The sequence below is a fragment of the Convolutriloba macropyga genome, chromosome 13 (genome assembly GCF_964194025.1).
Source record: "Convolutriloba macropyga chromosome 13, txConMacr16.3, whole genome shotgun sequence".
In the NCBI taxonomy this organism is placed as follows: Eukaryota; Metazoa; Xenacoelomorpha; order Acoela; family Convolutidae; genus Convolutriloba; species Convolutriloba macropyga.
Genome location: NC_134480.1, coordinates 45,356,241 through 45,428,329, shown reverse-complemented (window position 1 = coordinate 45,428,329; position 72,089 = coordinate 45,356,241). Strand labels below are relative to the sequence as shown.

At 36.4% G+C, this 72,089-nt stretch overlaps 1 protein-coding gene across 2 annotated transcripts; it reads left to right on the top strand.

Moving 5' to 3' along the window:
* The first annotated feature begins 15,065 nt into the window (after positions 1 to 15,065).
* On the top strand, positions 15,066 to 66,828 carry LOC142351860 (phosphatidylinositol 4-kinase alpha-like). 2 transcript variants are annotated; one of them, XM_075404093.1, is made up of 15 exons: positions 15,066 to 15,356; positions 15,758 to 17,360; positions 17,818 to 17,950; positions 24,997 to 25,246; positions 25,838 to 26,106; positions 30,552 to 30,587; positions 42,582 to 42,874; positions 43,592 to 44,387; positions 44,842 to 46,121; positions 52,494 to 52,649; positions 52,981 to 53,398; positions 64,624 to 64,817; positions 65,237 to 65,392; positions 65,811 to 65,954; positions 66,099 to 66,828. In XM_075404093.1, the coding sequence occupies exons 1-15, from the start codon at positions 15,109 to 15,111 to the stop codon at positions 66,663 to 66,665; spliced, it is 6,543 nt and encodes a 2,180-aa protein (XP_075260208.1). In that variant the 5' UTR covers positions 15,066 to 15,108; the 3' UTR covers positions 66,666 to 66,828. The 2 variants fall into 2 exon arrangements, with proteins under 2 accessions (XP_075260208.1, XP_075260209.1); XM_075404094.1 differs by lacking the exon at positions 30,552 to 30,587.
* The last annotated feature ends 5,261 nt before the right edge of the window (positions 66,829 to 72,089 follow it).

Sequence of the window (72,089 nt, the reverse complement as noted above, 5' to 3'; positions counted from 1 at the left end):
CGGTTTACTACGCTAAAGGTTTTGAAAAGTCTCAACTTATATCGGAGTTGCTCGATTGTCCAGTAATCGATTTAAATACTCTGAAGTGTCCTAAAATATCTTACAGTTTTTTTACAGTTAACTGTGGGAATCATAGCTCAACACAACGTGGTATCTTCAACAATCATTGTGCACGGGAAAAAGCTTGTTTCTATTTTGACTGGTTGACAAATGAGAGAGGAATTGACGAAAGTGGAAGCACCCTTGTCAGCGAATTGGACTAATTGCGCCTTGATCACAAAGGAGGGGACACTGAACCTTTCAATTTGCAAAGGAGAAGCAATAAAAAGTGGTACTCAAATTCGTCAGAAAAAAGTTAGGGTATTATTGACAGAGGAGGAAATTCGTTCGATTACACACTTGGTTTTTTACATCGAGCCTTTTATTCAGTGGAGAAAACAAAATGTCGTATTCTCAACGCAAAGCCTCGCCTCCGAAACTTCTATTGATATCGAAACATCCAACTGGTAAAGAAGTAGATCAAAATGACAAAATGCTGCCTGAAGAAATTCAGGAACTCGTGAACACGGACAAGGTCAAAAAAATTGTGTACTATGAAAAAACTACAAGATTACCCGCATGTTTCATGGTGCACATGAATGAATTTTTGAGTGATTATAGTTGTTATGAACTGTTCTATGTAAAACATTAAAAAGTACAATAAATTTTCATTTTATACTTATTTTCTTTTGTGATGGAACAAGTAACAGTTGATCAAGTTGTGCAAGAAACTCTTTTCGAAAAGCAAAGTAGTGGAAAATCTACTTGGAAATTTTGTAACCAGATAACGTTACCACGGTCGGAAGTTGTGTTTTTTGTTCAAATGTTTGTAATTTTGATGCTAATAGTTCTTTGCATTGTGAAATTGACTGTTCTTAAACCAACTTGTGAGGAAACATCGGTTTGGATTTCGATTTTGTTGAGTTTAGTTGGATATATCTTACCAAATCCTCGATTATGAACAAAATTATCCCTACCAGTGACAGAATCTTTATGGCCGTGGTAGGTCCGTCGGGTTGTGGTAAAACGAATTTAATTTTCAGAATATTAACAGGAAACACCTTTTATCCAAAGTTTAAAAATGTTATTTTTCTTTACCACGAAATGCAACCAATATACTCACAAGTTGACCAGCATTCAAGCATTGTTTTCAAAAAATTCACAAACTTGGAGTTTTTGCAAAATACTGAAAATTGTTTGCTTATATTTGATGATTCTTGTGAGGAAATTTTTAATGACAAAGAGTTTGTCAAGCTGGCTACCGCAGGTCGACACAAGAACATTAATGTCATTTATGTGAAACACAATCTTTACCAGCAAAGTAAATGGTCACGAACAATAGATTTGAATACAACTCATATCATTTTGTTCAAATCACCACGTGACGTTCAGCAAGTCGAGTTTCTCGGTAAGCAACTGAATCTTACTCATTTTTTAAAAAATTGTTATGAAATAGCAACAAGAGAAACATTTGGACACTTATTGATTGACCTGGATCCAAAAACTTCGGACTGTCTACGATTTTGTTCAAACATTACAGAGCCTGGACCGTCGGTCTTCTACATACCTTCAGACAAAGCCGATATTACTCACATATCAAATGAACGAGAAAAAATTCTTTATACTGAAGCGAATGGTACTTTTATCTGATTCTGAGTTGGGGAAATTTCTCCGCACTTACGACGACAATATTGTATTGGTACTGTGTGAGTGTTTTTACAACGTAATCAGAGGACATGTAAAAGTTCAGATTAACGATTTGGAGCAATATGAAAACGTGATCAAGACTATTCTTCGTAAAAACGTTTCAGTTGAAAAGAAAAGAGCCATACTACTCACAAAAACAGGTTTTGATTTAGTTCGGCTCATTATTCATTTTTGCTACCAGTATTTGAGTCAATCATAAAAGAGAAGAAAATGACAACTGCTGAGGAATTCATTTTAATTCCCAAAAAAGTTTATATGAAAACTCAACCATACCAAACCCGGGTCTTAGAGAATCCTGACATTAAACACAAATCAGCACAGCTCTATTATAAATAGAATGCGACCAAAGGAACACATTGAAGCACAGTTCAATGACAAACTGTCGGAACAAGACTCTGGTGTTGATGATGATGAAAATCGGCTCAAACATTCAAATAGACGGGCAGATCAGGTCCTAAAAACATTGTCATCTCTCTTGCCTCATTCAAAATACCTAAAGTGTGATTATATTGTAGATCTAATTAAAAAGTCTAATCGTGTGCTCATTGGTGAAGACGAGAAGTTACTCATTGACAACAGTCCAACTGACATAAACGCATTCACTTTCTTGTACAATTTACAGCAACCAACAAAGAAAATTGACAGTCCTGATTATTTTGAATTATTAAAAGTGTTACAATAAAGGAAGAACAAGTAATTAACAGCAATGCTAAAACTTCGATCAGGAAAAGTTCTCCAGAAACCGCAACAAAAAGAAAAAAAATCGTCAATAAATCGCAGAAACAAAAACGTTCAAAGTTTGAAAAGCCCCCAAAACAAGACAACCAGAAGCAGCAACAGACCAGCAGAGCACTACTCACCGAAGACGAAAGCAGTAGTGACGAAAAAGAAGAGGAAGGTTTCGAAACTCCGTACGAACCAAGTGCACAGAAGGAAAAACAATGGGAATCTTACGACGAGTGAAGAAAAATTGCTGCAGTCAATGTACACAAAAGGGCCAGCTGCGTTTGGAAGCGTTGAAAATTTACAAAAAAAACACAAAATTACAACCTCGCAAAGTGAAACAGTTTCTAGAGACCAAGAATGCTCACACAAAATATAAGGGCTTTCGAAAAAGTTTTGCACGTTTGAAAGTTATTGCATATGACCTTGATGAAATTTGGTCTCTTGACTTGGCACACGGGGACAAACTGTCAAAACAAAACGCAGGTATTAAGTACTTATTGATTGCTGTTGACTGTCTTTCACGCTATCTACGTGTCGAACCACTCAAATCAAAATATGCAACAACAACAGCTGAAGCCTTCAAACGTATGATTAAGCATGAACAGCCGAAAAAAGTTTGGGTGGATGCTGGAACAGAGTTTAGGGGAAACTTCAAACACTTTGCCAGAGGAGAAACATTAAAATTTATCAAACTTTCAGCGAAAAGAAGACTGCGTTTGCAGAAAGGAACATCCGCTCTTTAAAGAATATTATTTACAAGTATCTGGAAGAAAAATGGACATATTCATACATCTCTCAATGGACAGTTGAAAAATTTTGTGCAAACAATAAACTCACGCATCAACCGTTTAACAAAAATAGCTCCGAACAAAGTAACCAAAAAAGACGTTCCTTATCTGTTATCATTAAATGCAAGTGCATCCGAGAAATTAGTTAGTCGACCCAAATTTCGAATTGGTGATTTTGTTAGAATATCAAAAATTGATTTACCCTTCCGAAAAGGTTATAAACAGACATTTTCCAACGAAGTGTTTGAAGTTTACGATATTCCAACGATAAACCCTCCAACATACAGCCTAATTGATTCGAATCAGAATCCAATCAGTGGTAAGTTCTATCAATTGGAACTAGTGAAAGTTGCTGACAACAGCGAAGCGTTCACAAAGCATGAATGAATTTACCATACATTTAGTTTCATCAGCTTCCATGGACATTTTTCCAGAGAACACTTTGGCTAACTTCAAAAACTTTTTCAATGAAGAAATCAGTCTGCATGGTGATTGGAGAGTAGCTTTGAGTGAAATTATCTTCCCATCCAGAATCAACCAGGTTAATAACACTCGAATCATAAAGTATTCCTCTGAAGGTAACAAAAACCATCAGAGAAGTATTCCATCTGGTGCTGTTTCAAAACCATACAAAGGGGAGACAGTCTTGATCAATACTGGAAGCTATGAGAACTTGGAACACCTGATAAAAGCCATCAAGACAGCTACTGGTCTAACTAAATTCAGTCATCAGTACAATAAAATCACAGGCGTTTTGGTTTTGTTTTTTGGTAAAAATGAAGGAATTACATTTCCTGACGAAGAAATACCAAGCATTCTGGGCTTTGAAGGAATCAAAGATGGGTCAGGTACTCATATTGGTTATAAAATGATAGATTCCTTTGACAATTTGGCACTGGGTGACGGAGAAGCAAAAGCTTTTGTTGCTGATTACCCTTTTGATCTGCTTGCAGGAAAACAATTGATATTTGTATACAGCAACATAATTGAGTATCAACACATTGGAGACACAAAAGCTCCGCTGATTCGTAGCATTGATTCAAAACAACGCCTGAAAAACGGTAGCCTTTGTGAAATTGAACCTACGCATAGAATAGTTTTTAGCAATTTGGAATATAAGAAATTGTTGTCAAACAATTTTCAGTGGATTGAAGTTCAGTTGAGAACCGAAACTGGCAAATTTGTTCCATTTACGGGAACAGGAAAAGTTATTCTTACTTTAAACTTTAAAAAATTTAATTAAATGGAAGCTTACTATCAACAACAATCAGTTTCACCATACTTTGCAGGACACTATCGTCAACGAGGCGGTGGGTTCGGGGCTTCAGCGGCTGGAATTGGTAGGGCGGCCATACCGATAGCTAAAAAGTTTTTGTGGCCTGTTGCTAAAAAGATTGGAAGAGAACTGTTTGTACAGGCGGCACCAGAGATTGTTGACGTTGTAGCCAAAAAGAAGAGTCCTAAAGAAGCACTCAAGTCAACTGTTCAGAAAACGGTAAAGAAACAAGTCGGTGGCTCAAGAGCCCGAATTGGAGGTGTTCGTGGTGGAAATGTTTATAAAAAACAGAAACAGAGCGGTCCTGTCAAATCCCGAAAAATCATTCAGAGAAAACAACCGTTACTGAGAAGTCGGTCAGATTTCTTTTCCAAAGTGAAAAATGAATACTAATTTATTGCCAGCAGAGGCAACACACACAACTCTAGACTTGTTTGAAAAGCAGCCTCTCCTGATCACCTTTGACAATGCTTTTACCCAAAAGGTTGGTCCATCATACTCACCGGATGGTCCAATGCTGGAATTCGAAGTTGTTGGCGACAGGAACAACTTTATTGATTTGCAAAAGTTTCTACTTGAAATAAAATGCAAAATCACGAGAACCAATGACGCCGATTTGAGAACTGGTACTGATGCCACAAACACAGATTCGCCGTATTTTAGCAATAACGCATTACACTCTCTGTTTTCAGAGTGTACAGTTTCGGCAAATGGCGTTAAATTGTCAAATAAAACGGCAACTACGCACACAAGGCTTTCATAGAAACAGAATTCTCATCCGGAAGAACAGCAAAGAGCACTTGGTTAGTTTGTCAAGGCTATTATTATGAAGACGAACCGGCTAAAATTGATGGAGCTGACAACGGAGCTACTGATGTTGCTGCGCGAAAAGCTTTAGTTGCTGACTCTCTGGAATGTTCTCTACTTGGAAAACCGGCCAGTGATATATTGACCTGTGACAAACATCTTCTCAGTGGTGTTACACTACGCATCTCCTTCAGAAGGTCTCCAAACGATTTTACCGTCATATCCGAATCTAATAAACATTACAGAGTAAAAATTGTTGAAGCAAATCTGTACGTGCGCAAAATGACCGTGGCTGATCATGTGTTGTCTGCGATAGAAAAAACTTTGCTTAAAACACCAGCTGTCTATCGGTACACGGAGGTGTTGCCCAGAACTTTTCTTGCCACTGCTGGCATCCGCAGTTGGAGTCAAGAAGACATCTTCTCCAAAGAACCAGTTCGAAGAATGATTATAGCAATGTCAACCAATCAATCATATTTAGGAACTAACAGAACGAATCCTTTCCATTACCAGAAATTCAATTTGAATGAAATAGTAATTTATCGAAATGGACTACCGGTTGTTGGAACACCAATTTCAACAACCTCAGATCAACGAGTCTACTTCAACACGCTTGAAGCTTTAGATTTTCTTGATAAAGGTGGTCATGGCATTCCCCTAGCCGATTATCCATATCACTTTATTTTGGCCTTTGACCTTACTTCAACACAGGAGGCTTCACACGATTTTATTCATCCTGAATTAACAAATTGTTCAATTTCAGTGGAGCTCACTTTTGGAACACCTTTGGGTGACAACGTTGAAATTTTATTCCTAGGCGAACGAAGTTCAACTTTTTACGTCAACTCTGAACGAAAAGTTACCAAAAACTCGGTTATTACATATCCTGTTGATGGATAATTTTGAGATAACTTATCTAGTAAATAAATGTTTTCATCTGAAGCACAAGTTTTGTGGAGTTTTTGCAGCTGACAATTTTCCAAGACTGCCAGAAAATTGCTTTGCTGTGGTCAATGCCTCAATATCAACATCATCGGGTAGTCATTGGCTACTGATTTGTAATTATAAAAAAAACAATGTACTTTGCTGATCCACTTGGGCAAGCACTGGATTGCTACCATTTTGTATACACTCGACTTCTGCAGTTCTACTTCGAAGAAGAAGTCGTTCAGTGTCTCAGATTGCAGCCAATTCAGAGCCCAAACTCCAAACTGTGTGGACTCTTTGTATTTATATTGCTCATATTATTTTCACATATAGCTATCCGTTTGTACACTACATGAATGATGATGATTTACTACGATTTGCTAAGCATATGATGTAGGACAAATCAATCAATTTAAATTTTTTAGCATCAACTGTTTTCATAAATTCGTAACTTTTTCCCCTTGAGGCTAGATCACTCATTTTTTAATAAAACAAGTAGGATTAATTTTTTAATTCAAATCGAAAGTTACATTTTACATTCTCATTATCAACATTCAGGGAGCCATATCCACTAATAATAATATCAATAATTTTTGAAAATTCTGCATAAGAACTGTTCTGATAAATACTTAAAAATCGGTTAAAAGTACAAGTTGGTATGAAATCAGTTTGAACTTGAACGTTCTCGTTGACAGTCTCCAGTTCAAAGATATTTGGAAGCTTTCTTTTGGAGCTATATAAATCTAGCTGATGTTGGTGATTGTAAATGACTGCTTGCTGCAACTTCTCAAAAATTTCACCGTGAAAAGTGATGTTGATAGATTGTGTTTTGTGGAGTAGAAGTCTGAAACATGTGTATAGGCAAGGTATAGAATAGGGTTTTGAAGAATTTTTTTTGAAAGCCTCTGTTACTTGATCCAAAGCTGCAATAACATGATAGTGTTGTTCTTTTATTCTACAAAAGCTGTTATTCTCATGCAAACTGTAAGCAAAACTGTTGTTGATTTCTTTAGTATCAAATATTGGCTCACTTCTGCAGATAAAATAGTGAAATTTCTTTTGAAACTGTCGAAAGAATTCAGGTGTTCGTTCAAACATTGCCTCAACCATTTTCAATACTGTGTGTCGCTCTCAGAACTTTTCTTCGCTTTCTTCTTTGATCGACCAGCAACCTGAGTTGAATTAAAGCTATTCGTCTCCGGTGAGAACGCAAACTGATAACGTCGTTTCCTTCCCGTTATCTTATTGTGTTCTTTTTTGATAGGTTGTTCTGATTGTCCGGTCCCTAGTTTTCCACAGAGTGAATTGTTGCTTTGAGATAATTGTTCAAACTCGGCTAAAGATAGTGTTATTCTCTGGTTGAACTTGAAACCATCACTGTTACAATTGTTTCTGTTGTCTTGGGTTTGATCACGGAAGTTATCTTTTTTTAAAAGTTTTACCGTTATATATGTTCCAGTAGAGTCATAAGTTTTCACACAAGCAACTACATAACGTTTTTCTGTACATGTAATATCGTGAGAAAAGTCAAAGAAGGAACAATCGTCAACCGCTGGCATAGTTTGTTTACAAATCAAACTCAAACTGAAACTCAAACAAATTCTTATAATTTTGCTCTATTGCTATACAAGTACTGTGTTAAACTGTAATAACAAAACCACCCAATGCAGACAGTTGAACATGTAAACTTATTCAAAAATAAATCATAGACACTCTCGGTCGATCGGTCTCCCAATCACAATGGAATACAACTACTCGTGTATAATGACCTTCGGCAGTGACTATAGTAGTTAGTCATAGTATACATTATATTCTAAAAATAGATTGATGACACAGAGAGTTCTAACAACAACACATGCATAGCAACAACCACTCATCTCTTTGCCTATTACTATATTTTATTCTCATGCATCATCAAATAAAGGGTTATACGAGTATTTGAGAGTACTGACTGATAGTAACAGACATAAAGAATACTACAAACAGTCAACAACCTATTGATGACAGTTTTTGGTTATAAAACATTTGATATAATCTTAGTACCAGGTAAAATGATGTCCACAAAAAATTAACATTAACACCTGCAACCCAGCGCAAATTGTGTTTCACACAATTTTAATACTTCAAAATTTTTGAATTTTCCCAAAATTTTTCAAAGTTTTTTTTTTCAATGATTAGGCCCACCAGGTGAGATGAGGTCAACAAAAAATCGCCTTTGAGACCTGAAACCCAGCGCAAAATTCATTTCACACAATTTTAGTACTTCAAAATTTTTGAATTTTCCGAAAATTTTTCAAAGTTTTTTTTTCAATGATTAGGCCCACCAGGTGAGATGAGGTCAACAAAAAAGCGTCTTTGAGACCTGAAACCCAGCGCAAAATACAATTCATGCAATTTTAACACTTTGAATTTTTCATTTTTTTTCAATTTTTTTTTCAAAAACTATTTTTTACTGATGAGGCTCACCTGGGCTGATTACAAAATGACAACCACTGGAACAGCAGTGCTTTTTCCCGACTAACATATAAAACAAACCAAACCTACCAAAAAACCTCAAAAAATTCAGAAATTTGCCAAAAATGTGTCTTACTGGGCACGCAACGGGGGGAGGGGGGACATTTGGGTGTTACTGTGTTCGCAACGGGAGGGGACACGAAAAAATTTTTCGAAAAGGCGATAGTTTTTGGCGTTTTCCACCGCTCTTGCCAAAACGCCAAAAACTATCAACTTTTCGAAAAAATTTTTCGTGTCCCCCCGTTGCGAACACAGTAACACCCAAATGTCCCCCCCCCCCCGTTGCGTGCCCAGTAAGACACCTTAATACTAATGCTTAAAAGGTTTTGCGACTTATCCTTTCATAAAATTTTTGGTGGGATGTGAATTTGGTAGTGCTCCTGCCATGTATCAAAAGACTGAACTGAAAACGCAAGATTTTGTTTCTTTTGTCATGAAGTATCTATCTTGTGCGCACCTATTAGTCCGAATAAGATGTATGACGATAAGTTTTCTAACAATTTCCTCTCTTACCAGTTTCCGTTTAAATGTTTTTCAAAAAATGTGTTTTCAGAAGGTGCTGAAAAACTTTGAAAATAGCCTGTGTTTTTCTGCTTATTAATTGCTCTCAAACGAAGTTTGTAGCAATTATATTAGTCCTGTCGGTCTTTATTTATGCGATTTTTTGCTTGGCCGATATTTCGTCTGACGCTTTTGACTTTTCGTCCTCAAAAACGGGATAAACAGGTAGCGCCCAGCTGTCATTAAGTGCTCTTAGAGCCTTTCAGCTTTATTACAGCTCAAACTGTTTTGGAGACTTATACTTATGGTGTGAAGGACGGTTCTTAGAGGTTGAAGACACCCCCACTGTTAACCCCCGCCACTATTGCCCCCACCCCACTGTTGCCGCCCATCAGCCCCGGGTGCACCCCTCCCCAAGTGGCTACGTTCAAACAACCGGTTGCTAAAAACACGCAATTTTATACTAATTTTCACAATTTTTATCAAGCTTTTTCAAAAATGTTTGTTATTTTTGTCAACTCTAGGTGTCAAGGAACCTCCTCTGAGTTTAGAATATAACTGAAACTGCACATTGAATTAGAACTTTTTTAAAACTTTGATTTTTTTTTTGTCAATTTCAATCTCTTGTTTCGTTTTGTGTTTCAATCCCGATGTGCGTTTTGCGCGTCAACGGTGGATATTTGCCGGTATTATGCCGGCTATGTTTACATTTACGCATATTCTTGGTCATGAAGACTAATCCAATTATTTTTGAATTGAAAAACATATCCTACTCCAGCTCAACACCTTAAGTAATTGTTAATTTAGACAATCTTGCAAACTCTTACATGAATCATGATCTAAACACCATCGTAGTCCCTGAATGATTGGAAGGTCTTATGATTACATCAAATATCGAGAATTAAATTGAGTATTCGTATGGTACAACAGAGAACGCTATGCTGGAATGAATTAAACCTCACTCCTGAAAGAGTTCTGTATGGAACGATGGGTGTGCTTCAAGTTGTAGTTGTAGCTGTCGCACAGAGCAGCAATACGCGGGTAATTTTGGCGGGATACAGGCGCTTATTGCCGTTTTCATCTGGTACCCTAGATTGCATTTGTATCATAATAATTATAGGTATATTAGTAGTAGTGTGTGACCGCCTATCCACAACTTGCTTGAGGTGCGGCAAAGTTTCTGCATCTACGCCGTGGTGAATGACATGCGGTCCCCGGGTTAGGGGATCAGGAGGGGCATCGTCAACATAAGGGGAAAGTGACAATGAAGGCGGGTTATTCTGTGCAGTGTGGTCGTGTAGGACTGGTGGAATTAAGTCCAGCCATTTGGCTACCTCATCTGGTCTTTCCCACAGGTCAATTAATTTCAGGTCCGTGGTATTCTTACTGCAGTTGAAAACTGCCGTTGGTATTCTTACTGCGGTTTACGTCATATGCTACATCACATTTGGGACAGCGGTTATCAACATTGTTACAGATCTTACTCAAGAGTTTAGCAGGGGACAGTATCCAGTTCTCAGTTGCGCTAGTGGGGTACGTGCAATTCTAGGCAACGTTTGTTCTTCTTTAACTATCTTTGGGGGAGGTGTACCTAGATGCGTGCTGTCATTGTTCAACTGAGCATGGACCGTGTGTCGGTGGATTCTTTTGAGCGCATTTTTGTATTCTGCAATTTAATTGCTCTTTATTGTTTTTGTGTTGCTTCACGCGGTCACTCTAAGTATCATTTATTGTCGGTCTCATGGGACGAAGACTTGTTGAAGAGGTTGTTTCATGATCATCACGGTGGCTCTGATAACTGCCAGCTAAGAATTGCTCTGCTAACATTTCAGTGTGAGCTTTGACAGGCAGCATTTCACCCTCATATGGTAAGTCATTGATGTCAGACATTTTAACACAGCATGTAATTGTGCGAAGATCAATGCTTTGGTGAGTTTGCAGATGGTTCCAGTTTGTATTGCTAATTGTGGAAGCCCAATAGGGAGCACCGTAGTTAAGGACGCTTCGAACAATAGCTTTATAAGTCACTGAGAGTGTCTCTTTTGTGCATCTCCGGTCGCTACCAGCAATCTTTTTCAGTATGTTATTGCGCTTTTGTAATTTCTCTTTGGTGCTTCGTACATGTTCTCCAAAAGTGAGCATATTAACGAAGGAAACATTCAGTACTTTGACTTTGGACTTTACCAGTATTGGCGAATTGTTGATATTGAGGTGTGGGTCAAACCTGGCCTCCTTGCTCCAGATTGTGAGCACGGTTGAACTTGACTTTTCAGCAGATAAATTAAGTTCTCTTTCAGCCGGTCGTGTAAGGTGTTTCGGTATGGAGTTATTATGTCACGTAATTTTTTCAACCTGTGGGTGAGGTGGTAGTTAGTCATCTCATCAGCGTACGTGATGTTTATATCTTTCGGGGGTAGAAGCAGCTTGCTCATGAAGATGTTGAAGAGCATTGGCAATAATACAACACCTCGGGGACACCCTGTTTGACTTTTCTTCACTTTGATTTTTTATTATTATATTCTACGTAAGAAAATCTGCCTTGTAAGGATGAAGCTACCCATCTTTTAGCGCTGTTCAGTAGTGGTGCCTCGAGTATGTCTCTTAGTAGTGGGTTGTGGTCAACCGTGTCGAAAGCGGCGGTTTTTCACTGTGTTTCATTTAAACTTTATGCCCTCTTATTGTTCTTAGAGTATTTTTTTTCAGTTTTTCATTTTTCTTGGGGTGTGAAGTGAATTGTTGGTTCATCTTGTTGGCGCATTGCCTTGGATCATGGTGAGGAGTAGTTTTCTTAGCGTCAAAGTTTATAGCTCTATTTGCAGGTGGTTTATCGTTACTTGACGAAAATCCTTTCACTGTGCTCCTGAGCTTATAACAGTTACCTCTGTGAGTGAGTGTTTGTACAAACTCGATCCACTTTTTGCGCTTATGACCTTGAACATTTTTATTTATTTCAAGGTTTTTGCTGTGGTATTTTGGGGTCCCCTGGATGTTTTCTTTGAATCTCTTTTCAGAAAGCTTTACTGCTTCGATGGGAAAATTTGCAATCAGTTTTTTTACTTCTTCATTGTGGGATATGCCTGCCAGCCGCTGCGTTTATGGCTTTCCGTAAGATTTTTTCCGCATGGTAGACATTTGTTGGCCTTCGTTGTTTCTTCAATTTTAATTCAAATTTGTCTTTAAATCTTGCCCAGCCAGCTTTGCGGAATTTGATGAAAGTTCTGTGGTGCTGTATGTGTGATGAGGTCACAGGTGATGGATAGAACTATTGGTAAATGTTCTGAGCATAATGGGTCCTCCGTGCGAGTCTTTATTCATTGCTAAGATTGAGCTGGCGGGACTGATGTCCAGGGAGCTTTTACAAGAATCAGTTACTCTTGTGCTGACTTTTTTGATGAGTACTACATGATTAGGAAGGTCTATTTCACTTGCAATATTGTTTCCTCTTGTGTCATCCGGTAACTTTGAGTGCCATAGGGGTTATGAGCATTGAAATCACCGACAATAATGCAGTCTTCTAACTCAAGTAGTTTGCTGATTGATGTCTTGTATCCTGCATCACAGCTAGACGAAGGTGGTATGTAGGTGTTCACTAGTTTGATGTCATTAACACCTGCAGTGAGTTCTATGGCTTGGACTTCTAGGTGTTTATCAGAAGTCTTAAGGTTAAGTTCTTGAAACAGAATTGTGCCCTTAATGATAAAAGCTACCCCTCCACCTTTGCCTCTTTCTTTGGGCCTATTTTCTTCGATTACGCAGTAGCCAGGTGGGCTTTCGAGGGTGGATTGGAGTTCCTTGAGGTTGGTCTCCTGGATGGCAGCTATTTGGATGTTATTGTTCGGCATCCAGTCTATGATGTCTAGTTTTTGTTTGAGACCATTACAATTCAGTTGGAGAATATTGAGGTGTGTTGTCGTGAGTGAGGAAATTTTGCCTTAGATTTGCTTCTGTTGTCTTGCACCAGGAGGAGCGCTTAAAGTCAAACATGTTGTTCCATTGCTCTATGGACTGTAATTGGTGCAATTCAGGTCTACACATTCTCCGAGGCCGCACCAGACGCCGTATTGATTCCAGTTGCTACGGTGACAAATAGCACAGGGCGTTGGGCCGGGGTTTGTTTCAATGCCACCGAGTATGAGGAGAAGAAGCAGGGACAATATTCACTGAGCTTGCCTGATCCCGACAAAAACCCGTTTCTCGCAGTCTGTGTACAGTGTGTACGGATCCTGGACCGGTTGCCCGCTCGTAGTTCTGCCGCGTAGAGGCGTCCATACTTGAGAACCTGTGTGCTTCAAGTATATTTCATCATCGAGTTTTAAAAGTTTGGCTTTTAAATACTCGCTGCTAACACTATTTGTTAAATCTCTAAACTTGCAGTTCTAGTATGCAAATTTATAAACGCTGAATTTAGATCATTCAGTCAAATGCTACTTAGCTCAAAACCAACAGAGAAGAACGACAACAGACATTTGACAGAAATATTTAGCGATCTCTAAGAGCTGAAGACAAATATATTTCCATTGTTTTCAAAAAAAGTTAATTCGATATGCAAAACGGACTTGGAAAATGATATGGATTCGCGAGCTTTCATATGCTACAATTTAGAAAGAAAAAGAAGTAATTTCAAGTAAATTTACAGTAACATCTATGATATTATAACAATAAACATGGAGAGACAAATAAACGGTGTCAAGTGACCCATTTGAATTTCACATAATTTATGCAATAAAAAGCATTACCATGAACAAAAATTTGTTCCAAGTTTAAATGCACCTTTTGTTATAGAACTTTGTATCTAATATCGTTATATGCAATCTATGTGTTATCTCTGAATGAGTGAAAAAATAGCTTATCAGCTTTGTAGGAGTATCATGAATGTTAGCTTGCCTAAACATTTGAAGTCGGAGAGTATTAAATCGTCGCGTGTATTTGCATGTGATAGGTTGCCTTTTAAACTTAGTGTTGAAAGCTGGTTCCTCAATTAGATGAAAAAGGACCGTGGAGTGCAGCGTTCTGATACTGAAACCCTGAATAACGAACCGAGAAAACTTTTGCCGTATAAATTGTTAGGGGATCTCAGTACAATCTTCAAAAGCTCATATATGTGCAGTTGAAATACAGCAAGTAGCGTATTTAAAATAAGTACCTTTTTCTAAAAAATGAAATTTGGTAGTAGTTAGAAGGAGTTAACACAACCATAAACATGAACTCCGTACTGCATAATCGGATTAATATTAAGCCTATAGCAGTCAACGAGATGCTTACTTTGAACAAAATGCCGCCGTTTACAAATCGTTCTCGCCTACTCAGTTTTTGAGTGTGATTCAATGTGACCTGGGAAATTTAACTTAGTCCAGAATAATTGCACGGTTTTTACAGCGCGGACTATTCTTTATATCTGTGTCATTCATTTGGTATTTAACATTTGAAAGATTTGATGGGAAGTAGCTTCTCGGAAGGTTTTCTCTTTGTTTTTTTTCGCATTCAACTGCTGATGAAATTTTGTTGTCGGCGGAAAGTATTTCACTAAGAGACTGACATACTCGAGGCAAATCATTAGTATATAATAGAAAACGTTGAGCCAAGAAGTGAACCCTGAGGAACTCCACTTTTTAGTTCCAACCAATGTAGCTACATTAACGTGAACTCGTTTATTTATCTTTCTAAAATGCATTTTTATAATAATTTTGTCTGAGAAAGAAAAACGGCCTAAATATATTTCCTCATTTTCTTTCGAAGTGTTAGAAAAATGTGAATTTCAATAAAAAGTGTACTTCAGATTTAATCAATGTAATCTCAGTTTTCCAATCCGTAAGCTTAATCAACATGGAAGGATCCAGGACGTTTTTTGACTACCTCCTGGAAGAGGACAACTTCAAGCTGTGCTTCATGCTAGCCAAAGCGACGTCTGGCATGAAGACTGTGCCTCTGGACAATCTGAGACTACTCTTCGAAATGAGTCCGGTTGTGGATGGAGATTTCTGTCTTCTGGACACAAGGTCTCTCTCCGCTCTGATTGCTCTCAGTCTGGCTCTGGTGGAGTCTGGCTTCCAAAATAAAGAGAGCATAACCAGGTTAGAAATTGTTCACTTCAATTTCTTATGAAAATCTAGTCACTTCTGATTTTGAAGCACTGAAATTAAGGAGTTGAAAAACGAAGAGGGTCACGCACCTCACCTGACTTTTGCTCAGCTAGTTCCGACCTGTCAAAGTACATGTAGACATAATAAGTATTTGAGCATAAGGTGTTTCTGGTACAAAGACTTTCTAAAAAATTTAAGCCAATTGGAAGTGGATTTTTTTGCCATCGCAGCATCAATCTGCTTTTCTGTGTCGGGAAATGGCAATCTTATGCTAGAATTGTTACTATAAATTAACACAATATTCTAAATTTTGGAGCTCAGTGACTAACTGTGTTGAGTACCAGCGTTTTGTATCGATATCTGACTAAGTATCTGACAAGTTTTGTTTCCAGGTATCTATTGGAACTACTGTCGAGTGTGAAAAGAGCAGCCTGGGACTGTCCTTTTGGTGTTTCTTCACGCCGCAGTATTTGTTTCCCAGAATTCTTCGGTGTTGTCATGGGAACAGTTCTTACTGACATCGCTGCATTTTGTGATGAGTACAAAAACGAAATAGTTGACAAAGTGTTCGAGGAGTTCAACTATGCCTACGCTCATTGTTCTCAAGTTAACTCCCTAGCTGAGAATCAATATCAACATTTTGTGGAATTTTACATTCCTTTCATTATTGGTCTGCTGAGAACATTTGCTCGGAAATCGTCTATGAATATTCCAGTTATTTCACTGATTTTTAACGAGAGAACTATTGAGAAAAAGGTAAAAGATGAGCCGAAAAGGACCGAACAACGTGAAAGTGTAATCCCGAAACGAACTTGTAATTCTATAAACAACGAGCGAAAAAGCATAACTGGTTACGAAACTCGGTTTTCTTTAGTAATGAAATCAAAAGAGACAACAGCTGCGGTTAGATCTTCAGATAGTACTAACACAGACACCGAGAAAGCCAAAAGTGGGTATGAACTAATTGAGTTCGACCCTGTTAATTTATTACATCATTACGGTCTGTGCTACCCTTTATTAAAACTGAAAAAGTACTCAGCAAATCAGCTACTGAAATTGACCAAGCAAGATCTAATTTTCTGTAGGAATGTTATAAGCAATTTACTCAACGAGCAATTTCTGCAAAAGTTGGACGACGGATGTGAGCATTTGTACTATAAGTTGGAGAAAAAGTTTCATTATAAAAGTTACAGTGAGATTATTAGTTTGAGTGCAATATCGTTGGTTAAGTCCCTGATCTATAATTCGAAGTATATAGCTGACGAAGAGGTCAAAACAGCATATCATGACCTTCTGAAAGTACAGTATGTCCTCCTTAATAACATTGACGTCGAGCGTAAATATCTGAATGCAAAGCTCGTTTTCAACCCCGACATTTTCAACCCTTATTACCTGTTCTCACGAGCATCAGCTGAAACTACAGAAGTTTTGGTTAAACTAGCCGAAGAAGAAAGTGCTGAAATAATTCTAGAGAAGCTTCAGTCTAGAATTTCAAAGACCGGACCAAATTTTACGCGGTGTTTCGTGTTTGAGCTCCCGATGTATGAATGCGCGCTTAATTGCATGGGTGCGCAAGCTGAAAAATATCCAGCGTCACAATTTGCGAAATCGGCAGTTGACCATTTGAAGAATTTCTTATTGGACCCTTCGACTGTGTTGTCAAGTATTTACGGCCTGAGTATGAGTTCAACCCTTCCTACATTACTAGACAATGATGCGTCCAAAAAGTGTTCATTAAGTCATCCGTTGTCTGCTTTTGCCAGACTTCGCGATTGCGCAATTGCGAATCTCTGCCGCGCCTTGCAAGCTGTAAACATAAGCAACAAAACTGAAATTGATGCGGCGTTGGCTACTATATCTGCTAAGTGCTATCTGACGGCTGATTCAAGGACTAGAGGTATTGCTGGATCTGGTCGAGGAATGATTGTGGAAAACGAGATTGTGTCGAGGAACTGCATTTTGATTTTGGGACATTTGGCTTTGGCTCAACGGCAGGTAAGTCATACGTTAAAGAATCTTAAAAGAGAAAATTGTGAGTGATCGGACATACCAAAAATATGAACTGTGCTTAGTGTCGGGGATATTGTAGCTCATTTAACTAATGCGAGTTTGTGAGTTGAATTTGATGTGGCTTAACTAAATTACGTTACAAAATGTGTTATCGGCTTTGATTGCTATGAAGCTGTTGCCTCAATATTGGCGGTGTAAATATAAAGAAATATATACCGTAGAACAGTCGAAAATAGTGATGTTGTGAATATAGTTAGTCTTATAAAGTATCAACGCAGGTGAACGTTCGAAAAAAAACTCCCGATATGCAAGCGAACAACGAAGTGCTGAGCTATGCATGTTTTGAATTTGAAATATGACCTTTGAAATGTTCGACAGTGTTGCAACTTTATGAGAATAACTATAATAAAATAAATTTGGTATTGAAGTTCTCTTTTTTCAGTCATTTGCGGCGAATGCGGATCTGATGTCGAAGGTGTTGGGCATCTTCCAGCAGATGTTCAGTCGTGACTCTACTTACATGGACGACTTAATTGTGGACCAAATGGGATACATGGTCATGGTAGGACCCGCAGGTACCAATTTAAACAAACACAATTTTTAAGTCGAACCAAATCATTAAATTTGCGTTTAGAACAAGTTTCGCGTTGATTTTCATTCCGTGAGCTTTATGCAAAACTTGCAATTTCTGAAAATTTCTTAGCGAGTACAAAGTTTTACTATGGCATTGTTGTCGACTTATAATATTGCGAGAGAAAAGTATGATATTGACGTCACATGCGTTTTTAATTGCTGTCAAACAATCTGTAGCTATTACTTCACTGCTGTTGGTCTTTTTTTGCGATATTTCTGTACGAACGATATTTCATCTAAGCGATTTTCTTTAATCGACCGTTTGAAATTTACGAAAAAAACGAAAGAAACTGGTAAAATCCGAGGGCATTGAGTCACGGTGAAATTTTCTTAAAGCTGTTCAGGTCCAGGTTCAAGGTTCAGGTGACAATTAAAGTTTCAGATGACAGTTCGTGAAGTCACGCAGGCCTTCCCCCACCACCATTTTGCCCCTCACCTAGGCTATTTAATCTACCCTCATTAAGGCAACTTTGTCAACTGTTAGTAACCGTGCGGTTTGTTTGAGAGATCTTTTTCCCCATTATTCAATGATGGTAAGTATATTATAGTTTTTTTGTTTTGTCTTGTTTTTAATTGCTCTCAAACGAAGTTTGTAGCAATTAGATTAGTCATGTCGGTCTTTTTTAATGCAATTTTTCGCTTGACAGATTTTTTGTCTGACGCTTTTGACTGCTCGTCCTCAAAAACGGGATAAACAGGTAGCGCCCAGCGGGCATTAAGTGCTCTTAGAGCCTTTCAGCTCTGTTTCAGCTCAAACTGTTTTGGATACTTATACTTATGGTGTGAAGGGTGGATCTGAGAGGTTGAGATACCCCCCGCCCCTGTTGACCCCCCCCCCCCCCCCACCACCCCCACTATTGCCTCCACCCCCACCGCGCTGTTGCCCCCAACCCAGTGTTGCCCCCCAATCAACCCCCACCCCATGGCTAGCTACTGACGAAGCCAACCGCTCGCCGGTCGTTTGAGTGTAATTCGACCGACGTTAGTCGGTTATGTTTTGTTTTGTATATTATAGTTTTTTGTTTCGTCTTGTTTTTTGTTTTGTATATTATAGTATTTTGTTTTTAGTTTAGTTTTTTTTGTAAGTATATTATAGTTTTTTTTGCTAGTCTTTAAAAGTAATATTGTTCTGGAGCTTTTATCTTTTCGGGACGGATGCCTTGTATTTATCTTTCAACAGGTTGTAGAAATGTTTTTGTCGAAGCTTTGAACACTTTCTTCAATTTTACTGCTATTTTTGGTGATTTTTGGATTTTTGCGCGGTCTTTGCATCGTGAATTTTAAATCAGCAAACTTGAACAAATTGAACCAATTATATGTTTTTTAGACGGGAATTTTAGTAAAAATAGACAAGAAAAATGGACACTTCGATTCTCTGCACTTTGACAACTTGTTAAATTTATCCATCTACTCTTGCTGCAAGTTCCCATCCGAGGATTCCGTAATTAGTTTAGTTTGCTATGTTTTGTTTCAAAAAGTTGCACATGAGTGTTTCGTGTCATTCATTTCGTGTTGTTGCGCATGTTTTCAAAATGTATCTAAATGTCCATGAACTTTACCGCAATACTTAATCTTTCTTCCTGGTTGTTTGTTTAATTGGTCTTGAACGAAGTTCATAGCAATTGTTGTAAACGTGTGTGTCTTTTTTATGCAAATTTTTCGCTTGACAATTTTGCGCTTTTCTTCTAGAACATTCTTTGACTTCGGAAGTAACTTTTTCACGCTTTTGTTCTTCATTTTTGAGTGATCTCTATTGCTCCGAAGTAGAGCGTGTTGCTAATATTAAATCGGTTGCAGAATAGCAGAGGTAACTGATTCATAGCGCAGTGGTTAGTGCGAGTGGTTGTAGATCGGGAGGTCAATGGTTCGAATCCCGGTGGGGAATAGATTCTTGCACCCATAAAGAAAAATTGATTTAGGCTACAGACCCTGAATTAAGTTGCCTCGCCTGTCGTTCAAGAGCACCTCTTCCGATATTTGTCGGTTTATGTTTTCTTTCCCTAAGCAGAAAAGGTTTCAAAAGTTTTTGTTTATTAATGTTTTCTGATGTAACATCTCTTGTGGCAATACACTTTCATTGCTCTGAATCAAAGCTCCTGGCAAGTGTTTTAGTCCTGTGGTCTTTTTATATGCAGTTTATCGCTTGACCGATTTTTTGTCTGATCCTTTTAAATTTTCGTCTTCGAAAACGAGACAGACAGGTAACGGCCGGAGGACAAGAACTCTTAGAGCCTTCCGGCTCACTAGACTCTACGTATGCAAATCACCGAAACTCTGTTGGAGACATAAATTCATGGTGTGAATGGCGGTTTTTTCAGTTTGACACCCCTCACCTCTTTACGTCCCCTCTGCACCCAATCCCCAACCAGTGAACATCGTTCACGTTGTGCTACCCCTGTCCTCCCATCGCGCTTACACCACCCACGCCCCTTCAATTAAGCCAGTGGTAGTTTCCCTAATTTCTAGCTGGCCACTGACGAAATCAACCACTCGCCAGTCGCTTGAGTGCAGTTTGCCCGCCGTTCGTGGGTTATATTTGTACGTTTCTGACAATTTTCAAGAAAAATATAATATTTGTAAAATCTTTTGAAAACTGCTGCCGTTCTAAACTTCTTTGTTTTTGTACAATCATTTTCTGATAATTGAATGCTTGAGTGATTCCATTTCGGGAAATACATATAAATATATTTTGAATTTTTTTGCTGCTCATTTTCGTCAAATTAACAGCCGCGAAATAACGAAATGATAGCAAAACTATTTATCTAATCGCAGTTTTCTTGCAATCTAAGGGATTTGGATTGTATTGGAGTTTATAAAGATCTGTTCACATGTTTCCGACTTTGATTTCAATTAGTCAAAATTTTGATGCCAAAATAGAATCATAATTTTATTCACTCTGCAGCAGTATTAGGAGAAGCAAAATGGGTGTGTTTGGAGCTTGATTTTTTAACTACCTTGAAAGTGCAGTGAGAAGTTAGTTGGAACAAGTTGGAGTTTGAATGATTTGACTTCTGTATTCGGTGTTTAATTGCTCGTGAACGAAATTCAAAGCAATTATTGCAATTATGTTGGTCTTTTTTATGCAAATTTTTCGGTTGATCATTTTGCGCTTTTCTTCCAGCGCTTTTCTTCCAACATTCTTTGACTTCTAAGTGACCTTTTCACGCTTTCGTTCTTCATTTTTGAGTGATCTCTATTGCTCTCACTTCGAGATAAAGCTTGTTGCTAATATAATGTCGGTTGTAGAATGCAGAAATCAGGGCCAAATAGCACAGTTGGCAGTGCATATGGTTATGAACAGGGAGAGCAATGGTTCGAATCCCGGTGGGGTCAAATGTTTTTCACACGCCTGTCGTTCGAGAGCAGTTATTCCGACATTAGTCGGTTTACGTTCAGTGCCGTCAAAATGTTACATTTGTTGTTTTATCACTCAGTGATTTCAATCACTATTCTCATATGTTGCTAATAGGGGATAAGTGATTCGCATAATCGTATCAGTTCAATGCCAATAATTTCTTTGTCTTTGACCGTTTTTGTTCTCTTTCTTATCTGTTAGTCTAATTAATGTTGCTCTTTTTGTGGTCTCATTGATTATCCTCAATAGTAACTTTTCTCTGGCCTTGAAGTGTGGCGTAAATTTGGCCAATTAAGCTTTTCAGTTTTTAATGGTCGCCCTGATCCTCTGTTGGCTATTTTAGCGCTCCTGTTTTTCCCCGAATAAAAAATTGCTCCGCTTTTTCGACATTTTACAAAAAAAAGTTTCCATGCTCCTTCGGCTCAAAGTTCTTTTAAACAAAAGTTGCCCAGCAAAGCAATCTAAATTGACGAGTCAGTATCAAAACACAAAATTTAAAACAGAAACGGGATGAACCCATAAAACCCAATTTTAGATGCCCACTACTTTGTGCTTTTAATTCCTAGTTTCTCTCTCAAATGCTTATTGATAACAGCCCCTGTATCCTCTCATTAGGAAGCAGGAGTATCTCTAAGTACGAAATGATATAAAAAATTTCGCACCTTTTAATTAATGCCAAATTTATCATTTCCCACTTTTTTTACATTTTTCTTGATTTCTGCTATATTGGTGTATGATACACGCGCTCTAAGGTCATGTTGTGTCCGCAATTCTGCAAAGTGTTTTATTATTGATTATTCTTTTAGCACGAGCCCTTGGAAAAGAGAATTTTTCAAGGTTCTTCAGATTTTTTTTCAGCTTTGCGCATTAAGGATCGTGTTTTTGTTGTTGGCTGTCAGAATTCGATGTTGCTGGAAAAATTTTGATATTCAGCCCCGCAAATAATTCATTTCTTTGAATTGTAATTAATGACTTGTACGTTTTTTTTAATTCGTAGTTTACATCGATGATTCGTGTGACCATTAATTGTTTTATTTTCTGTGATTTCTGCTGCTGTGTATTTTGTGTGAAGTCATTTGTTACTCAGTTTTGCCTCAACTTTAAGGTCAATTGTGTGATACGTTTTTGACTTAACATACTCGAAAGAAATTACTTTGCACTATCTTGATGAGTTTTGAATTTTAACTACTTTTGCTAATAAAGATAAATAGAATGCTCCTAAATTGAGCCGCAAACGTTAGTTCTCTATCAGTATTGACCTTCAGCTTAAAAAGTTTTTACTGGCCTCTTTACCTTGTGAATGTTTTCGCAATTATACGTGTCATTAAAAATTACATTTTGACTCTAACCCGTACAATTTCGGAGATTAACAGGCTATCAAATGTTTCTTTACTTGTATCAATTTCAATGATGGTTATTGAGGTCTATCGCGGCTATTTTCCGGCAATGTTTAATTGCTCTTGAACGCAGTTCATTGCAATTATTGTAAACGTGTGTGTCTTTTTTTTATGCAAAATTTTTGCTTGACAGTTTTGACTTTTCGAGTGACTTTTACGCCCTTGACTTTTTGCATTTCGCGTGATCTAAAATTCTCTCTCAATCACAATTTCAAGCAGCTGAACTCAATTGGCGGCAATTTAATACTAAAAGTCAAATAAAAAGTGCGCCGAAACTGGTGTCATTTTTTTACTTTAAATCTCAATAGTGGTATATGTTAACCTCTAATATGGTTATTTGAAGCCCACTATAGAACTTCTTAGTCCCATTTAGGCTACCCCCCCCCCCCGACTGAAGCAGGCTGCAATTGATTAGAGCTCCCACTAGTCGTTCAAGAGCAATTCTTCCGACGTTTAGTCGGTTATGTTTTTAATTGCTCTTGAACGAAGTTTATGGCAATTATTGTAAACGTGTGTGTCTTTTTACGACTCAAGAGGAGTATTGAGATTCTACAGGTTTTTATGACTCGAAGAGGAGTATTGAGATTCTACAGGTTTTTTTTAGCAGAAAGCAAGTTTGTTCATGACTTGAATTTTGACTTTCTGTTCGAGCATTTACCTCCGTTTTTGATTGTTGACTTCTGTTTTCGAGCATTGGACTTTAACAGTAGCTTCGTTTGTAATATATAGTAATTAGGAACTGCTGATAATGTTCAAGGTGAAGAGGACATTTTGAGATTTTTTGTTCCTATATAAGTCACCCCTAATTATCTAAACTACACCGCACAAATCCCCCACCACCTATCTACCCCCAAACAAAACCTACCTACCCCCCCCCACACACACCTACCCCCCCCCCCCACCGCCCCCGCACCCCAACCTAACCCTCACCTACCCCTACTCCCTCCCTTCAGCTACCCCCACCTACCCCCCAACTAACCCAGCACTACCCACCTCCCCAACCTATCTACCCACCCACCCACCTACCCCACCACCTACCTACCCCCCCCCCCCCCCGCCCCAACTTACCCCCCCATACCAACCCCTACCCCCCAAACTACCCCCTCCCTTCACCTAACTACCCCCCCCCCCAACTACCCCAGCACTACCCACCTCCCCAACCTATCTACCCACCCACCGCACCTAGCTCCCCCCGCACCTAAAAAATTGTCGGCATTTTTAAAGCACTTTAATGTGGTTTGTGGGGCTACTTGTTTTTTTTCTCTTGTCTATTTTGATGTTCTGATTTCGGTAAGGTTAGGTTAGATTATAATGCACGACGATTCGAGTCGTTTCCCGTATTCTACTGGCGATGTTTTTATGCAAATTTTTCGCTTGACGGTTTTGACTTTTCGAGTGACTTTTACGCCCTTGACTTGCGTTTTGCGTGATCTAAAAATCTCTCTCAATCACAATTTCAAGCAGCTGAACTCAATTGGCGGCAATTTATTACTAAAAGTCAAATGAAAAGTGCGCCGAAACTGGTGTCATTTTTTACTTTAAATCTTAATAGTGGTATATGTTAACCTCTAATGTGGTTATTTGAAGCCCACTATAGAACTTCTTAGTCCCATTTAGGCTACCCCCCCCCCGACTGAAGCAGGTTGCAACTGATTAGAGCTCCCGCTAGTCGTTCGAGAGCAACTCTTCTGACGTTTAGTCGGTTATGTTTTCTTTTTTTAGCCCCTTTTCGAATGGCGTTATCAAATGAGCAAAGATTCGGTACAAACGGAGGTTTTCGAGCGTCCTTGTGATTTAAGTGTCGAGAAAGAACGTTGAACGTTTGCAGTTAATCTTATTGCGTGCTATTTGTGGGTTATTTGTAGGTAATCGATTTAAAAAAATGTGCAGATCTAGTTGCAATAAAGAAAGGATCGCCTCACAGATTTAGAATGCATGCAACAATTTATCTGCAATGTCGATCCCTCATTTTTCACTATTAAGCCAGTTCTCACTATTGAACCTACCTAAAATTAATTAAGAATTATTGGCGAGGTTTTGTGGCTTACTTCAGCGAATTGTGCTTAAAAGTTCCAGGTTGTAGTAATGCGACATTTAAAGATAACTTTTGTCTTTTTTATCTGAATCAAACTCGTGTGTAGGCTGAAAACCTGGTTTACATATTATCGTTGCCTGTCCCCTCCATTGCTGTTACTCTTTGTTTGTAAATTCATTAATTAGAAAAAATTCTTTAAAGGTGGACCCTTGTGGGCGTTGGCTCAAAATGAGCAACTTCATTCTTCCTCGTTGCACTACTACTCCACAAACACTGTCAACTACTCCCTCTGGTGGGAGGACGAAGGGGACCTGGGCTCAGGTGGGGGATCGAAGCCAGCAGAGTACGACTGTATCTTCGTGGATCCGGCTGACAACCAGGTGTACCAACAGATCATGAAGATATTCAGTCGTGCACTTTGTGGTTCCTCGACTGTCGGAGTTACATCTGAGTACGCTAACTAGCTTTCATAAAAGAGCGCACGTACAAATTTTAAGATCTAGTTTGTTCTATTTCTGAAAAAAAAATATTTTGGGGAACGTAATAATACCTTACGTTTAAATTTGATTGTTAGCTGGTTTTTGCCCTAGATCTGCCGAATAATATGCCATGAGTAAATGTTATTGTGGCATTTTGAAGTTATTCAAGGCCCGGAGAGCGTATTTATTGCTGCAGAATCGCATTGGATGCAAATATTTCTTTCTTTTTAAAGAACAATTTAAACAGGTCAAAAGCATGTTTAAGACAATCACAGCACTGGAAGCTATACAATAAGCTAAATTTCGGCGATGTTAAACTACCGCAAAGCTTGGCTTTGTTGCAGAAGCTTTTGAGTAACAGGTGGGTAAGTAAATATAAACAAGGATTCTATAATTTCAGTAACACTCGATCAAAAACCGCAATCTCGAGTTGGAGAGACTGAATATAGCAAACAATGCAGACGTGAGTTTCCAAGCATTCTTGGGAAAGGAGGAGGGGGGGGGGGGGGGGGGGGGGCAGAAAATATCCCGGTTATGTTTGCTATTGCATTCACCTGTTTCAGGCAGAAAATCTCAAGTGGAAGTGGGGGTCCTCAATTCGCCTTCCATTTGAGGACAGCTTCTTCCCTTGGCAAAAGTTTGGAAGCCTCCTCTGTGGCCATTAGTCACGTGATTCCGACTGTCATCAGAACCATGACTGCAATGTCTGCTTCTATAAGAGATCACGAACATATGGTGGACTTCCTGCTTCGATTGTTGACCATGTTTAACACTCTAGGACTGAGCAGTGTTCAAGAAACAGCTGTTGCTGCTGCAAAATCGGAAACAGGAGGTAAACAGTTTATGTTATTTCAAAATTACTGTTTTCTTCCCCTCACGATTTTTTTTGCATTCATGCGCTTTTGTGAAAAAAACTAAGTAATGCTTTCGTTACTCTACTTGAAGTCAGAGAACTTCTGGCATTTATCGAAAACCGCGAAGCGGTTGGAGATATTAAGTCAGAATTTCAGAGTTACTTTACAGAGTCACGTAACTATGCCTAAAACACGAAACGTGCACGTTTTAAAATGGTGAAAGACAGCGGAAGTCAACTTCTGGCTAAGTAGGAACTTCTGGCATTTTAACATCTTGGATTGCAGACTTTCGGATTTTTAAAATGTGCACGTTTTAATGCGTGTTCACGTACTTGTAATGGTTTATGTAGCCTGAAAAGAGGAACAGACTTTAAAATTAACGTACACATTTAGGTGGATTGTAAAATTATTATTATTGACGGTTATTTTCAATCGAAAATGACTTTTCAATGTCCTTATTAATAGCCGCACAGCGATAGCTGGGGCTATTATTGGCCTTCTCTTGGTTTTTATAATTCAAAGAATTTGAGTTGTATTGGGGCGCTGTCTTTTTTACGACTCGAAGAGGAGTATTGGAGTAGTCCTTTTAATCAATTTCATTGGTGTGATTTTTCAAGCGGGAAATGAAACGCGTGAAAAAATTTGGAGTGATTTTGGTCCTGAACAAAATTGAAGAGCGGAGCAAAAAGAGAGTGGTTTTTGTTCATACCGCTGTTTTTGAGAGAGCGAGAAATTGATGTGTGAAAAAAATTTCTCTAAGAGAGCGAAAATTTTTTGTTCACGTGCGGCTTTTAAAAGAAGTTTTTTAAAAAGTTTTGATGGTTTTGAGGTTTGATTATAATATTGTACTAGTTTTAGGCTTGTTTTGACAGGAATTAAGGTTTCAAGTAGTTAATTTGAGTTTAATGCTAATTTGGAAGTTTTTGATCAATTTTGCTGATTTTTAGACGTAGTTTAATGATTTTTTGCCTATATTTTTGTTTTAATGCTTTAAGTGGGATTTGAATAGAAGCTTGTAACATAAAGAATATTCAGCTAGCAATTGACTAAAGTTTTCTTGGTATAAATTAGTTTTTTTAAGGAAAATTGACAGAAAAATTGAGTAATTGACAGAAAAATTGAGTAATTGACAGAAAAATTGAGAAACCATTTTTCTTATTTTTTTCTGAGTTTTTTTAATCTTAGACAAGTTTCTTAGCCAATTGTGACTTGCCATTTGTTTTGCGAGCTTTTCATTTCTCTAATTACAAAGGAACTTTACTAGGCTTTATGTTTCCTCGTACTATTAAAAACAACTCATTAAGTTTTTCTAGTTTTGTTCAATTCGTTTTCGAAAGCCGTTTCTGTTCTTCCTGAATTTTTTAATGACGTTTGTGGAGGTTCAGGGCTCACAATAGTTTTTCTACTAGTTTATTCATAAGTATGGGCAACTTTCTCCTTCGAGTCGTTTCCGGAATTCTTCGGGCTATGTTTTTTTTAAAGGTTGGTTTGTTCACACATTTTCATGATTTTTGAAGTCAATTTGGACTAGTGATTTTGGTCACGCCGAAACAGGAAATGGAGCGAAAGCGAAGTTTTTTGGCGTGAAATTTTTCGCTCTTATTTTAAAGTGGAGTGAGAAAACGGTGTTTGAACAAAAATTAGCTTTCCCGCGAGTAGTTTTTTTTGTTAACATGCGGCAATTTCACTGAGTTTCGCTGTTTTTTCGATTTTTTGAATCGGATTTCTTTTCTAAATGGTTCTCCCAATCCATTCATAGTTCATTTTAGGCCTAGTTTTTTGTTTGAAACAAAGGTCTATTTCTCGCTAATGGTTTTTTGTTGACATGCGGTTTTTACATTGATTGTCTGTTTTTTTTAAAAAATTTTTTGATCTGATTTTTTTTGGAAATAGTTTTCCCAATTCGCTCATAGTCCGTTCTAGGTCTTGTTTTTTTTAGTCAATGAAAATTCTTTCAATTCTACGTCTGGACTTGTACTGCTATGTTTTTTAATTTCACGATTTTTGATACAACCATATGACGTCACGGCCACTTCAGACCTGCTTTTTGTTCATTCGTTCATGCAATTTTAACTCAAGTGCGTGCGTCACGTCATTTTTCGCTCTTATTGGAGCGAGTTTTTTTGTTCAGTCGCGTGATTGAATTTTTGTTCACACTTGACTTACCTCACTCTCCAAAATGTTTCCTCACTTTGCAATTGACTTTTATTTACTTTAATTCAAAGAGATCAGGTCAAATGGGTGTGTGTCACTCTAAATGAAGGTTATTTGAGAGCAGCTAATAGAGGCAGCAAAAACTTATGCAGATTTTTTAATCAAAATATAACATATCAGCCTTCATTGAAAAGACGATTTTTTTGGTGTCTTTTTTACTGTTTTAGACGGACGGCAGATCTACGAAGCTATTGAAGCTATTTTCTTGCAATCTGCCAGATATGTTTTCTGACTTTTCAGAACTTCAATTTGAGGGCACCTCAAACAACATATTATGAACATCAAATTGATCTCGTAACAAAGCTGGAAAGTTACATGTAAGAACACGTTAATTCACCAATTGAATACAAATGAATAGTCTATTGGACACGCGTAACTCACTAACAAAAACATTTATCGAATTTTTTCTAATTTTGTACTGGAGAGTTTTATATATGACTTGAATTCCACGTAAAATCAGCCCAGTTCAACTTATTATGCGAATTTTCCAGGATTTTGCTCATATTCTCATTAATAGTCGCACAGCGATAGCTGGGGATATTATTGGCTTTCTCTTTTTTTGCAATTCAAACAATTTGAATTGCATTGGGGCGCTGCCTTTTTTTTTATCTGTTCTAACATTTTCATGATTTTTGAAGTCAAATTGGAGTAGTGATTTTGGTCACGCCAAAGTGGAGCGGAAAAGCGAGTGGTTTTGAGGCGTGAATATTTTTTGGTTTTTTGTTCACATGCTGCATTTTAATTTCAATTTTGTTTTTTTTTAAATTTTTTTCATCTGATTTTTTAGAAATGGTTTTCCCAGTTCACTCATAGTCCCTACTAGGTATAGTCTTTTGTTTAGTCAATGAAAATTCTTGGGATTTTACGTCAGGACTTGTCCGGCTATGTTTTTATTTCGTCTAGCAGATTTTTGATTCGTCTTACCCTGACTTCTTGGACTTTTTCAATGACTTCAGTGACTTCTACTGCTTTGCAGTTAAAGTTTGTGTACCTGACGTCATTTCTGCTTTTAGGTCAATTGCGTGACTTACCTCACTCAAAACATGACTCCTGAACTCACTTCTTAATAGCCGCACATCGATAGCTGGGGCTATTATTGGCCTTCTCTTGTTTTTTTTTTCGTCGTCACGATTTTTGTTACGACCATATGACGTCACAACCACTTCAAATCTGCTTTTTGTTCATTCGTTCATGCAATTTCAACTGAATGTGCGTGACTTCATTTTTCGCTCTTAGTGGAGCGAGTTTTTTTGTTCATTCGTGTGATTAAATTTTCGGTCACACTTGACTTACCTCACTCTCAAAAATAACTTCCTCGCTTTGAAATTGACTTTTGTTTACTTTTTTCAAAGAGATAAGGTCAAATGGGTTTGTGTCACTCTAAATCAAGGTTATTTGAGAGCAGCTAATAGAGGCGGCAAAAACTTATACAGATTTTTAATCAAAATGTAACATATCAGCCTTCAATGAAAAGACCAATTTTTTGGTCTGTCTTTTTTACTGTTTTCTTGGGAATGCAGATCTACGAAGCTGTTGCGGCTGTTTTCTGGCAATCTGCCAGCTATGTTGGAACTTTACATTTTATGAACATTTACTAATTAAAGGTCAATAGTGTGCATCTAAGTAGTGCCAAACTTTTATGCCATAATTCCTGAGTAACAGAGTCTTGAGTTTTAATATCAAAGATTAATTTTGATAAAGCTCCATTAGGGTTTTTTCCTTGTAGAGCCAATGTGTCTCATAAAAATGACAGTCCGAATCTAACCCCAAAAGTCTAGTGGTCTATAAAAAGCTGATGGTCGATCTGTCAATCTTATTTCTTTAGTTGCTTTAATTCATGGTAGGCTACAAGCGTCTATCGCGGCTATTTTCCGGCAATCTGCCGGCTATGTTTACAGATGTCAAAAAAATTTGTAAAAAAAACTGCCGAATGATCAATTCACGAGTCCTGAATTTTATTTGTCGATGGTTATCTCTATAAATGATTTGACTGTCCGAGCGTATTCCACACATTTTTCGCAATTGCGTTATTTAAATATCGCTTCCGGAAGTTTGAGCACGCGCGTAACATTTTTAAAATAAAAATTTTCCATGCAATTTGAAAATATGACGCGTGTTAGAGGACTTCGAATGGCTCTGTTCAGAAATGTCTGAGATTTTTTTGTTGTACCTTCATCCACTCTTGATGAGATAGAATACGTCATTTCAGTGAAAACGTTGGTGAAAACTACGCCAGATTACTTGTGTAAGTATAATGTCTGTGGCTAGCACACATATACTCTGTCTTCTACTCTATCTTATATGATCACTCTTTGGCTGAAAATATCTATACTAGACGAATATATTGGTTTGTGTCCTAATTTGTTATACATATGTTAATGTTACTAATGTTTGTCTGTCGTTCATTAACAAACATTTGGCATTCTAATTATCTGCCCGTTTTATTTCTGATCGTCTATGCTATACGGATACAATTCATTAAAATGAGCGAGCATAGAACACAACGCACCCCCTCTCCCTTTCAATAATTGCCGTAACCATTTAAACACTATAGAAAGAATGATCATTGGAAGCGCTGCTGAGGATTAAATCATACAGAGTTGGTTATTTCATTATGCCGAGTAGAGATATGGAGGACTATTATTGGCCTCATCAATGACAAGTTCCCGAATTTTAATGGAAAACAAAATTGGCTCTAGCATCGAGCATTTCGCTAAGGTCTTTTTACTACCTCCATATGAGAACTTTTCAAATTTTTATGCTGTATTTCTTTCATTTACGCCTCAATAACTTACATACCAAAAACAACTTAATAATGTGATCAGTAAAATGGCTTTAGCTATCAGATCAATTTATTTGGTACGCAATCAAATACCTTTAAAAGCTCGAATAAATCTCTTTATATCACTTGTTTTATCGCATTTAGAATTTAGTGCAATATTTTTTCAAAGTTTGCCGTCCTACTCAATTGACAGAATAAACAAACAAATTAGATGGGGCATAAAAGTTTGCTTTTTTCGAACAAAATATGACAGTGTTCATAAACTACTTCTTGAAAATAAAATACTTCCCGCAGAACTTCAAATAGCAAAAACTTCATTAAATTGTCTTTTCGATATTGTCCAACAAACAAACATACAAGACCAAAAAAATTCAGAGTAATCGGAGATGTTGAAATTAAAGTTAATAATCGTACATATGATTTTTCTATCACAACAAAATGTAAATCAAAATGGAGTCAAAATTCAATTATAAGAAACTTTGTTCGGAAATGGAATAAACTTCCAAGAGCTCTAAGAAAGGAAAAATCAAAGAAAAAATTTAAAAAAGAATTGAGGGAAGAGATGCAAATAAGACGCGAACGAATTCCAATGGACAAAAAAATTGAAGGCTTTAAAAGTTTATTTTTATAAAATAATTCACGAGAACTAGAAACTGAACCTTAGTTTTTTATTATTTTTATTATGTTTAGTTATTCAAGGGAAAGATATAGTATGTTTGATTTATAATATTACAACATGTAACTTTAACCTTGGGGTTATTCGAATTTACATGTTTGAGATTTGAAAAAAAATTTTGAAAAAGAATTTTGAGCTTTCAACGTATAACAACGAAGAAATAACTAATTTTCGTATCCACCCTCTCATCCTCCGTGGTTCAAATTTAAATGTTTTTGATCTGATTGTGTGAGAATGTCAATTGATAAACAAACCAAAACTTTCAATATCCACAATTTCTGGTTTCAAAAATCGCAGATACTACTGGATGTATTTCCATTGGTCTAAATTATGCAAAAAGTTCGCCATTTCGTTCTGATGTACAATGCAAATGCCATTACGGAGAATTTTTAAGTTCCTATTTTTAATGGAAAGCAAAAAGGGCAAGAACTCAGCACTTTTTGACAGAATAGTGCAGAAAATTAAGCTATTGAAATAGCTAGTTATAAATGAATTCTGCGGTCACTTGCAAAGATGCAAATTAAAGAGACATACTCTAAATGAAAAAAAGTGACGACCCTAACCTCAACGCTGAGAGCTTGATTGCTCGAGCATTTTTTTTTAAAATTTGATTTGGAAACGACGGTCCGAATAAAATGTATGAAGATAAGTTTTCTACTAACAATTATTTTCTTTCTATTACCAGTTTGTTTAAGTGCTTTTCAAAAAAATGAGCACTTTTCGGTGTTTTTTAATAAGAGTATGCTGAAAATAGCGTTTCTTTTCTGCTTGATTTTGTTTGTATTCAAATTGTTGAAATTATTAGAAATGTGCCCTTGAATGTGATTTTTTAAAGTAGCTTGCGTGTAATTCATTGAGAAGTGTGATCGACTTAATATTTTTTGAGATTGTGCTTTTGTACTAATCTTAACCTTTAGTTTGCCTTAAATTAAAGCTCTTTTTGGAGTACTTTTTATGATGAGGTGAAAATGAATCTTAGCGATAAAACAATGTATCAAGTTATTTGGTTCTTCTTTTTTCAAAGCCTTGAATTAATTTTGGAAGCCGTGAATTAAGGTGTAAGCTTGAAGTTAGAATTTTTAATAGCCGCTGTCAGTCTCGCAGCGGCTATTTTTTATGTGCTCTCCTTTTACAGTCCAAAGGTTTTGGATTGTAGTGGTGCTCTGAAGAGTAATGGTGAAACCTCATTTTTAATCGATAATTTTGTTGGAGTGTATTTGAAATCAGAAGTGAATTGCGTGAAGACAAAGTTATTGGCTCAAATTGCTGAAGAGCAGAGAAAAGAGAGTGGTTATCGGTTCATGTCGCGTTTTTAAGGGAGAGCGAGAAAATTGGCCCTGAAAAAATTTTTGTTAAGCGAGCACTTTTGAGCACTTGCGGTATTTTCAAAACAGTTTTGCAGATTGAACTCCAATTTTTCAATTAAAGATGTTTCTATTGTTCTTCCAAACTATTAGTACTGCGTTTGAAGGCGTTCTTGACTATCTGAAGAAAAAACAACGCTTTTTAGCAGTTTTGTATTCTTCAATTTTTATTGGTTTGGGTCAGGTATGTGGATCAAATTACCCCTTTTACTGGTGATGGTTGGCTTTCGATCTAATTGGTTTTAATTTTTAGGTGTTTTTGTTGAAGATAGTTGAGTAATTTAAGCAAACTTTAATTTTTTAATTTTAATCTTTTGCTTATTTTCTGATTTTAAGCTTCTCGTGGTTGTTTTTTGTTCAATTTTTAGTTTAGAGCTATTCTAGAGGTTTTGATCCTGAGACGTGTCTTTGAAGGTTAGACAGGGTAATTTTCGATAACAACTTTCTTAATTTTGGGTTTTTTCGTTTTTTGTTGTTTAATGTTTGTCAGGTGTTGGGTGGGTAAATACTTGAGCAGGAGCAGTAATATTAATGTTCCTCTCAAACATTAAACTGAGATATCTTTTTCGATTTTTGTGGATTATTTGTTCAAGAATTTTGTAGAGAGTATTATTTTTTGACTCTGTCGTTCATTTCTTTCTCATGTCCCGGTTTCCTCTATTTGAACTCTTTGAACGATTTTTCTGTCCATTGGTATTCGTTTTTTAAATAGAAAACTTATCCTGTCCCAATGTTTTTTGGCAGTGATTGTTTGAGTCGCAATTTGTAAAGATATCAGATGCCTTAACTTGTCCGATTTCTTTCCATTGTTATGCCTGCTTTAGTTTCAAAATTATAGTATAGTTTATTATGGGGTTCATCAAGTAAGTTGGTCAACTCTCAGTGCTTACTTTACTGAAGGTGCTGGGAATGTCCTTATTCGAATTTAAAGGGTCACTTTTGAGGTTTTTGATCACAAAATAGTAGTGTTGTGCAAGCTAGAAATGCTCTTCCCAACTGTTTTTGAGGCATTTTTTGGTAATGCAAACTTACAAAAAGTTCTCGTATTTTTTGCAATTTGTGTCGAGTTTTGTGAAAATTTTTGTCATTTTTTGAGTTTGTCATATAAACTTTAGAACAACAAAAAAGTTTTGATGATATGAATTTGAGCATTTCCTCTGAATTTTATACGTGGAAACAAGTTCTTGATGGCCTGTAGGTTAGGTTTTTTTTGTAGTTTGAAAGTTTGAATTGGTTTTGATGCCATCAGTATACATAAGTTGGACGAAATTGTAATGCGTTTATAATGTTGGTATAAGTTTAAATTTTTGGTATTTTGTCATCTCAATTTTACTCAACTCAAGCTGTCGAACTTGTGCTGCCTTCGTGCGCAAAATTGTGCATTTAAAACGTTTTGAAGATATTGACATCAGGAAGCTTAATTGAAGTATTTTTGAAGTTTTTTGTCTTCGTCTGCCTATATTTTCATGCTTTTAAATACAGGAATTTTAGTTGTTGATGCCAAGTTTTTCTTTCCTGGCCTTGTGAGAGTTTTAATTGAAAAGCATGGTATTCAACTCGACTAAACTGAAAGGGACATTAAAGAATGCCTTTGTTGTTTTTCTCTAAATTTATGAAACTTTGATTGTCGTTTTTTTCATTCTTTTCTGTGGATTGTTTGACATAATTCTTCGTTATGTATGTTTTTGTGCTTCATATTTTGATCATTTAACTTAAAACACCCAAAATGATAGTGATTTTTAATTGCTCTTGAACGAAGTTCATAACAATTATTGTAAATATGTGTGTCTTTTTTATGCAAAATTTTCGCCTGACAATTTTGACTCTTCGAGTGACTATTACACCCTTGACTTTTTGCGTTTCGCGTGATCTAAAATTCTCACCCAATCACAATTTCAAGCAGCTGAATTCAATTGGTGGTTCAATACTGAAAATACTTAATTTAATACTGAAAGTCAACTGAAAAGTGCGCCGAAACTGGTGCCATTTTTTACTTTAAATCTTAATAGTGGTATAAGTTAACCTATAATGAGGTTATTTGAAGCCCACTATTGAACTTCTTAGTCCCATTTAGGCTCCCCTCCCTCCCTCCTCATCCTCCTCCCTCCCCCCCCCCGACTGAAGCAGGCTGCAATTCTTTAGAGCTCCCACTAGTCGTCTAGTCGTTCGAGAGCAATTCTTCCGACGTTTACTCGGTTGTTTCCCATTTTTCTCGATTTTTTCAGTTTGTCGTTTTTTGAATTTTTCGATCTTTTAGGGCAAATGAAAAATTTTCACATCCTGTGAAAAAATTTCTGGATGGTTCCTAGTCATCTTGTCTTGCATGTTTTTGTACTTTAGGGCCGATAAAACTTTGTTAGAGCTTGAAGATGGTTTGAAAAATAGTTTCCAGAGATAGAAATGTTCATGAACTTAATGTCGCAGTTTTTTGGGGTCTTTTCAATAAAAGTGTCTATTTTTGTCAAGTTTTATCAACAATTTTGTCTTTTGGAGGTAGTTTTTTCCCTGGGGCCAACGAAGCGTTTATAAGCATGACGCTCGTTTACTGGATAGTTTCTAGAGACAAGATAATGATATTCAAGATGTAATGTTTCTTTTGTCGACTTAACCAAAAATTTTATCAAGTTTTGCCATTTTTGTGTTTTCAATCTCTAGGGACCAATGAAACTTCTATGAGCTTGACGGTGGAATACCGAATAGTTTTGGTGACAATGAAATACCTCTTATGGTAATATTTTCATAAATTTTGGTGACATTTGAATACAATTTGACACTTCTTCCAAATTTTTGGAAAATTTTCCTTAACCGTGTTAGTTCTCCGATCTGTAAGGAGTACGAAGCTTTTAAATTTAATTTTTTTCGTTCGTTAATGCATGTCATTTAGTGGCATACTTTTTGCATAATTTTACAAATTTATGTATTTTTTGCTAATTTTTTCAAATTAAAATTTTTTGTTCTTGCTTCATGCATGATCTTTGACATTACATTTTATTTTATCACTTTTTTAACGCCATAATCTCTGGTTGAGCTTTGTTTTCAACAACATATACTTCCAATGCTATTAATTCTGTTCACTGAATTTGATAAACTACAGTTATCTGTTTTTCCTGCATTGTTCAGTTGTTCTGCTGGACAGTTACATTATTTTTTAGTGTTTCGTTCAATTATTTTTAATGTATTTAAGAACTTGTCCTGCTATGTTTTTTAATTGCTTTACCTTTTGATCATGATTTTGACGATTGACTCGTGACGTACCTCACTATTTTTCGACTGAAAATTTTTCTCACGCTTTCTTTCACCCATTGATTTACGCAATATAATGAATGCGGTCACTGTCAAAAGAGCAAAGTCAAAGGCTACGGATAAACCGATAAAGCCCTGTCATAAGGTCATATTGCATTAGGCTATCAAAGGTCATTAAAGGGGTTGCTAGCTGACATTAGTTTTAAGAAGCTTAATAGCTTTAAGTTCAGAAGCTGAATTAAGTGTTATTTTGGAATCTAATTGAAAGTGCACCGTGATTGAGAGCACTTTTGAAACTTGTCTCTTGTGACCAATAAGTTGAAATTGACTCTATTAAATCTATTTCTCTTCACTATTGGCATTGCTCAATCCAACATTTGGAATTGTGTTTAGTTGCGGAAATACTGCTTCTTTCGCATAAAATCCTAAAACTTGATTTTTATACAGATCAGAGGTACGGGTCTTAAGTTGAGTTTGTGTCGGAAAAATGTTTTGGCGCTGAGACAGTATAAAAGAAAATAAGTAATCCCCACCATAGCCTTACAAAATAAAGAAAAAATTATTTGTTAATATTCTTTTCCTTTTGTTATGAGAAATTGGTTTTCTGCTTGATAAAGTTGTCGTTAAATAGATTGTGTTTAGAGGACTTTGTTTTGTGGGTTGTCTGCCTTTCGCGTCATATTTTTAACTTTTAACCGGATATTACTGCATCCATTTTTAATTCAAAGAACTTGGATTGTATTGGTGCTCTGACGTTTCTATACAATTGTTCATACAATTTTATTGTTATTTAAAAATTTTAAAATTGTTTGAAACTTTTTTCTGGCTGGCCCCTATTTGCCAATTGTCCCGGCTAGGTGAAGGGTTTTCACGTGTTTCGTTATTTTTTATTGTATTTCAGGACTTGTCCTGCTAAGATTTTTTTAATTGCTCTCGAACGAAGTTCGTAGCAATAATTGTTAAGGTTTTGGTCTTGTTAATGCAAATTTTTCACTCGACTGTTTTTGCGCTTCTCTTCTAGAACATTCTTTTTCTCAAGTGACTTTTTCGTGCTTTTGTTCTTCATTTTTTGAGTAATCTCTATTGCTCTCACTCCGAAGTAAAGCTTGTTAAAATAAAATCGATTGCAGCAATGTTAAAATAAGGCCCTGATAGCCGACTAGACAGTGTTTCTGGTGAGGGATTGGGAGGTCAATGGTGCGAATCCTGGCGTGGTCAGCTATTTTTGCACCCATAAAGAAAAATTAATCTAGGCTACGTCCCTGGAGTTAAATTGCCTCGCCTGTCGTTTGAAATCAATTCTTCCGACATTAGTCGGTCTATGTTTTACATCTTTAAAGATAAATTTGTTTCGGTTTACCTAATTTTGCTACTTTTTCGACATTTTGCTGAAAAGCTCTGCCTTCTCTAGGCGAGTTTCATTTTACGCTCATTGTAATCAATGTGGTTTTAAACATCAGTTGTTCAGGAAAAAAATCATAAACGATCATTTAAAGTTCTCCTTACTTGAACTTCTTCTAAGTAGTCATAGTTAGAAGAAGCCCTTATCTTCTCAGCCGGCTATTATACCGCTCCTATTTTTACAATTTAAAGAATTTGAATTGTATTGGAGCGCTGTCTTTTTTTTTTAAGATCTGTTCACACATTTTCATGATTTTTGAAGTCAAATTGGAGTGGTGATTTTGGTCACGCCGAAACAAGAAATGGAGCGAAAAAACGAGTGATTTTTCGGCGTGAATTTTTTTTCGCTCTAATTTTAAAGTAGTGCGAGAAAATGGTGTTTGAACAAATATTCGGTTTCTCGGTAGTGGTTTTTTGTTCACATGCGGCAATTTCCCTCTGATTTTTACTGTTTTTTCAATTTTTTGCATCGGATTTTTTTCTAAATGGTTTTCCCAATCCATTCTCAGCTCATTCTAGGCCTAGTTTTTGGTTTGAATTGAATTTTCTTTTCTCGCTAGTGGTTTTTTTGTTCACATGCGGCATTTTGACATTGATTTTCTGTTTTTTTCTTATTTTTTGATCTGATTTTTTTCAAAATGGTTTTCTCAATAGACCCATAGTCCATTCTTGGTCTAGTTTTTCTGTTTAGCCAATGAAAATTCTTTGAATTGTTCGTTAGGACTTGTCCTGCTATGTTTTTTTACTTCGTCGAACTTTTTTTCGCTTTACCCATTTTGCCGTTTTTTCGACATTTTGTGTGAAATATTTTTGACTTCTCTAGGCTAGTTTCACTCTTCTGTCATTCTGCTCAAAGTCCTTTTAAACAGCAGATGCTCAGCAAAGCAATTCAAACTGAAGAGAGTCAGTATAAAAAATCAAAGTCAGAAATAGAAACGGGATAAACCCATAAAGCCCATTTTTAGATTCCCGGTACTTGAACTTTGTTCTCATAAGTTTTAGTTACTATCTATAATGCTTATTGGTATTGATACTATACCCTTTAGCCTCTCACTGAGAGACAGGAGTATGTTCAATTACGAAATGACATCAAAACAAATCCCACTTAAAAATGGTTTCAAATCAATTTTTGTTGAAATTTTTTTTTCAATCCCAATAGAGTTATGGGAATCAACGGCGGCTATTTTCCGGCAATCTGCCGGGTATGTTTTGATGTTGATCCTAATGCCTCTATCGACTCATTAAGAAGGATAAATATGGCTAATGGGCACATTCAGTCACCCTTTGGATTTTTTGCGGGTGCATCTAGTTTGTTTCTTTTTCTGTCGCTGTTTCAATCTCAATCGGAGTTGTAGGAATCAATTGCGTCTATTTTCTCGTACTTAGCCGTGTAGTTTTCTCCTTTTGTCGAATTTTTCAATTTTGTGGGAGTCTGTTATTTTTTGGTTTACTTTTATTTCTTATCAGTATTGCAACTTTGTTCAGTTAATATTTTTAGTTTTGAGAGATGATATTTAGTAACTTCTGGGAATTTTTAAGGTAAAAAAGTCACTGTGAGAAGTTTTGACCCTGTAACGTTTTCGACCACCTTAACCAAAACTACTAAACCATTCGCCTCCCTAATTGACGCCTTCCCGCGACGTCTCACGCAGTTACTTCTCACCACCACCTACGTCTACATCCACCCTTTGTATCATTATTATTGAAAATTTTGTCTGCATCCTGAAAAAAACTTTGGACAGCTAACTTTTGGTTTTTTTTTCTGCTAGTTTATTTCTCGAGCTTATATAGCACGAATCTCCTAGTCCTTTCCGGTAGTCTACCGGTTGTTTTTTTTGGTGTTTGAATTTCAGAATGATTCCTTGTTAGTTGTTTGAGCTCGGCTCCGCTGAATTGGAGCTTAAACACAATGAATGCTTAATATGGTGGTTTAAGAGTCGTTCATATTACGGATGCAGAATGAAATTAAATGTAAACTTAATGCGACAGTCACAGTCGTCATGGCAACTCATTATAGTCAACTAAGTCTCTTATACCGGAAAAGTTCTCCGCCTGAGTGGCGGGTATTACTTTCCAAAATTCATCAGGGCTCTGTTTGAATTGAAAATGCTGTTTTCATACTATTTCATACATGGTATAATGTGTATTGCTTTCTCTGTTAGGCTGAAGTATGAAGACATTATTAGCTACGCTCTTGTTTTGGCTGTTTTCATACCTTTTCTTTACGAACGACAGACTTGTATGAATTAAAATGTGAACAGATTTCGTCTCATGTTACGTCACCGTTATTTTTAGTTCCGCTCTATTCATGCTGTTGCTCTTTTTTACCTATTTAGAAGCCTGAAGCGATGTGTATTAGATTGAGTGTGTAATTTCGCGGCTTACAGTAATCTCTCTTTTTGATGCTTTTTGTGCCGTGCCATCAATTTGTTATCTACTGCTTTTGCAAAGCGGTAGAAAATGGTGTTTCCTGACTGTGAAATGTCTGAAAATTGGTTAATTTACAACGTTTTTTTACAAAGCTAATGTTAATGAAAACTGTTCTCTAGCATAATTTTCAAAATTATTATAGTCGTCGGATGACGAAACTGAGCTCTGAAATATTGGTTTTGTCATTTTTTTTAAATTACCATAAGTTGAAGCAAGAATCTTAGTTACTTTTGATACAGGGTTTAATTAGATCATTTCTGGTTCCAAAATTAAATTTTTTTGATCTGATTGTGTCAGAATATCAGTTGATGAAGAAAACGAAGCATTTAATATCCACACTTTCTAGCTTTACAAATTGCATATTTTTTGGATGCATTTCCATAGGTCTAAATTATGCAAAAAGTTTGTCATTTCCCGGGTCAAGGCCGAATGGTTATCTTGTAAGAACTTGCAAGTTTCTGGCAGAAACTTACAAGGCGATGCATCGCCTTGCAAGTTTTTCTTCCAAAAACTTGCAAGTTCTTACAAGTTAACCATTCGACTTGCAAGTTCTTACAAGTTAACCATTCGACTTACAAGGCTCTTACAAGTTAACCATTCGACTTACAATTTACTTACAAGTTAACCATTCGCACACACACCACACACACCACTTGCGCGCGCACACACACGCGCGCACACACACACGCGCGCGCACACACACATACACGCACACATACACACACACGCGCACACACACACACGCACGCACATACGCACTAAACCGTAAATAAAACGTTGCAAGACATCAATGTAAAAAGATGTTTCGAAAAAATGGAATCTGGAAAAGTGTGAATTAAATTATAAAAAGGGTATGACAATGAAGGGCCAATAAATTATTTTAAGAAAATACTGACATATGAATTTGAAAATTTAATCAGAGTCAATGTTTTGAGAACTTTTTTTAAAAGCGATCGTGAAGAAGCTAATTGTGATCTACAGTTTTTTAATGGAATTGCAAACAGAACTCTTTTGAATAGATAAAATTCAAAAAGTAAACATTTTGTCTACTTAGGTCAGGTCGAATTTGTACTATGTTATCCAAACAGAACAACTAACTCCCACGCGCTTTCTACGGTAAATGACTGAATGTTAAATTGAATTAACCAATAAGAGTTGTGCTCGACCGGAACGAACTTGCAAGAAACTTACAAGTTAGCCATTCGCCTTGCAAGTTCTTACAAGTTAACCATTCGACTTACAAGTTCTTACAAGTTAACCATTCGACTTGCAAGTTCTTACAAGTTAACCATCCTTTGCAAGAAACTTGCATAATCTTACAAGTTAACCATCTTTTGCAAGAAACTTGCAAGTTCTTACAAGTTAACCATTCGGTCTCGACCCGGGTTCGTTCTGATGTACAATTTAAATGCCATTACAGCAGATAAAATCAAAGTTCCCGATTTTTAATGGAAAACAAAAAGGGTGCTAGCATCCAGCATAAGGTCTTTCTACAACCTCATCAGAGAACTGTTTATGTTTTTAAGCTCTTTCTTCAAATTACCAAAATATTGAAAAAGAATATTGAGCTTTCAACGTATGGCACCAAAGAAGTGACTGATTTTTGTATGAAGGCATAAAGTCTTCATCGTTGAACTTGAAAATAGTATGTAATAAGGAGGCTCGCACATCCTTGTTTCCATGGAGCTAGCTAAAAACTTTAATCAAAGTTAACGTCTAGATCAAAATACAGATGTGTTTTGAGCGAATAAATTGATGAAACTATCGAGGTTTTTTGTTTTTTGTATATATTAACGATACTGTTTCATTATCCGCGGTAATGTTTAAAATTCGTGTAAAAATGATTGGTCGTTATTATTTATTCCAAGAAATTAAAACATCCAACGAGGCTCGGTAATGTGCGCACATGATGTTCCGAACCCGCCAAACCACGTTTTTGACTTAATTATCTACCAAATGAGGAGGAGATAGTAAACTTTCAAAAAAATAATATTTTTGTTCGAAAATAATTGGTGTATCCATTTAAAAACCCTTTAAGCTCAAAACACTATCCAAATTAAATAATAACTCATTAGCTTAAATCCCCCACTCCGCTCTAGCAAACCTAATGCTAGCATCCCTAAGTCGTGGCTGGCTACTACCGAAGCCAACTGCTCGCCGGTCGTTTGAGAGCAATTCACTCCCGACGTTGTCTGTTATGTTTTTGATTGCATCGAAGGATATCTATATCAGGTAAAATAATGTTGGAAACAACAATTTTTTTTACACACTGTTTCGAAATTTTAAAGTCCTGCGCATAGAAAATTATGTACACCACTTTTCATGCATCCAAATCTGTTCTAGGCCCCAACGTACAATCCAAATGCAACAGTGGCGAGCTGCTTACTCCAATCGCAATGCTACTTGAACGCATACCTCAGGAGTTCGAATCTCAGAAGAAAGTCTACAAAGCCTTCCAGCAGTTCTGGTTCTTCGTCTCTCGGCTCCAACTGGACGATGAGAGCAAGTCTGCCAGCAATTCTCCAAAGTGGTTCGAGGCGATCACTAAGATTGCGAGGAAATCACCGCTGCTCGTACTCAGTGAGGAATCTCAGAATTTGATGCAGATTGTAGATGTGGACTTCAAGTTTATGGATGTTAGTGGAGCTGAAATAAGTAATCTTGACTGTCACCTAAATTGAGAGAGGTGTTCTCGCTAGCAAGGCAGCAACACACAGTGCTCATTAAGAAACTGAAAAACAAACAATGATTACCAATTAGGAAAAATATCGATTAATTGACTTCGTTCTAAATGTCCCTTTACCATATGGTGAAGTGTTACTTGTAAGCGGTTTTGGATCTTTTCCGTTTGCCCCCCCCCCCGCCAAACCAAGTACGTTATACCCCCCCCCCCCCGCCCGCCCTTCGTTACAGAGAACGTGTCATTGCAGTAAATTATTGTGTGAAAATGACACGTGCGCTTGGGGGTGCAAATAAAGTATGCACTGATTAAGATGTGGCGGGGGGGGGGGGGGGGGGGGGGGGCAGAAACGGAAAAGATTCGTGATTTTGCTCAGCATTCTATACTTAAATAAAATCTGTCTCCTCCTCTTGAAGCATGTTTATCGTCGCAAGGGACTACATAAATAATCCCCATTTTTTCTCGGGAATATGTTTGTAGCCTAATAACAGCTGTAGATCATTGCGATAGATTCAGATTCAATATCTTATTCCATTAAAGAAGAAAAATTACCTCGAGCAGAAAGAAGTCTAAAGATTTTTGATAGTGTAAACCCATTGCTCTCATTTTTTGCGTTGGGTGGGTTTGTCTTGTGCTGCTTGTCTGTTTTACTGATTCCCAATTTGCTACTTAGGACTACTCAATTAATGAGATGGGGTTGCTAAAATCACAATTGATTGCGCGTACAAAAGCCAAAGACGAGTTCGCCAATGCCCTTCAAAAAATAGAAACTTCGTCTCAAATCAACTTCGCCTACGCCGCCATTACATTGGAAAGCTTACGTCACAAGCATGCTTCCATACCATCGTTCCGAGTCATATTCCAATATTTTGAGGAACTACAGTTGATGAAAGAAGGGAAAATAAACAACATGTGGACGGTGACCAAAGGGATCTGTGATTACGTGTTTACTATTTATCTGGACACGATGCGATGCCAATCGCGTAATATGGCACATGAATCTTTGCTTAAAGAGCACTCACAATTTTTACTCATAAAGTTCAACGATCCGGCTCATGTCATTCGAAAACAGGCCGACCATTACCTAAGCCAGTTACTGACGGAGTTTCCGAATATTCTTTGGAACTACTACTTCATCAAGACGTCACTTGAAATCCTGGATCTGCAAAGTATGAATTTGCAACAACGTCAAGAGGGAATCGCGTTAAAGACTCCGGTCTCGGGAACCGGCCTGGAACTGGTTCATACTAGGACCACTGAAGAGAGACAAGCAATGTTGAGTGACTTCACAAAGCGAACGAAGAGTTTCATCCAGGAAGCAGTTAAGAGTGCGGGGAATACAACCAAGTCCCATCTTATGCATTATATCCACACGAAGGACGAGGGTGTATGTTCAACATCCTTTCACCCTGGATGGCGTCTGGCTATGGATTTCCTGGTTAACGATAACCAAGCTGACCCTGCAACAGGTACGGAGCTTTTTGACAGATTGACTGCATTTTCTCTTTAAATTCGACTATTATGAGTGACCATCATAGCCTTCTTAAAAAATGTTCTAGCCCCACCTCATTTTAATGATACAGTAATTTGAGACTTTGTTCTAGCCCCGTTAATAGGGGAGGGGGCTCTAATGGAGAAAAAGGAGGCATAGTTTGCTTTGTCAATCCTAGAGGTCAGATATTCTATAGATCGATCATTAATTATAATAGTTAAGTACCGCATAAAGGTGTGAATGTGTTTTGCTAGAGCACGTTCCGTTATACATCTTGATCCTTACATGAGAATCCTTTCCAATAAGTCTCAAAACTGAAACCCCTTTTACGGAATGGGAAGGACATCCAAAGAAATGAAGTTTGGGATAGAGTTGAACAAGTTAGAGTTCTTTCATGAATGTAGAACTAATTTGCCTCATTTATCTTTTAGGTTCTTGCCAGGAACGAGGTAACATAGTGTCCTTCATGTCTCACAGAAGCAAGTGTCTCGGAATGATAGTCTCACTTCGTGAAATGGAAAGACCACCGAATGAGCTGCAACATAAGTACGCACGTGAACTAATGCAGAAAGACAGCACTGACGAAGTATTCTTCAATGCTGTTTTCAGATTGGGCGCTTTAATTATCGCAAGTGAAAATACATCCGAAACCCGATTTATGTTGAAAACAGTTTGTTGTGGATTCCTCAACCACTTCACAGAACAAGGCGTGAACAATTCCATAGCTTGTTGGGAATGGATTTTGTCTGCTAGAAGTGATCTAACATTGCAACTGTTCATGTATATCTGTGAAGCGTGGCATAGCTCTCAAGATCGCAAGCTTGGCATTTTCTCGCAAGAAAACAACACCAAAAATCCTTCCGTGTTCTCTCAGGACGCGGAAACGGCGTCGAGTTTAGACTTCGTAGTTCCTCATAGCTTGTTGATCCAGTTTTTGGAACAGAAATTTGCGACGTTTAAATTTAGCGATCATGACGTGGTAGATATGATCTACCATTTAATAGGCCAGACTTTACACAGCGAATCTCTGGTCAAGGATCCTAATTTGAAGTTGGAATTCAAACCGATCATGAATCGAAGTCTGGGTGCCATTGGGGTCCGGTTCAGGATTCTGGTTCTGGCGATCCATTTGCTTCAGTTCAAATTTCCGAAAGACGACAATTTAGAGTCGGAATTGCACGCTCGCAACACGTATCAAAAGAGAATTCTCAACTGCGCTTTCGAGTTCTTTACCGAACCTTCTTTACCACCTGTCCAAAGTCGAGACAACTTACGCGAAGACATTTCGGCTTTGATCGATTTCTTCGTGTTGCTGAGAAGCGAACGTATGAGAGTTGTACGTTTAGTTGACAGGGCCAAGAAAATGCGGGGTTCAAAAAAAGAGGAACTGAAAAATCTTGCTAGCAAACTGAATCTTTTGAACTTGTTAATATGGACAGAGATAGAACGTTTGACAATTTGGTTCAGTCCTCTGAAATTGCCAGATGAACCAAAGTTTAAACAATTGCCAAAGTTGAGCGCTTTTGTGAACAGCTCACTTGCCCAGACGAATTCAGAGAAATTCTGGACTGAGTACACGTTTGTAGCATGGTGTGTGAGCCCAGATTTGGCTATTAATCTGCCTACCAGATTCAAGTACCATCACGCTATAGTCAAGGAACTGAGGAAACTGGTCAGAAATTACCCGCATTATGTAACACACATTCCGCAGGTAAAATTTGGTTTTTCACACGTTTATTATGGCTGCGAAGCTGTAAGCTGAGCGAAGCTATATTGCGGTGCTCTTGGTTTTTTTACAACTCAAAGAATTTGAATTGTATTGGGGCGCTGTCTTTTTTTAAGATCTGTTCACACATTTTCAAGATTTTTGTAGTCAAATTGGAGTTGTAATTCTCACGCCGAAACAGGAAATGGAGCAAAAAAGCTAGTGGTTTTGCGACGTGAATTTTTTTTAGGTCTAATTTTAAAGTAGAGTGAAAAAACGGTGTTTGAACAAAAATTCGCTTTCTGGCTAGTGGTTTTTTGTTCACATGCGGCAATTTCACTTTAGTTTTTATTGTTTTTTAATAGCCGCCCTCATCTTCTCAGCCGGCTATTATAGCGCTCCAATTTTTTGTAGCTGCGAAGCTGTAAGCTGAGCGAAGCTATATTGCGGTGCACTTGGTTTTTTTTACATTTCAAAGAATTTGAATTGTATTGGGGGCTCTGTCTTTTTTTAAGATCTGTTTTAACATTTTCATGATTTTTGAAGTCAAATTGGAGTAGTGATTTTGGTCACGCCGAAACAGGAAGTGGAGCGAAAACGCAATTGGTTTTGCGGCGTGAAATTGTTTCGCTCTAAATTTAAAGTAGAGTGAGAAAACGGTGTTTGAACAAAAATTTGCTTTCTCGCTATTGGTTTTTGTTCACATGCGGCAATTTCACTTTGATTATTACTGTTTTTTTTCGATTTTTGGATCGGATTTTTTTTCCTTATTGGTTTTTCCAATCCATTCATAGTCCGTTCTAGGTCTAGTTTTTTGTTTAGTCAATGAAAATTCTTTGAATTGTACGTCAGGACTTGTACTGCTATGTTTTTTTGTTTCGTCGTCTGACACTCTTTTTTCGTTTTACTTTTGTTCACACACAGAGCTCAAAAATTCAAATTTTCTGAATGACTTCTTCCTCTCACTAACGGAATTTAGGCGTGTGACGTCATTTCGCACTCGCTTTAGCAAAAGTTTTTAGGTTTTTTGCGTGATTAGATTTTGATCATACGTGACTTACATCACTCATTATAATGACTTTTGAACTTTAAAACTTAAGTTTAATTTGAATTTGTTTCAGGTCAAAGGAACTCATATGTGCAGTAAAGGTCCCTAATAAGAGGCTTCTGCGGTATGATTTTTAACAAGCTTTATTAATTTATCGCTGAATGTTTTTTACCTAGTTTTTTGAGCGGCGTCGATTTTTTTTCAATTTAGATCTGTATCTGTTTCTCTCTATTATATGGCACTCAGGTCTGTTCTTTCGCAGCTATTCTGGCAATCTGCCGGCTGTGTTTCCTTCGTCGAACAAAAAAAATGTTTCGCTTGACCTCATTTTGCCGCTTTTTCAACATTTTGCGTGAAATCTTTTTGACTTCTCTAGGCTAGTTTCTCTCCTCTCATTCTGCTAAAAGTGATTTTGCACATCAGTTGTTCAGCAAAGCAATTCAAAATGAACAGAGTTAGTATAAAAAATTGAAATCAGAAATAGAAACGGGATAAACCCATAAAGCCCAATTTTAGATGCCCGCTATTTGAACGTCGTTGCTATAAGTGTTAGTTACCATCTCTAATGCTTATTGGTATTCATAGTAGCCCCTGTAGCCTCTTTCTAAGAGACAGAAGTATGTTCAACTACGAAATGACATCAAAATAAATCGGACTTAAAAAATGTTTTTGTACAAAAACCTTTTCAATATCTGTTCTTTCAATCCCAATCATGCTTATTGGAATCAACGGCGGCTATTTTCGGCAATCTACCGGGTATGTTTCAAATTTTTGGATCGAATTATTTTCTAATTGGTTTTCGCAATCCATTCATAGTTCATTCTGGGCCTAGTTTATTGTTAGAATCAAATTTTTACATTTCTCGCTAGTGGTTTTCTGTTCGCGCTAGCGGCATTTTGACATTGATTTTCTGTTTTTTTTTATTTTTTAGAAATGGTTTTCTCAATTCACTCATAGTCCGTTATGGGTCTATTTCTTTGTGTTGTCAATCAAAATTCTTGTTAATGATTTGTACGTCAGGGCTTGTCCTGCTATGTTTTTTTGTTTCGTCGACTGACGCTCTTTTTTGTTTTACATTTGGTCACGCATCGAAGCTCAAAATGTCAAATTTTCTGAATGACTTCATCTCACTAACGGCATTTGCGCGCGTGACGTCATTTCTCACTCGCTTTAGCAGAAGTTCTTAGGTTATTTGCGTGATTAGATTTTGATCATACGTGACTTACCTCACTCATTATAATGACTTTTGCACTTTGAAACTTAAGTTTAATTTGATTTTATTTAAGGTCAAAGGAACTCATATGTGCAGTAAAGGTTCCTAATAAGAGGCTTCTGCGGTATGAATTTTAACAAGCTTTATTAATTTATCGCTGAATGTTTTTTACCTAGTTTTTTGAGCGGCGTCGATTTTTTTTTTCAATTTAGATCTGTATCTGTTTCTATCTCTTTTATATGGCACGCAGGTGTATTCTTTCGCAGGTAATCCGGCAATCTGCCGGCTTTGTTTACTTCGTCGAACAAAAAAATGTTTCGCTTTAGCTCATTTTGCCGCTTTTTCAACATTTTGCGTGAAATCTTTTTGACTTCTCTAGGCTAGTTTCTCTCCTCTCATTCTGCTAAAAGTGATTTTGCACATCAGTTGTTCAGCAAAGCAATTCAAAATGAACAGAGTTAGTATAAAAAATTGAAGTCAGAAATAGAAATGGGATAAACCCATAAAGCCCAATTTTAGATGCCCGCTATTTGAACGTCTTTGCAATAATTGTTAGTTACCATCTCTAATGCTAATTGGTATTGATAGTAGCCCCTGTAGCGTCTTTCTAAGAGACAGAAGTATGTTCAACTACGAAATGACATCAAAGTAAATCGGACTTAAAAATTGTTTTCTACAAAAACCTTTTCAATATCTGTTCTTTCAATCCCAATCATGCTTATTGGAATCAACGGCGGCTATTTTTCGGCAATCTACCGGGTATGTTTCAAATTTTTGGATCGAATTAATTTCTAATTGGTTTTTGCAATCCATTCATAGTTCATTCTGGGCCTAGTTTTTTGTTAGAATCAAATTTACATTTCTCGCTAGTGGTTTTCTGTTCGCGCTAGCGGCATTTCGACATTGATTTTGTTCTTCTTTATTTTTTAAGAGATGGTTTTCTCAATTCACTCATAGTCCGTTCTGGGTCTAGTTTTCTGTGTAGTCAATGGAAATTCTTGTCAATGAATTGTACGTCAGGGCTTGTCCTGCTGTTTTTTTTTGTTTCGTCGACTGACGCTCTTTTTTGTTTTACATTTGTGCACGCATCAAAGCTCAAAAAGTCAAATTTTCTGAATGACTTCTTTCTCTCACTTACGTTTTCTGCGCGCACGACGTTATTTCTCACGCTCTCTCTCTCTCTCTCTCTCTCTTGCAAAGTCTTTATCATTTGCGTGATTAGTGTTTGATCATACGTGACTTACCTCACTCAATAAAGTGACTTTTGCACTTTAAAACTTCAAGTTTACTTTGAACTAATATAAGGTCAAATGAACTAGTATTTGTATTAAAGGTCCCTAATAAAAAGGCTTCTGCGCAATGAATTTTAACAAGCTTTTTTTTATCGCTGAATGTTTTTCACATAGCTTTTTGATCGGCGTCGATAACTTTTTTCAACTTGTATCTGTATCTGTTTCTATGTATATTATACGGTAAGCAGGTCTATTCTTTCGCAGCTATTCCGGCGATCTGCCGGCTTTGTTTAACTTTTCATATAAGTACAAAAACTAATCAAATTCCTTAGTTAGACGTCTCTTTTAACCATCTTTTGTAGTCAGAAAGATCAGATCAAATCGTCACTTGGGGCACTTTTTGAACCTTCAGCCCGCACAATTGCGTTTTAAATACCTACAGATATGTTGCAGTACAAAATTTTGAACTATATTTGTGCTTGGAGGTTGGAGTATGATTAGAAAAGATGTTAAGCTAGAAAGAAACTGTTTCTTTACAACTGAAGTGGAAAGCGTATTCACCACCTACTCCGCAATTCTCTTTAATCTAGTTAATAGCCGCCCTCATCTTTGCGGCCGGCTATTATAGCGCTCCTATTACAATCCAAGAATTGGATTGTATTGGTGCTTGTCTTTTTTTGTAAGATGTTTTCACACCTTTTTTCATGACTTTGAGCTTTCAAAACGGGATAAACAGGTAAAGCTCAGCGGGCATCAAGTTTCATTAGAGGCCCTTAGCCGCGTTTAGTAGTTCTTCAAGTACTTAGAGTGGTGAAGCTACTGGGAAGGCCGTAATTCAAGGTTAACAGGTCATTTTCCGAAGTTTTTGAGCCCAATGTTTTGCAATTTCGCCTTTTTTTTCGAGTTTTTTGTTGGACCAGTCTGAAATTGATGTTTGTAAAAGTTGATAAAGGTCTTTTGCAAGACGTATTACTTTTTATGGCCATTTTAAAAGCTATATGTATTGCTACACCAATTTTAAAATTTTTTCAAGTTTTTTTGAATATTTTTGTTGTTTCAGCTCTTGGTGTCACAATAATAGGTTATTTTATAGTTTCTAGTGGTAATGGAATGGTTTTCAACTTCACGAATTTTACCATTTTTTGATAAAACTTGTTCCAATTTTATGACATAAATTGTCATTATTCAAGTTTTCCAGCTCCTGGGGGCAAGAAATCTTGTCTAGGATTTGCTAATAGTTTGCTGCAAGATTTTTATTGGCCATGGCATAAGCCAATTTTTGAGAATTTTTGTCAATTTTTAGGTTTCTCTAACCTGAACAACCGAAACATTTCCTTTTAGTTTTTGATAATAGGTTACTGCATAGTTTCTAGTGGTAATGAGGAATGTGTTTCAAGATTTTAATATTACAAATTTACCTCAGTGGCCAGGGGTTTGCTGCTATTGAGTTTGCTAGTATGTTATTGCAGATTTTCTTGTGGCAACAAAATAATTTTCTGTTTTTTAAGATTGCAAATTTAAGTAATTTTTTAAATAAAGCTTGGAATTTAAATTTTTTTGATTGTTTTCAACTTTTTTGATTTGTCATTTTCAGAGTTTAACTATCTTTTTTGGCCAACGAAACTTTTTAAATGTTGCAGATTAGTTACAAGACAGAACTCCACAGAGAAAAAATGAATTTGAACATTTTCCAGACACATTTTCGAAAAATATCTTTAAATTTTTCCTTTTCATTTGTAGCATTTTTCTTATTTCTTTTTGAAGCATTTGCCATTTTTTTTTCGAGATTATCTACCTTTAGTGTCAAATTAATCTCTTTCAAGTCTTTTGTGTGAGTTAATGACTCTATTGCTTTGTGTCATAAATGGCCTTCAGGTTAAAAGCTTCAAGAGTTTTAGGAATAATTGTTTTTATTTGTTTAGTTTGATTCTTTTAGTTTCTCAACTTTCGAGATTTCGTCTTTTTGGCTGGGATTGTTCAATTGATCTGCTGGTCAGGTACATTAGGCCTGTTTTTCTTTCAATTCCTTGGATTATATTTCAGGACTTGTCCTGCCATGTTTTTTTTTCGTCGAACAAAAAAATGTTTCGCTTTACCTCATTTTGCCGCTTTTTCAACATTTTGCGTGAAAGCTTTTTGACTTCTCTAGGCCAGCTCTTTCTTCTCTCATTCTGCTAAAAGTGATTTTAAACATCAGTTGCTCAGCAAAGCAATTCAAAATGAACAGAGTCAGTATAAAAAATTGAAGTCAGAAATAGAAACGGGATAAACCCATATAGCCCAATTTTAGATGCCCGATATTTGAACGTCGTTCCTCTAAGTATTAGTTACCATCTTTAATGCTTATTGGTATTGATATTAGCCCCTCTAGCCTCTCTCTAAGAAACAGAAGTATGTTCAACTACGAAATGCCATCAAAATGAATAGGACTTAAAAAATGTTTTTGTACAAAAGTATATTTTTTTCAATATCTTCTATTCTTTCAATCCCAATCAGGCTTTTTGGAGTCAACGGCGGCTATTTTACGGCAATCTGCCGGGTATGTTTTTCTCTCTTTTAGTTTGTGAAGAGAAGTTTCAGAAAACTTACTTTACTTTTTCCTCGTGGTTTTAAATTTATCACTCTAAAACTAGAAAAAAGTCAATGTTTTTCGATCATTTTTAAAACGATGCGTTAATTTTTCGGAACCAAATTTTCTCGCAATTTAGAGACAAATTTTAAACCCCTTGCAATGGGAAATTCCAAAGAATAACGAGACTAAATAAACGTTGACATGCATTTGATCATATTGATACTCATGTTTGCTGAGTGCTTTAGAAACGTTGGGTTGCGTTTCCACTTCATGATTTGGTTAGTATTGACTGAATGAAGATCATGTGTTTTAGGCAGTGGACTATCTCTGTTCTGACATGGAGGATGCAGACAGTGCTGAGGTGATGCCTGTGCTGACATGGAAGTATGGCACTCCATGTGCTGCTCTCAAACTACTCTTCTCAACACGCAGTTCGTACACTGCACAGTACGCCATTCGAATGCTACAGGTAAGTAGCTGATTAGTTTTTTTCCAATGCTGTTGGTTAAATCTCAACTTATGGATGAACATGTGACCAATGAACGGCGTTAACCAGTAAGCAGCTATTGGCATGATATAGATATACTCGTAAAATCAAAATTTTAAATGCGACAAAAATTTTTAACCACCTAAAAATTTTGATTAATTAATTTTGTTTATACAAGGTCTCTTATTGGCCAGTTTTAAAGTAAGCGTGATAAACACTTGTTCTTAGTAAAAATGCTTATTTCTCGTTTGATCATTCGTTTTTATTGACGATTTGAGAGGGGAGGGAGGTATCAAATATGAGAATTTTTCAGTCCTACCCGGAAGACGTGTTGATATTCTTCGTGCCCCAAATAGTGCAAAGTTTGCGGTATGATGACGTCCTGGGCTACGTGAAGGAGTTCATCTTATGGGCTGCGAAGAAATACGAAATTCTTGCCCATCAGTTTATTTGGAATATGGAAACAAACGCCTACAGAGATGAAGAAAAAGAGCAGAAGGATGAGAAAATTGGAGAACTCTGTCTGAAGTTGGTTGAACAAATTAAGAAAAATTTCACACCTGAGCAGTCCGATATGTACAGAAAAGAATTCGACTTTTTCGCAGAAGTAACTTCGATCAGTGGAAAAATTCGTCCTTTCGAGAAAGGGCCGAAACGGAAGGCTGAATGTCAACGTCTGTTGAAGAGTATCGAAGTTGGAGGAGAAAGAAAAGGATGCTATCTTCCTACAGGTGGGTTGTCTTTGGCTATAATTATCAAGCATTTTTTGTAGATAAATAGATGCTTGACTTTTTGCCTGAGGTTATTAATTGCTCTCAAATAATTGCTCGAATTTTGTAGCAATTATGTTAGTCCTGTGGTCTATTTAAAGCGATTTCTCGCTTGACCGATTTTTTGTCTGACCCTTTTGACTTTTCTTCCCCAAAAACAAGATAAACAGGTAGCGCTTGGAGGACATTAAGTTCTCTTAGAGCCTTTAGGCTTGCTATGAATGAATTAATTAATTAACTCATTGTAGTGATTTTAAGTTCCATATTATCTACATAAATGCAGAAACAATTAAAATAAGAAAACATGGGACAGACAAGACTCTACAGGGGGACTTTATACGAGCTGTTCAATCTCTTTCAAAGAAGCCAACTGAGGGGTGGTTAATAGCCGCCCTCATCTTCTCAGCCGGCTATTATAGCGCTCCTTTTTACAATCCAAGAATTGGATTGTATTGGTGCTGTCTTTTTTTTATTTTTGTAAGATGTTTTCACACCTGTTTTCATGACTTTGAGCTTTCAAAACGGGATAAACAGGTTTCATTAGAGGCCCGCGTTTAGTAGTCCCTCAAGTACTCAGAGTGGTCCCTCAAGTACTCTACTGGGTAGGCCGTAATTCAAGGTTAAAAGGTCATTTTTGGGAGTTTTTGAGCCTAAAATAATGACATTTTTAGCACTTTTCGTCATTTTTTGGATTTTTAGAACAGTCTGAAATTGACGTTCACTAAAGTTGATAAAGTTCCTGTGCAAGACGTAATTGCTTTTTACGGCCACTTTAAGCGCTATATCTATTGCTACTCCAAACATAAACACGGTAATTTATACTAATTTTTTCAAATTGTTTGAAAATTTTTGTCATTTTTTGAGTTGTTTTTCAGACTTCGATGTCAAAAAAGCTCCTCTGGGGTTTAATAATAGGTTATTGCATAGTTTCTAGTGGTAATGAAGTGGTTTTAAACATTTTAACTTCATGATTGTTACCATTTTTTTAAAATCAAACTCTTTTTTTTCAAATTTTCTGACATTGTCATTTATCAAGTTTTCCAGCCCCAGGGGGCAAGAAACCTCATCTAGGGTTTGCTAACAATTTACTGAAAATTTTTTTGGCCATGGAATGGTATTCAACATTTTAATAACTTTTACCAATTTTTTGATAAAGTTGCAATTTTTTCTCTAAATTTTTGAAATTTTTATTCAGTGGCCAGGGAACCTCCTACAGGGTTTGCTAGTATGTCAATACATAGTTTCTAGGGGCAATAAAATAGTTTCCAATTTTTTAATTTTGCAATTTTAGGGAATTTTTTAAATAAACCTTGCAATTTAAAATTTTCGATTGTTTTCAAATTTTTCGATTTTTTGTCATTCTCTGAGTTTAGCTATCTTTAGTGGACAACAAAACCTGGTAAATGTTTTAGACGGTTTACAAACCAGCACTCCGGAGTCAAAGAAATGTTTTGACTTTTTTAGCCCTATTTTTGGAAATTTTTTTTTTTGATTTTCTCTTCTCAGGTTCTTGATGCATTTGTCATATTTGTCCAGTTTATCTACTTTTAGTGGCAGATCCATCTCTTTCAAGGCTTTTGTGTGAGTTAATGAGTATTTTGAAATGAGTCATATATGGCCTTCAAGTTAAAAGCTTCAAGGGTTTTAGCAATGATGGTTTTTTTTGTTTAGTCTTGTTGGCTGGGATTGTTCAATTGATCTGCTGGTCAGGTTCATTAGGTCTGTCTTTCATTCAACTACTTGGATTTTATTTCAGGACTTATCCTGCTAAGTTTTTTTACTTCGTCGAATAAAAAAATGTTTGGCTTTACCTCATTTTGCCGCTTTTTCTACCTTTTGCGTGATATCTTTTTGACTTCTCTACGCTAGTTTCTCTCTTCTCTCATTCTGCTAAAAGTGATTTTGAACATCAGTTGCTCAGCAAGGCAATTCAAAATGAACAGAGTCAGTATAAAAAATTGAAGTCAGAAGTAGAAACGGGATAAACCCATAAATCCCAATTTTAGATGCCCGCTATTTGAACGTCGTTCCTATAAGCCTTAGTTACCATCTCTAATGCTTATTGGTATTCATAGTAGCCCCTGTAGCCTCTTTCTAAGAGACAGAAGTATGTTCAACTACGAAATGCCATCAAAATAAATCGGACTTAAAAATGTTTTTGTACAAAAATCTTTTTTTTTTCAATATTTTCTATTCTTTCAATCCCAATCATGCTTATTGGAATCAACGGCGGCTATTTTCCGGCAATCTGCCGGGTATGTTTGAAAATTTTGCGAAAAAGCAAAAGAAGGTTGAATCATTACTATAGTGATAAGAAGACATCAAACGGTTTTTGTTGTCAGCTAAGTATAGATCAAAAATTTGATATAGATAATCGTGAAGATTTTTTTGGCTAGTTTCATGTCTCAGGTAATCAGAACATTTTTGGTGAGAAAGTTATGCGCTTTCAGTATTTTGGTGCTTGCACTGTTTTTAATTGCTCTCAAACGAAGTTTTTAGCAATCATATTAGTCTTTGTATGCGATTTTTCGCTTGATCGATTTTTCGTCTGACCCATTTGACTTTTTGTCCTTAAAACGGGATAAACAGGTAGCGGGCATTGAGTTTCTTTAGAGTCCCTTAGCTGCGTTTAGTAGTCCTTCAAGTGCTTAGTGTGGTGAAGCTACTGGAAAGGCCGTATTCTAAGGTTAAAAGGTTATTTTTAGGAGTGTTATAGCCCAAAATGTTGCAATTTTTTCGTGTTTTTTTGTCATTTTTTAATTTTTTTTATTCCAATAGTCTAAAATTGGGTCTAATTAAGGTTGATAAAGGACCTTTGCAAGACATACGTACTCTTTATGACCATTTTAAGAGCTATGTGTTTTGTTAATTTTTTTCAAACTTTTGGAGAATTTGTCATTTTATGGTTTTTTTCAGTTTTTTCGTTTTCTCATTTTTCAGCTCTACGTGTCAAGGAACCTCCTCCAGTGTTTGATAATAGGTTAATATATAATTTTTAGACCTAATGGAATGAATGTTTTCCAAGTTTTTAACATAACGAATTTTATCAGTTTTTTGATAAATCTCCGGGGTCAGAAAATCTCCGTCTGGCTTTGTTAATAAGTTACTGAAATTTTTTTTAGCCATGGTCTAATTTTCAGCTTTTTAATATCACCACTTTTAGCAGTTTTTAAAATCAAACTTGCAATTTCCAAGTTTTTGAAATTTTGTCAGTTTTTAGGTTTCTCCGGCCTCGAGAGCCAAGGAACCTCCTCTAGGGTTTGTTAATAGGTTACTGCATAGTTTCTAGATGTAATGGAATGTTTTTAAGATTTTTATATTACGAATTTAGGCAATTTTAAAAAGGATATTTGCAAGTTTTGAATATTCAATTTTTTCCGGCCCCAGGGGCCCAGAAACCTCCTCGGCATACTTTGTAGAGTTATTTTCAATATTTTAATGACTCGAGTTGTCGCAATTTTTTGATAAAATTTAATATTTTTCAAATTTTTGGAAAATTCTTATCTTCCAAGTTTATGCATCTTTCTGAGCTAGTGAAACTATTTAATGCTTCAAATAGGGATACGGGATAGTCTCTCGAGACAATAAAATGGTTCTGAAGATGCCAATATTACGAATTTTAGCAAGATTTTGTTAAAGTTTTCAATCGTGTTAAAAATTTCGGAATGTTTTTTGTCGAATTCTTACTGAGCTTATTCTTACTGAGTTTAACGATCACTAGCAGGTCCGCAAAAGCATAAAAAGATCATTTAAAAGAATAGAAGTTGTGAAATTCATTTTTTTCTCGTACCACGTCGGGCTGGAACATATGCCACTCGTTCAACAGTCTTAGGTATTACGTTACCGATGTGTTTGATTTAGTATATTACCCCCAAGTACCAGCAATTTTATGTTCAATTTTTGGGCTTTGATAATTTGCATATTTAAGGAGCGCTAACACTAGTACAGATAGCGAACTTCTACATGGTGGCGTTGCGTAACGCACTTGATACGTTAGGCTGCATGTTTGAGGAGCGTAAAAGGAAATATGGAAGGAGAAAACAAACAAAAAAGAGGAAACGCAGAGAGGAATGTGAAAAGAGATAAACGAAAAAGAGAAAAGAGACAGAAGACAAAAGAGAGACAAAAAGAGCAAAAAAAAGACTGAATAGAAAGAGAAAAGCAAGAGCAAAAAGGAGAGAAAAAAAGACAGAAAAAAGACAAAATAGAGCGAAAAGACAAAAAAGAGAAAAAACATAAACGACAAATGAAAGAGAAAAGAAAAACAAACGGAAAAAAAAGAAAAGCAAAAAAAGAGAAACAGTAAAGAAAAAAAGATGATGGACAGAAAAGGGAGAGGAAAGAGAGAAATGAAGGACAGAAAAGAATGAGACAAAAAGAGAAGTAAAAAAGAAAAGAGAAAAGCAAGAGAGAAGTAAGAGAGAGAGAGAAAAATAAGAGATGAAAGATCGAAGTAAAAAAGGCAGAAAGGAAAGAGAAGAGAGAAACAAATGAGAAATGAAAGGAAGAAAAAAGAACAAGAGAAAGAGGTAAAAGAAAAAAAGAAAACACAGAATTGAGAAACAGGAAAGAAAGAAAAGCAAGAGAAAAAGGAAAAAGAGCAAGAGCGAAAAGAAAGACAGAAAAGACAGAGCAAAGCGAGAGAAACAGAGAAAAAGTAGAGAAAAAATTGGAAAGAAAAGGAAGAGAGAAAAGAAAGAGAAGCTAAGGAGAGAAAAAAGGAAACGAAAGACAGAAAAGAAAGACAAAAAAGCAAGAGACAAAAGCAAGAGAAAAGGGAAAGAGAAAAGCAAGAGAAAAGGAGAAAAAAGACAAAATAGAGAGAAAAGACGAAAAGGAGAAAAGACATAAACGACAAATGAAAGAGAGAAAAGAAATACAAACGAAAAAAGAAAGGCAAGAGAAAAAAGAGAAACAGTAAAGAAAAAAGATGATGGACAGAAAAGGGAGAGAGAAGAAAAAGAAACGAAAGACAGAAAAGAAAGAGACGAAAGAGAGAAATAAAAAAGAAAAAAGCAAGAGAGAAGTAAGAGAGAAAAGCAGGAGTAAAGCGAAAAATAAGAGACGAAAGACAGAAGTAAAAAAGGCAGAAAGGAAAGAGAGAGGAGAAAAAGAGAAACAAATGAGGAAAGAAATGAAGAACAAAGAACAAGAGAAAAATGTAAGAGAAAGATAGTAAACACAGCATTGAGAAGCAGTAAAGAGAGAAAAGCAAGAGAAAAAGTGAAAAAGAAAGCAAAAAAGAAAAGAAAGACAGAAAATACAGAGCAAAGCGAGAGAAACAGTAGAGAAAAAAAGATGGACAGAAAAGGAACAGAGAAAAGAAAGAGAAGCGAAAGAGAGAAAAGAAAGAGAAACGAAAGTCAGATAAGAAAGACAAAAGAGAGAAAAGCAAAAAAGAAAAGAGAAAAGCAAGAGAGAAGTAAGAGACAAAAGCAGGAGAAAAAGAGAAAAACAAGAGATGAAAGATATAGATTAAAAAAATCTAGAAAGGAAAGACGAAAGAGAAAGAAAAAAATGAGGAATGAAAGAAGAACAAGAGAAAGAGGTATAAGAAACAGACAGAATTGGGATAAAGGAAAGTGAAAGGCAAGGGAGAAAAGAAAAAGAAGAGAAAAGAAAGACAGAAAAGCAAGAGAGAAACGACAGACAGAAAAGACAGAGAAAAGCTAGAGACAAAAAAAAACAGGGAAAAAAAGGAAAAAGGAAAGAACGAGAAAATATAGAGAAACGACAGAGGCAGGAAGGAGAGAAAACGAATTCGAACAAAGAAAGGCAGGAAAGAAACCAAGAACAGAGAAAAGCAATAGAGGAAAGACAAAAACGAAATACGAAAAGGTAAGAGAAAAAAGACAGAAGACAAAGAAAAGCAAGGCAGACTAAAAATAAAAGGAGAGAGACAGAACAGAAAGACAAAAGAAACGAAAAGAGGCAGAAAGGACAACTAGAAAGAAATTAGAGAAAAGAAAGACAGAAACAAAAGACAGAGAAGAAAGAAAAGGAAGACAAAAAGTACGGGGAAAAAGCAAGAAATAAGAGTGAAGCTAAGGAGAAACAAAAGAGAGAAAAATGAATGGCAGAAAAAAAAGACAGGAAAAAACAAGAAAAGCAGAAGAGCAAAATGAAAGGCATAAAATAAAAAGAGAAGAAAGTAAGAGAAAACATAAAGAGTAAAAAGGCAGAAAAGAACAGAAAAAAAGAGAGACTAAAGAGCAAAAAGAGAAAACAAAAAAAGAGAAAGAGACAAAGGATGAGAAAAAAGAGGCAGAAGAAAAGAACAGAAAGAGGAAACGAGAAAAGAAAAGCAGAAAAGAAAGAGCAAAGCAAGAGAGAAAAGGACAACTGATCAGAAACAGCACAGAACGACAAACTAAAGAGAAATGAGAGGGGAACGAAAGTAAAAAGATTGAGAAGTAGAACGGCAGAAAAAAAACAAGAGAAAAGGAAAAGAAAAGACAGGTAAAATACAAAATAAACAAAACAGAAAAAGGCAGAACAGACGAACATCAAATTTGAAAGAAAAAAAGAGAAAAGAAAAGCCGAAAAGAGAGAAAAATAGGAAGAAAGAGACGAAAGACGGAAAAGATATGAAAGAGAGAAGAGCAAGAGAAAAAAAGAAGAGCAAGAGAGAAAATAAATACAGAAGAGAGAGAAAAGCAAGAGAGAAAAGGAAAGAGAGGGGCAAACTAAAGACAGAAACGAAAGAGATGAACGAAATAAAAAAAATGAGATAAAAGAAAGGCAAAACAAGACCGGAAAAAAGACGGAGAAAAGAGAAATAGGAAAGAAATATAGAACAGAAAGAGAAAAGGGCGAGAAAAAACAGAAAGGAGAGAAGAAACGAAATGGAGCGAAGACCGAAAAAAAATTCAAATGCAAGAGAAGCGAACAAAGAGAAAAGCAAAAGAAAAAAATACAGAAAGGACAGAGAAAAAAAATAAACGAAAAAGCGAAAAGAGAAGAGAAATGAAGAAAAAGTACAGACAAAAAAAAGAGAGACAAAAGACAGAACAGTACGTCAGAAGAGAAAGAGAGAAAAGCAACAGAAAAGCAGAAAGGCAGAACAAAAGATAGAAAAGAAAGAGAGGAAAGAGAGAAAAGAAAGATAAAACACAGAAAAAAAACAAAGATAAATAAAAGAAGAGAAATGAAAAAAAGAGAGAAAAGAAGGAGGGAAAGAAGGAGCACAAAAAGAAAGAAAAAAAAGAAAGAGCAAAGCAAGAGAGAAAAGGACAACTGATCAGAAACAGCACAGAACGACAAACTAAAGAGAAATGAGAGGGGAACGAAAGTAAAAAGATTGAGAAGTAGAACGGCAGAAAAAAAACAAGAGAAAAGGAAAAGAAAAGACAGGTAAAATACAAAATAAACAAAACAGAAAAAGGCAGAACAGACGAACATCAAATTTGAAAGAAAAAAAGAGAAAAGAAAAGCCGAAAAGAGAGAAAAATAGGAAGAAAGAGACGAAAGACGGAAAAGATATGAAAGAGAGAAGAGCAAGAGAAAAAAAGAAGAGCAAGAGAGAAAATAAATACAGAAAAGAGAGAAAAGCAAGAGAGAAAAGGAAAGAGAGGGGCAAACTAAAGACAGAAACGAAAGAGATGAACGAAATAAAAAAAATGAGATAAAAGAAAGGCAAAACAAGACCGGAAAAAAGACGGAGAAAAGAGAAATAGGAAAGAAATATAGAACAGAAAGAGAAAACGGCGAGAAAAAACAGAAAGGAGAGAAGAAACGAAATGGAGCGAAGACCGAAAAAAAAAATTCAAATGAAAGAGAAGCGAACAAAGAGAAAAGCAAAAGAAAAAAATACAGAAAGGACAGAGAAAAAAAATAAACGAAAAAGCGAAAAGAGAAGAGAAATGAAGAAAAAGTACAGACAAAAAAAGAGAGACAAAAGACAGAACAGTACGTCAGAAGAGAAAGAGAGAAAAGCAACAGAAAAGCAGAAAGGCAGAACAAAAGATAGAAAAGAAAGAGAGGAAAGAGAGAAAAGAAAGATAAAACACAGAAAAAAAACAAAGATAAATAAAAGAAGAGAAATGAAAAAAAAAGAGAGAAAAGAAGGAGGGAAAGAAGGAGCACAAAAAGAAAGAAAAAAAGAGAGAAAAGATCTTCCTTCAAGAGTAGAAAAGAAAAATCAATTCTTTTCGCAGGCTAACTCTTCATTTGATCTAGAAAAAACCTGGCAACAAATCATGAAGTTAATTAAACTTCAGTTTAAAAGCTTTCAAGAGACAGATCAAGCAAAACCGAAAACAAAGATTGTTCAAAAATATTATATCGCTCACGCATACATTTTGCGTACAAAGTTCCGATTAAAGCATCGGAACAATTTGTGTTCAGGAGAAGTTAAAGACTCTGAAGAAACTTAACGCCCGGTGAGCGCTACCTGTTTATCCCGTAAAAAATCGCATGAAAAAGAAGAACAGGAGTAATAAAATTGCTAAACTTCGTTTGAGAGCCTTTAAATAGAGTATTTTAACCTCATATGCTGACATCCAGCATATCGTCAACGGAATAACAAGAAATCATTGAAAGGCCAAGAATAGCAATACCCTCTTTTTGGATCTATTTCTAATTGACAGTTTTCGGTGAATGACTTTTCTTGCGGTTGAATTATCGGTCATTGACTCTTTTTGCATTTAGGTCAATGACTTTTTGCATTTTGGTCAATGACTCTTTTGCAGTCTGCGCTTTTTCGGACATTAACCTTTTACGAGAGCATTTTTTTGGTCATTGACCTCTCACAATCTCTCCTCTTAACCATGCTCAACAGCTCTTAAACATGCTCTTCAATAGCTCTTAAACATGCTCTTCAGAGGCCTCCTAAACATTCATTTTCGCCTTTCGTTAAACACGGTGCCTTATAAACTGTCATGCATTTAATATATAGTATTAATGGCCAACGAAAGTTTTACGTCTTGCAGATGGGTTAAATGACAGAACTCTAAGAGACAAAAATTGGTTTGAAACATTTTTTACTGCGATATCAGGAAACTTCTATTTTAATTTATCAGTGTTCCGCAGGTTTTCCTGTATGATTTAATTACTCACAAGGCTAGAAAACTAGAGGTTGCAGAGTCGAATATCGTCATCGAAAATAATCCTATCTCTCTCTATCTCTCCCTCTCTCTCTCTCTCTCTCTGTCGATCGGGGTTTCTTTTTCTTTCCTTTTCCTGCTCGTTCACGTTTTATATTTCACTATCTCACTCCTTCCTTAGCTCATGAGCCGCATTTCAGCTGCTGTTTTGTGGCAAGATATCATCTATAACCATCATTAACATTGAATTAAAGAAGAATTGTTTTATTAGCATAAATTACTTAACTAGCACTTTTCAGGAAATCATTGTTAATTGCTCTCTTTTGTAGCAATTATATTAATCTTTTTGGTCCTTTTTTGTCTGACCCATTTGACTTTTTGTCCTCGAAAACGGGATAAAGAGGTAGCGCCCAGTGGGCGTTAATCTCTCCTAGAGACCGTCAGCTCACTCTCCAAGTATGCGATTCACAGAAACTGTTTTGGAGACTTATATTTAAGGTATGAAGGGTGGTTCGTAGAAATTGATCCCTCACCCTACCCCCGCCCACAATATCAGCCCCCCCCCCCCAATCCCCACCTCTGCAAATTTTCAGGCCGTAAGGGACCCATGCAGCCAAAGGTCCCCCCCAATGTAGCACCAACCTCCCCCCCCCCCCCTCCACTGCTGCGGTGGACACCCGCTGCGCTCACCTCACGCCCTTTCAAATAAGCTTAAGCTAGCGTCACTAAACCGTGGCTAGCTCCTGACGAAGTCAACCGCTCGCCCGTCGTTTGAGAGCAGGTTCAAGATGGTTCTAAGAATGCTTTTCTGCCTTGCTTCAATTCACTTTAATTGGAGTTATGAGTAGTTCCCATACACAAGTAGTCCGTACTCAATAGCTGGTTTTGCATAGACTTTTATAGAACCTAAGCAAATTTGAGCGCGAAAATGTATGCGCGCTTGATACATGACTCAATTGAATTTTTCTAATTTGATATCAACCAAGTTGACATGATATCAGTGAGAACATCTACTGTCCATAGTGGCCCCTAAATATTTAAAAGAGTCAGCAGTATCAACTATTTTTTGCTCAAGGAGATTTTAGATGTCTTGAGGGTTCTCCCAAAAGTAGGAAACTTCAGTTTTTTGGATTCAAAGTAAGTTTGTTAGCCTTACGCCATCGCTGTTATTCTAAAAGAGCGACTGCAAAATCAGTTTTTATTTTTTTTGCACTGGTGTTAAATAGCAGTTTCATCAGCAAAAATAACTGCATCGCTAGATGTCAATTTTTGTTATCTATCATTGATGAAAATTAAAAACTAGTGGTCCAAGAATTGAGCCATGAGGCACGCCTGTGTCCATTGTAGACAAATCTGAGGCTTTTCCTTTATGAACAAGAAATTGGGTTCTATCGTGCGATAGGACTGTAATTAGCTGATTGCTTGGCCTGTGCAGCCTTACATATGTAGTTTTTAAAAGGTTTCAATGGTTTATACTATCAAAAGCCTTTCTGAAACTGACAACATCCAAATTTTTCTGTGGATTCTGCTATTATATCATCCAACTTAAGAGTGCAATACCAGTTCTTCTGAATTCGCACTGATCAACTGAAAACTTAAGCATACGTTCAAAAACCAATTTCTCAAACTCCTTACTCATAACTCATAAAAGATTTATTCGTCTATAATTTATTGGCTTTTTTAAACTTGAAACATTTACATATCTATGCTATTATTGAAGCACGTATCAATATGTTTGCTCGTGGCTGGAGCATTTTAAAGGCATTTTTAGACTTAAGCCATCATACTTTGAGTATGCAATTCACCACAAAGAGGCGATACTTTTTAGGAGATAATTTTATGATGCAAAGGGCGGTTCTCAATCTTATAAGTTTTACCCCCCACTCACCCCCATCTATCTGCCAGTTTGGCCCCCATCTCGTCCAGCCCTCCCAACCCTACACTCTACCCCCTCCCAATGCTTGCATCTCTGAGACCCAGCTGGGTACTAGCAAAGCCAACCGCTCGCCGGTCGTTTGAGAGCAATTCGCACGACGTTGGTGGGTTATATTCAAAACAATTTCTATGGAGATAAGGTTAAAATTCTTAAGATCTCGAACTCGAAAACTTTCGGAGACCTGCAAACCTCTTTGCCATTATTAGATCCAAATGCTGAAGTTGTGGCCATTGACTATACGTCTGGAATTCCGATGCAGAGTGCAGCCAAAGCTCCTTTCCTGGCCAAGTTCTATGTCCAGAAGAAACAAAAACCAGCGACCACCTCTACTGCTGCTGGAAATAAGGAGCGCGAATCCTCCACCAGTTCAGTCGTCGACACTTACGGAGCATCATCTTCCGTTAGTATCTTAACGGAAAACTTGTGTTTACTTTTCTCCATACAAAAATTTTGGCTATCATAAACTAATACGTGTATTTGAGCTGATAATGGTTTTGTAATGCCTGATAAGAGGCGGGAATGACAATCATAATTAACATATGCCATCTTTTACATACGGTGAGATTTTCCCCGAGGAAGTAGGAAAGTCGACATTATGTGTTAGAACATTGCTATCATGTATTTTAACAGAAGACTGAAACAATTTTTTTTTGCAAATTCTGAATGTTTGACAATAAAACACTGCGCTTCGTCGTTGTATTAAATAATAAAACTATTAAGAGAAAAATATGACGAAAAAGATTTTATTGGGATGTATAGTTAACTAATGTTGTTAAGTACTAACTCTGGTAACTTGCTAATGCTCTTCTTGTTTTACAGTCGAGTTCTGGGCGTAACAGGAATACATATGTGCAAGGCTGTATCTTCAAAGTGGGCGATGACTGCAGACAAGACATGTTGTGTCTGCAACTGATACAACTATTCCAGAACATATTCAAGTCCATAGGACTGGATCTTTACCTATTTCCATATAAAGTAAGACTTGATGGGAACATGTTTATGAGAAGGGTATGGTTGATGAAAGAAGAATTTTTGCCGAATTAAACATAATTTCTTATTCTTTCTTCTTAATTGCAAAAGCACAGAAATATTGTCGAATGAGTCGTTACATTTTAAAATTAAGAAAGCAATTAAATAGATGGAGCTGCCTCCCCACACCTTCAACAAAATTTCTGTTTTCATAAGCAATTCTGAACACACCACTTCGCTTGCAAATTTGCAATGTACTAACCAATATAAAAAGTAAATTGTCGATTATTGCTGGCTATGATGGTTATATTCCAACGGGGGGGGGGGGGTCCATTGTTCCTAAGGGGTGACCATTCAAGGAGCACTATTAGCTTTAGGCGCCAATGTATATATTTGCAACGTGTCGCAATCAAATTTGTCTCAGGTGGTGTCAACTGCGCCTGGCTGTGGAGTGATTGAGTGTGTGCCCGACAGTCGGACGAGAGACGAGTTGGGAAAAACAGCTGAGCAGTCATTGAATGTCTACTTCATAAACATGTTTGGAGACATCAACTCCAGCGAATACCAGGTACGTTTATACACGTGAGATTTTGAAATGATTGAATGCGTATTAATTAAACCAAAGGCTCGGATTTGAAAGCAGGGTTTGCTACGGGTCTCGAACTCACTGTGTCAAAACTGGATCTCTCAATGAAATTTGTGTATTTTGCAGGAAGCGAGGCGCAACTTTGTGATCAGCATGGCAGCCTACAGTGTAGTGGGGTACATTCTCCAGATTAAAGACAGACACAATGGAAATATTATGATTGACAAATATGGTCACGTGATCCACATTGACTTTGGATTCCTCTTCGAGTCCTCGCCAGGTAACAACCTCAACTGGGAGCCCGACTTCAAACTCACTGCAGAGTTCGTAGACTTGATGTGTGCGGGTCACAACACGAGAACGGCAGGCGGCGCGCAGGGTTCAGCAACTAATTTCAAAATTACAGAGCCGCCGTTCTATCGTTTGTTCCGGGAACTAACTGTGAAAGGATTCCTGGCCTTGCGACCTTACCACGAGGAGATTATAACGATGGTTACTCTGATGCTTGAAACTGGCCTTCCCTGTTTCAGAGGACAAACTATTCCCAAGTTGAGAGAAAGACTCAAGATAAATTTGTCGGAAAAAGAAGCGAGAGACCACATGCTCAAAGTCATAAATGACAACAGTAAAAATATTTGGAGTAAGACTTACGATATGATACAAGCACTGCAAAACGATATTGCTTATTTTTAGCTGCATGTTAACCTTAACTGCGGGAGTTAATGGGAGAAATAGATGATAGGCAAAACACAGAATGATGTTTCGGAATTTGATTTATCTATTGTCAATATCAAATATATATGTAATTTGTGTATATTAGTTAATTTTGATCTGCAAGAATCAGTAATTTTTTATATGCAGTTTTTTCAATATAGCCACTAAGAGAGGTACTTCAAGCCATCTTGTGCTTATTTGAGGAAGTGAGTTTGTGTAAGTTGAGTTTGGGAAAGTTAGTAGCCCACGCACTTTTTGCATCGTCTAGTCGGCATAAAATTTTAACGCACGCAGCGCACGTGTTACTTTAACTTAGTAATAAGCTATTAAAAAACAAGACCTAAATCGTAACTTGGGGTGATAAACAGCACAAAGGAATTGGAAAGAGAACAACAAATATTGCTTCAATCTTGAGAGTAAATGTCTAGGTAATCAGATCGCTCATCATTAATCTCATTATTGTTCCAAAATTCACAGATGGCATCGAAATTTAAGATAAACAAACGAAAAAATTGCAGTATATTGAGTGGGATGAAAATGCAATTTTTCAATAATGCTTTACAGTTTCAAGCCTAAAATATAACCAATTAAACTATACGACCAAAAAATTTCAAAGATATAATTCCGTTTTCACTAATTTGCTGAACAAACATTTCTGGCCGTTTTTTTCTCTTTTTGATGGTTGAAAACTATTGTTCGAAGCAGAGATTTTTGGGAAATTGAAGACTTCGGGCAATTTAGAGCTCTCATAATAGAAAAAGAATTAGCTTTGAAAAAATGTAAAAACAAAAGCAGCAAAATGTATTTTCCAAAAATCTAGTGTTGTTTTAATCAGAACCTACCAATTGAGTATTTTAAAAACCTCGGAAACGAAAACAAATACCATGAAAAGAGCATCAAATCGACCAAATGCGTTAGTGAAAAAGGAAATCTTATGCTTCTTGATTCGTATTCTTTTTTAATCCAGAGCAGATCGTTCGAACTATTTTTATCTAGTATAATGAAATACAGATGAATTGGAAAGTTTATGGATTGTCAGTTGGGAAAAAAACGTGTTCCTATTTTTTTGAATATTAGAAATCTGTTTTCACTACTGTTTTTAATAGCCGCACAGCGATAGCTGGGTCTATTGTTGGCCTTCTCTTGGTTTTTTTTATTTTTTCGTCGTGATTTTTGTTACGACCATATGACGTCACCACTTCAAATTTGCTTTTTGTTCATTCGTTCATGCAATTTCTACTGAAGTGCGTGTGTGACGTCATTTTTCGCTCTTAGTGGAGCGAGTTTTTTTGTTAATTCGCGTGATTAAATTTTTGGCCACACTTGACTTACCTTACTCTCAAAAATGACTTCCTCACTTTTAAATTGACTTTTATTTACTTTAATTCAAAGAGATAAGGTCAAATGTGTGTGTGTCACTCTAATTTAAGGTTATTTGAGAGCATCTAATAGAAGCAGCAAAACTTATACAGATTTTTAATCGAAATATAACATATCATCTTTTGATTAAAAGACGATTTTTTTAGTCTTTCTTTTTTACTTTTTTTTAAGCCTGCAGATCTACAAAGCTATTGCGGCTATTTTCTGGCAATCTGCCAGCTATGTTTTAAAATTGCTCTTCGAACCGATCCTCTCCGGTCCTGGCGCATTCTGTAAATTGAGAAAGTAAATCCCTTATTGATTGGCAATCTCCTCATATGAAAAACAAAATTACTTATGAAAGAACAGGGGACATTATCTTTTCTTTTACAGTTTTCAAATTCTAAAATTTCCCGTTTCTTTAACAATACTCATACTTAAAAGAGGGAAAAGACCAAAACATTAAATGTATTGATAACCAATGTTCCTCAAAGTCAATAAATGAGAGGCTTTACGAACCGCTTTCAACCTTCTTTATATTAAGTGAGAAAATCACTGGAAAAATTTTGCTAAACATTGCGGTTTCGAAAATATTCACGTTGCAAAAATATCAGATTCAAAAAAGAAAATTTTATTTTTCTTTCCGAGGTTTGTTTTTGTGTGTTCGTCTGCGTGCACGACTGTGTGAGTATATTCATCTGTGCGTATTTTCAATGTGTGGCATGAGTGTAAGAGCCACAGAGTACGAGAGTTAGTGTGAGAGAAATGTTCTCTTCAAATGTTAGACACAAATAATGAGAGTCAAAACTAACAGAAATCATTAAAAATAGAACAATTACTTACACTTTGCTTCAAAATGCGGATTTAAATATGTCACTGATATCGCAGATAACACGTCTGCGAGATTTATTAATTTTTGTGTGGTGCGTTTGTGTTTGTATTTGTGGGCGAGCATTTTTTGTGTGTGGTTTGTGTGTATCGGAGAGGGAGAAAGTTAGCCTGAAAGATAGGGCGTTCAAATGTTACACACAAATAGAAGAGACAGAGTGCCAAAAGTAACAGAAAGAAAGAGAAATCATGAAATACTTGCTATCAGGAGATCAGGAAATAACTATTTAGGTTTTGCTTCAAATTAAGGCTTCAAATGGATCCAATAAGGAAACTCTGTTTTAATATCTCGCTGATAACACTTCTGTGAGATCTTGAAAATTCAATTGTGCCATTGTGCTCAAGATATATCAAAATTGAAAAAAAAATTCTAAAAACTTTAAAATGTTGCGTTTCAACGTTTAGTGTCAAAATTACTGTTAACCATTCAATGGACTCAAAAGTTCCCCACCTAGTTTTTTTGAAAGAAAGGACCTAATTGAACTGCGACGAACCTTGAGTAGTGACCAATTTTATTAACAAAACTTGAAAGAAAGTTCTTCGTTGGTGTTGGTCTTTGTATTGTGTTGGTTGGTTGATTGTGCGTGTAATATGTAATGCTGTATCTTTGTATGATTTGTCTCTCTCAGTTTTCACTAAACATATCTTTCTAGAGTTTGTTCTTTTGAAACAAGACAGCATATTTGTTGGTTCAAACATTACAAGTGATTTTTTTCCGATGCATATAGGTTGCTTTAGGATACTTCCAACGGTCTCTCTGACAGAAATTGATGATATCTGTTAAGTATAACAGCACTAGAAAAAGTCTAAATCTTTCTCTGTTGTGCGTGTTTTTATGGTTTATCTGTGCTTTTGGCGTTCAAATTGTACTAAGCTTATCTTTCATTTTGAGTTTGTATTCTTTTGCTAAAACAGACGGCATACTTTTTGGTTTACACAGTGCAAGCATTGGTGGCTTTCGGGTACTCCCAACAATTTCTCTGGCAGAAATTAATGTGTTTCTGCATCCTTGAGAAGTATATTGGAAAATACTGCTATGCACAGACATGTAGGAGCCATCTTGTTTAGTAATTGCTCCAGGTTCTTCTAAGGAATTGGAAGTATTATTGCTTACATTACTCAGGGTCTTGATTATTTATCAAGTAAAGATGGCTTGCATGTTAAAATTGTATTGTTTGATGTTCTGAATCTCCTGAAACTGGTTGTCAGGTAGATTTTTTTTATTTGATGGAAACTTATCCCGAATTTTGGTTCCCTTTTGAGTAAGCAAATTTGCTTGCTGAAGTTAGCGTTGTGGGATTTCCCTTGTTTTAAGATAGCGCTTGATAGGGTTTCACGGACAACAGTAACAGCAAATGAATCTAGTTCAAATTTGCTCAAAGTTGAAGGAATTTGTTACAAATGTCCGCGATTGCAGGAATAGCAGAAAGATTTTTGCCACTATTAGCTGCAAAATTACGTCGTCAACATCCGCGCTTAGGTAACTTTTTTCCGCGGTTTAATCGTGACTAATTTGCGCAGTTTTTGATGTCTTTGCCACTATTCTCTGAGTCGCCATTGTCCGCAGCTTTTATGTCGCTATTATCCTCATCTTAGTTATCCGCAACTCTAAAGTCACTATTATGCGCGGCTTATAGTTAGAAATTAGCCTTTTTGTTTTAATTGCCTTTAATTGCTTTCATATTGTCAGAAACAGGGGAACATATTGCCCCAAAAAGTCGGGATAGATTCTAAGAGCAAAAGCTGATAGATTAAAGAACCCTGAGAAACAACAACAAGAAATTACCGATTAACAGACAAAACAACTACTTTTAAAAACTAACTAACTACTTTTAGAAACTATATGACGGGTTTTTTGTACAAAAATCCTTCAGTAAAAAAATTCTGTTAAATCATTAACATTGGGAATTAAATATATCCAATTGTCTCATTTTTCTGTCGGATTGAGATCTGAGAAATCAGACTCTACAAAGATAATTATCAATACTTCTCCAAATGGAAATTATCGACAATTTGAGTGTGCCAATTTTGATGCTTCCTCGCAGTAAAGAAAACTTTTTTAATTTTGTTTTTGCTGTATGATGCTAACATTCTGTTCAAAATCTGTTTTCTGACGCAAATATTAGCTGGTGGACAGAATTAAATTTTGTTAAATTAATCAAAGGACCAATTTTCTGTGAAGTGAAATAGTACTGAGAGACTTTCATAAACATAATCATCAGACCATTTTTATTTTAAAAAAACAGACTTGCGGTGGTTTAACATAATCAAAAGGCCATTTTAACCTATAACGAGAAACAGCACTGAGTAATTCGTATTAAATTAATCTGACGCTAATTATAATAATGTCTACTTTTGCAGCAATTAGTGTTTGACGCCATTAAAATGCTTGCTAGTGAGTCCAATTCACTGCCAGATGATCTAAAATAAATAGCGGTATGTTAATTGCAGCTTATTCTTTGCACGCTTTGATCTAAACTGAGGAGAACGCTGATAAATTTCTGTCGTTAGTTTTGTTATTTAAAAACAAGGAGGCTGGTTAATGTGCTTTTGCATATGAAGTTCCAAACCGGGCTGATCTACATTTTTGATTTATTTGTCAACCAAATGAGATAACTAAAAATAGATATTTGAGTTTCAAAAAATCGTTGCTCAACCAAACTACTAATTGAATATAGCATAATGCTATGCCTCATTAAATCACACACAAGATCTGCCAATAAAAATAGCACGACAAAAATACAAATAGGTAGAACTGAAAAATGAACGGCAAATCTCAAAAAATAATTGTAAAAGCACCTAGTAATCAACATCAGGGTGCAATCAGATAAAATCTTAGCTACACAAATTTTCTTTTACTTTAAGCATACAGCAGATGAGACTTTTCCCTAATAAGACTAGTTAACAAATTATAAAAAGAATTTCAAAAATCCATCGACATTTTTTAAACCAATTAGTTTCAAACATCTTAAAAATCATTAGCTTTTAACAAAACAATTATTGATAAATTTACTATAAACTCATCAAGAAACTGAAAGGAATTGCATTTCGTTAGACTAAGCCATAGAAACGGACTAAAGACACAGAAAAACTCAAAAAACTACATGCAATCTGCGAAAACACAAACCATTGAGGCCACTAAAATCATTAGCTAAA

Coding starts and splice junctions, on each gene's coding strand:
- LOC142351860 (XM_075404093.1), top strand. CDS start 15,109: ATGGAAGGATCCAGGACGTTTTTTGACTACCTCCTGGAAGAGGACAAC. Junction 15,357..15,757: donor AATAAAGAGAGCATAACCAG/GTTAGAAATTGT, acceptor TTTTGTTTCCAG/GTATCTATTGGAACTACTGT. Junction 65,955..66,098: donor TCAACTCCAGCGAATACCAG/GTACGTTTATAC, acceptor TGTATTTTGCAG/GAAGCGAGGCGCAACTTTGT.